The sequence below is a fragment of the Malus sylvestris genome, chromosome 5 (assembly GCF_916048215.2).
Source record: "Malus sylvestris chromosome 5, drMalSylv7.2, whole genome shotgun sequence".
Classification (NCBI taxonomy): domain Eukaryota; kingdom Viridiplantae; phylum Streptophyta; class Magnoliopsida; order Rosales; family Rosaceae; genus Malus; species Malus sylvestris.
Genome location: NC_062264.1, coordinates 2,559,707 through 2,620,654, shown reverse-complemented (window position 1 = coordinate 2,620,654; position 60,948 = coordinate 2,559,707). Strand labels below are relative to the sequence as shown.

At 37.5% G+C, this 60,948-nt stretch overlaps 4 protein-coding genes and 3 long non-coding RNA genes across 7 annotated transcripts; 4 read left to right on the top strand and 3 right to left on the bottom strand.

The window, feature by feature from the left end:
- The first annotated feature begins 292 nt into the window (after window positions 1–292).
- Window positions 293–9,846, top strand: LOC126623845 (uncharacterized). Its single transcript, XR_007623905.1, has 3 exons — window positions 293–810; window positions 1,038–1,282; window positions 9,446–9,846. It is a non-coding gene; the product is annotated as an uncharacterized LOC126623845 (long non-coding RNA).
- Window positions 9,847–10,364: 518 nt separating this feature from the next.
- Window positions 10,365–11,486, bottom strand: LOC126623844 (uncharacterized). Its single transcript, XR_007623904.1, has 2 exons — window positions 11,172–11,486; window positions 10,365–11,063 (listed from the first exon to the last, which is right to left on the bottom strand). It is a non-coding gene; the product is annotated as an uncharacterized LOC126623844 (long non-coding RNA).
- A 2,489-nt stretch (window positions 11,487–13,975) lies between these two features.
- On the top strand, window positions 13,976–18,430 carry LOC126623830 (probable glucuronosyltransferase GUT1). The gene is made up of 8 exons (XM_050292805.1): window positions 13,976–14,525; window positions 14,743–14,889; window positions 15,044–15,108; window positions 15,712–15,781; window positions 16,674–16,892; window positions 17,518–17,661; window positions 17,788–17,923; window positions 18,050–18,430. Exons 1-8 carry the CDS (start codon window positions 14,013–14,015, stop codon window positions 18,277–18,279), a joined length of 1,524 nt encoding a protein of 507 aa, XP_050148762.1. The 5' UTR covers window positions 13,976–14,012; the 3' UTR covers window positions 18,280–18,430.
- A 6,912-nt stretch (window positions 18,431–25,342) lies between these two features.
- LOC126623836 (psbP domain-containing protein 4, chloroplastic-like) lies at window positions 25,343–27,552 on the top strand. The gene is made up of 5 exons (XM_050292822.1): window positions 25,343–25,905; window positions 26,440–26,543; window positions 26,728–26,839; window positions 26,971–27,198; window positions 27,307–27,552. Exons 1-5 carry the CDS (start codon window positions 25,581–25,583, stop codon window positions 27,369–27,371), a joined length of 834 nt encoding a protein of 277 aa, XP_050148779.1. The 5' UTR covers window positions 25,343–25,580; the 3' UTR covers window positions 27,372–27,552.
- On the bottom strand, window positions 25,703–26,598 carry LOC126623843 (uncharacterized). Its single transcript, XR_007623903.1, has 2 exons — window positions 26,454–26,598; window positions 25,703–25,926 (listed from the first exon to the last, which is right to left on the bottom strand). It is a non-coding gene; the product is annotated as an uncharacterized LOC126623843 (long non-coding RNA).
- On the bottom strand, window positions 27,400–29,740 carry LOC126623829 (pentatricopeptide repeat-containing protein At3g21470). Its single transcript, XM_050292804.1, has one exon. It carries the CDS (start codon window positions 29,560–29,562, stop codon window positions 27,898–27,900), a length of 1,665 nt encoding a protein of 554 aa, XP_050148761.1. The 5' UTR covers window positions 29,563–29,740; the 3' UTR covers window positions 27,400–27,897.
- Window positions 29,741–44,530: 14,790 nt separating this feature from the next.
- Window positions 44,531–45,929, top strand: LOC126623839 (bidirectional sugar transporter SWEET1-like). The gene is made up of 4 exons (XM_050292826.1): window positions 44,531–44,687; window positions 44,784–44,820; window positions 45,072–45,176; window positions 45,702–45,929. The coding sequence occupies exons 1-4, from the start codon at window positions 44,615–44,617 to the stop codon at window positions 45,871–45,873; spliced, it is 387 nt and encodes a 128-aa protein (XP_050148783.1). The 5' UTR covers window positions 44,531–44,614; the 3' UTR covers window positions 45,874–45,929.
- Window positions 45,930–60,948: the final 15,019 nt, after the last annotated feature.

Genomic DNA, 60,948 nt, shown 5'->3' with positions numbered 1-60,948 from the left:
AAATGGCGGTGTCGTATAAAAAGAAAATCATGTCGCTTTCAACCGACATAAAGTTAGTGTCGGTTAAAAAAAAGAATCGTGACGCTTCTACCCAACATTAATAATTATTTTTAAATATTGTAAAACCCGGTGTCGGTTCTAGCCGACACTAATAATTGCATTAGGGATTGGAATGTTTTATTTGGGTTTTAAAACCCACTTTTGTCAACATCTATTAGACATTTCCCTTTTTTAATACATTATCCTTCTCCTCCCATTACTTCACGTGACTCTCTCTCTCTCTCTTACACACACATCACATCATTTTTTCTTTCCTTCTCTTAGGCTAGTTCCCTCACATGGGTTTCTTTCTCCCTCTCTCACACACATGCCTCATTTCTCTCACTTCCTTTCTTTTCTTGTTTTTTTTTTCTAATCGGTGCTTCTTCACCCCCATTATTTTCCGTCTCCCTTATGTCTCTCTCTATACCCACCCACTCAACCTTCCTTCATCCCTCTCTCTCTTTCCTATTCTTTCTCTTTTTCCTCGACTTCTCCATTTCCCATCCTTTCATCTTCTTCTCTTCTGAAAATCTACCAATCAAAACACTGCAAACATCTCCCTTTAGTCTACAAATCAAAACCAGCCAGGTTTTATCCCTTCCTTTATCTCTCAACTGCACATCTCCCTCTATCCCACTAACGCACTTCTCCGTTTCCACGCTCAGAGCTTCTAGATCTGCTAAGGACACCAAGCCAAGCTTAGTTCTGCATAATGGGTTCCACCACTGTTCATTACGTACCCCAACTAGTTCTCGAGCTCTCGACTTAGTAAGCCTCCATACTACTCCCTTTCATTTCAGTTTCCGTTTTCTAGGTTGGTTTCGACTTACATATAATCTTAGAACCCCCATCGTGGTTGAAAAAATGCATGTGGGTTTTGTTCATTTCGATGTGTTTTGGATGCAAAATCAGTGAGAAAATTAGTGTGATTTAGAGATCTTTGTGCTTAGATTGGAAAATGTAGGTAAACAGAAGTGACTTTTTGAATTTTGAAGGATTAACAATTCGTTTTCCCTCCTAAACGAATTGTTTTCATTTCCCCAAAAACTCAGAGGGAATGGAAGCCACGAAAGCCACCAAGGGCGCTGACGGAAGAAAAGGTGGAGAGAGGAAGAAGTCGGTGTCCAAGTCAGTTAAAGCCGGCCTCCAATTCCCCGTCAGCCATATCACTCGTTTCCTCGAAAGGGGACGCTACGTCCAATATACCGATACCAGCGCTCCCATTTACCTCGCCACCGAGGTGATTTCCCGATCCACATTTCTTCGATCTAAACATATTATGTTTATATATTTTTTTAACTTTTGGTAATTATTATTAATAACTGAGACATTTTTTTTTAATTATTAATAGTTTGTGGTGTCACTTATGGGTGACATTATATTAGTTATTATATTTTTCAAATTGTTAGGTGGTGTCGATTAGGACCGACACTAGTATGTTCCATCTGCTAGTCTTTGTCAGTACGTAATGTCGCTTGTAACTGACGTGAGCCTCGATGTCACTTTTAACCGACGTTACTTGGTGGCGGATTAAGGGGACTAATCGATATCAATACCCTTTTGAGACGCTAGTAAAGGTGTCAATTTTTCTATCCGACATTGCATGATTTGATATTGGATTTTTACCAAAAATCCTATAATAATTAGGATTTCTTGTCGGTTTTTACACCACCAGTGATAGCCTCTTTTATAGTAGTGTTTCCTTTGACAATGATGCATGCAAATCAATTTGCACTAAGAGCAAGTGTCACACATTACTTTCAGATTTGGCATAAAAGGTTGGGACACTTGAATGAGAGGAGTCTCAAAATGCTTGAAGAATAGGAAATGGTGCATGGACTACCCCACTTGGAAATGTCTACAAAAGTATGTGAGGGTTGCATGATGGGAAAACAACACAGGGATTCATTCCCTTTTGAGTCAACTTGGAGAGCCAAGAAACCATTGGAATTAATCCACACAGACATCTGTGGTCCAATGCAAGTTGAATCACACTCTGGAAACAAAAACTTCTTGTTATTTACAAATGACTGCACTAGCATGACATGGATGTATTTCCTGAGATATAAGTCTGATGCATTTGAGTGTTTTAAGAGGTTCAAAGCAATGACTGAATTACAATGTGGCTATAAGGTGAAGTGTCTCAGAAGTGATAGAGGGGGAGAAATCATTTCTGCAAAATTTGAAAAATATTGCAGTGAGTTAGGAATTCGAAGACAGTTGATTATGGCCTACACTTCCCAATAAAATGGAGTGTTAGAGAGAAAGAATATAACTGTGGTGGAAATGGAAAAATCAATGTTGCATGAAAAGAACCTTCCATATGAGTTTTGGGCAGAAACAGTGATTACTGCAGTTTATTTACTTAATAGGCGTCCTTCCAAAACCTTGGAGAAAACAACTCCATTTAAATGTTATAATGGCAGAAAACTAGGGATAGCTCACTTAAAGATCTTTAGTTCACTTTGTTATGTGCGCATTCCTTCAAATATCAGGCACAAGTTGGAAAAAAACAGCTATAAGTGCATCTTTATGGGTTATGGTGCCAGTGAGAAGGGCTATAGATTGTTTGATCCGATTTCAAGGAAGATCATTCTCTTAAGAGATGTTACATTTGATGAGAATACTTCCTGGGATTGGAACTACATTACAAGTAATGAGGTGAGATTTCCAGTTGTTACTGAGTATCACAATGCTAATGAGATATGTGAAAGTGGTGAAAGTTCTCATTCTGAGCAACCTATTATCTCTCAAAGTGAAAGTGGGATTGGCAGGTCTCAAGACCCAAAAAGTGGAGAAGTGTGAGTGAAATCATGGCTCAGTGCAATATGTGTATTATTGAACCTGAAAGTTATGATGATGCAGCCAAATATGATTCATGGAATAAGACAATGGAAGCTGAGTTGGAAATGATAGAGAAGAATAACATATGGCAACTTGTTGAGAGACCATTTGACAAGCCAGTCATTGGTGTTAAGTGGGTTTATAAGAACAAACTCAATCTAGATGGTACTGTGTAGAAAAATAAAGCTAGGTTGGTGACTAAAGTCTATTCACAAAACCCTGGAATTGACTACAATGAGATATTTGCCCTTGTGCCAAGGTTGGACACCATAAGAACCTTAATTGCTCTTGATGCACAAAAGCAATGGAGCTTGTATCAATTGGATGTGAAGTCTGCATTTCTCAATGGAGTATTAAAGGAAGAAGTGTATGTTGAGCAACCACAAGGGTTTGTGAAGGAGAATGAAGAAACTAAGGTGTACAAACTGAACAAGGCACTGGATGGATTGAAACAGGCACCAAGGGCTTGGTATGATGAGATTGATGCTTATTTCAACATTGTAGGTTTCAAGAAAAGCTCAAGTGAAGCAACCTTGTATGTTAAAACAATGGAGGATTCAGGCATCATTATTGTTTCCTTATATGTAGATGATATTGTATACACTGGTAGTAGTCCACAAATGCTTTAAAATTTTAAAAGTGATATGATGAAGCACTACAAGATGACAGATTTAGGGTTGTTACACCATTTCATTGGAATAAGAGTACTACAAACTGAGAAAAGTATTTTCATACACCAAAAGAAGTATGCACATAAGTTAATTGAGAAGTTTGGGTTAAAAGATTGCAAAACTGTGGCTACCCCACTTGCAGTGAATGAGAAATTAAGCAAGATTGATGGAAGTGAAGCTGGAAATTAAGGAGAATATAGGCAGCTTGTGGGAAGTCTTCTTCACTTGAAAGTAACTAGACCTGATGTGATGTTTGCAGCAATCTTATTGGCAAGATTCATGCATAATCCCACCAAGAAACACATGGGGACATCAAAGAAGGTGTTGAGATACATTCAGGGAACAATTGACTTTGGAATCGTTTTTGAAAAAGGGAAAGCAACTACCCTAATTGGTTACTGTGATAGTGACTGGGCAGGAAGTGAATATGATATGAGGAGCACTTTAGGGTATGCATTTACACTAGGTCTGGTGTGTTTTCATAGGCATCAATCAAGCAAAACACATTGACATTGTCCATTGCAGAAGCAGAATATGTCGGTGCTGTATAAGCTACTTCTCAAGAAAAATGCCCGAGATTTGTGCTTGAAGACTTTGGAGAGGAACAAGTGGAAGGAACTCAGATCATGTGTGATAATACATCAGCCATTGCTATGGCAAAGAATCCTGTCTTTCACCAAAAGACATCAGCAGAAAATTCCACTTCATCCGAGAAGCAATTCAAGCCAAGGAGATTGAACTAGTGTACTGCAAAACTAAGGAGCAAATTGCAAACATTCTCACTAAAGCCTTGCCTAAAGACCCCCCACATAACCTATATCACCCACACCGTTACACCATTCACCATCTCCGCAATTTGTGAGAAGAGCTTAGGGATGTGCTTTGCCATGGACTCCGGGTTCTATCTTTCTTTCATTTTTTATTTCTATGTGTAACTAAGTTATTTTCTAAGGTTTATGATGAAGCCATGACATGAATATTTACGAAATACTTTGTTAATTATTATCTGATTATATGCCATGTTATATTCTTCATCTTTGTGGGTATTTTATTCTAGGTTCGAATTTCTAATGATTGATCACCTTTAGGAATTTTGCATGACCAATCAATTAGGTTTATTGGAATTAAGATTAAGAATAGTAGACAAACTAGTGAGGATGACCAATATCAAGCTAGTCCTACTTGGTTGACATGATTCTTCTACGCTTAATGGGTTTTTATATGTTCAATTGTATGCCTAACCAATAGGATATTCATGTAGAGATACAAGAGTTGATGCTTGACCACAGATTAATTCATACCTTAAAAAAACATTTAACATTGGCATGGTAATTGGATAGTAGTTGGCTAAGAAAAGTAAATAGGATTGTTATTGGTGAATTAATAACCTTAGGTTTTCTTGTCGTGTGTTTATTTTAATTAGTTGTCTTTCTTTTTCTTATTAATTTTAGTCTTAATCAATTACTCGATTATTGAATTCAAACTATCATTTGTTTGTTTAATTAAGTCTAGCATGATTAATCGGTTAAATTGGTATTAAAAGCAACCCCTTTGGGATCGACCTTGTATTTGCATATATTACTACAATTGATTCGTGCGCTTGCGAGTTTAATTTGGTTTAAATTAATCTATTATTTAGGTTAGTTTAAATATACACCAAGTTTTGGCGTTGTTGCCGGGGATTGCCCCTTAATTCCAATTTGGCTTGCTAATTGCGCTTTACTTAATTTTTCTAGTTTAGTTTTCATAGTTTTTTTTTTTAAGAAAAAAAACAAAACAAAAAAGTTGCGGTACCCACTGTAGGATTCTTTGTGGTGGAATTCTTTGTCCATTAGTTATTAGGATTACTTGCACTACCTTTTTTAAGTTCTTTCCCTTAAGTTTCTTTTACGATTATTTTTTTAATTTCTGTTTATTATTTTCCTTTTCCATTGTTACTTTTAAATTTCGTTTTATTGTTTCCCGTTGGAGGGAAGAGATAGCTTGGCAGCAATTTTCAATGGAACATTGGCTTTCTAGTGCTCAATTCTCAAAGTTTATGCATGAAGCCACACCCGTATAACCCAAGAAACCTTCATGGGAAGAAGCTTTTGCATTGATAGTTCAAGCTAATATGCAATATCAGCAAACAACAACTCAACTTTTGCAAATTCTCACTTAAGGACATCAAATTCTCCAACATGGAAAGCAAGAAAATGCCCAAGCAATCACAATTTTGGAGAAGCAAGTTGGTCAAATTGCTGCGATATTGAGTAAAAGAGATTGAGAAAAATTTCCAAGTGAATCCAAATATAATCCGATTGAGCGAGATGTGTTCCATGAAGAAGATAGTGCCTACACCACATTGAAAAGTGAGGAGGACTTCGACAACAAATTGAGTGAACTAGTTGTAGTTGAAGAAAAGAAAGAGTATTCAATGTTGGAAGACCATCTTCATGATCTAACTAGTCAAATCACTACCAACGAGAAGTCACTTTCTGAAGAAATTCATATTGTTGACAGGGTATCGAATTTTAAAGTGTTTGAAGAAAATCCATCTCCACCAAAAAACTTTCGTGTCTTACATCTTTGAATCCATTGATCTTAAAGTTCCATATTCATTGATTCTACATGAATTCAAAGATCCTTTTGAAGTCCACTACTCGAATTATAGAAGAGAGTTTGTAATTGAATCAATAATTGAAGTTATGTATGATCAACGCACTTCCATTTCGATGGCCAATATATGGTGGAAGAGACAATGGAAAAAAAATGAAGAGAAAGAAGTCTCAAGCTTTGAAATTGAAGAAGCAAAAATATGTAGTGCCTCATTGCCTTGTATCGATGTAGTGCCTCATTGCCTTGTATCCACCATCCTCCACTTAATTTCAGTATAGTCTAGCCCTTGACTATAAAGAAGCATTTTTTGGGAGGCAACCCAAGTTTTCTAAATTTTTCATTTGTTTGCGTAGTTTTTAATTTTGTTTTTTTAGAGTAAGAAAAAACAAAATTTAAAACTACGCAAACAAATGAAAAATTTAGAAAACTTGGATTGCCTCCTAAGAAGCGCTTATTTATAGTCATGAGCTAAACTATGCTGAAATTAAGTGGAGGATGGTGGATCATTAAAATGAGGAACCACTCTGTGAATCTTCTTATTTTTCCCTTTCTTCCACCTTGTAGCTTTGAAATTTGGTGTTGATACAAGGCAATGAGGCATTGCATATTTTTGCTTCTTCAATTTCAAAGCTCGAGACTTCTTTCTCTTCTTCATTTTTTTCCATTGTCTCTTCCACCATATCTTGGCCATCGGAATGGAAGTGCGTTGATCATACATAACTTCAATTATTGATTCAATTACAAACTCCCTTCCATAATTCAAGCAGTAGACTTCAAAAGGATCTTTGAATTCATGTAGAATCAATGGATTCAAAGATGTAAGACGCGAAATTTGTTTGGTGGAGATGGATTTTCTTCACACTTTAAATTTCGACACCCTGTCAACAATTTGAATTTCTTCAAAAAGTGACTTCTCGTTCGAAGTGATTTGACTAGTTAGATCATGCAGATGGTCTTCCAATATTGAATAGTCTTTCTTTTCTTCAACTACAGCTAGTTCACTCAATTTGTTGTCGAAGTCCTCCTCACTTCTCAATGTGGTGCAGGCACTATCTTCTTCATGGAACACATCTCGCTCAATCGGATTAGATTTGGATTCACTTGGAAATATTTCTCGATCTCTTTCACTAAATATCGCAGCAATTTGACCAACTTGCTTCTCCAAATTTGCGATTGCTTGGGCATTTTCTTGCTCCCCATTTGGAGAATTTGATGTCCTTGAGTGAGAATTTGCAAAAGTTAAGTTGTTTGCTGATATTGCATATTAGCTTGAACCATCAGTGCAAAAGCTTCTTCCCATGAAGGTTTATTGGGTTCCACGGGTGTGGCTTCATGTATAAACTTTGAGAATTGAGCACTAGAAGGCCAATGTTCTATTGAAAATTGCTGCCAAGCTATCTCTTCCCTCATACAATAAACAATGAAACGGAATTAAAAAGTAATAATGGAAAAGGAAAATAATAAACAGAAATTACAAAATTTCGTAAAAGAAACGTAAGGGAAAAAACCTAAAAGAGTGCAGTGCCAGTAAGCCTAATAACTAATGGACAAAGAATTCCACCACAGAGAATCCTACCGTAGGTACTGCAACTTTTTCGTTTTGTTTTGTTTTTTTTCTTAAAAAAATAAAATAAATTAAAAGAAAAAAACTATGAAAACTAAACTAGAAAAATTAAGTAAAGCTCAATTAGCAAGCTGAATTGGAATTGAGGGGCAATTCCCGGCAACGGCGTAAAAAACTTGATGTATATTTAAACTAACCTAAATAATAGATTAATTTAAACCAAATTAAACTCGCAAATGCACGAATCAATTGTAGCAATATATGCAAATACGAGGTCGACCCCACAAGGAGTGCTTTTGATACCAATTTAACCGATTAAGCATGCTAGACTTAATTAAACAAACAAAGGATAGATTGAATCGAATAATTGAGTAATTGATTAAGAATAAAATTAATAAGAAAAAGAAAAGACAACTAATTAAAATAAACAAACGACAAGAAAACCTAAGGTTATAAATTCACCAATAACAATCCTATTTACTTTTCTTAGCCAACTAATATCCAATTACCATGCCAATGTTAAAGGTTGTTCTTTCTAATGTATGAATTAATCCGTGTTTCGGCATCAACTCTTGTATCTCTACATGATAACTATATCCTATTGGTTAGGTAGACAATTGAACACATAAAAACCCATTAAGCGTAAAAGAATCATGTCAACCAAGTATGACTAGCTTGATATTGGTCATCATCCTCACTAGTTTGTCTACTCTTCTCAATCTTAATTACAATAAACCTAATTGATTGGTCATCCTTAGAGATTTATCTAACTATCTAGATGCAAAATTCCTAAAGGTGATCAATCATTAGAAATTCGAACCTCGAATAAAATACCCACAAAGATTAAGAATATAACATGGCATATAATCGGATAATAATTGACAAAGTACTTCACAAATATTCATATCATAGCTTCATCATAAACCTTAGAAAATAACTTAGTTACACATAGAAATAAAAATGAAAGAAGGATAGAACCCGGAGTCCATAGCAAAGCACGTCCCTAAACTCTTATCATAAATTGCAGAGATGGTGAATGGTGTAGCGGTGTGGGTGATACGGGTTATGTGGGGGGGGGGGGGGGCGGGGGGTGTCTGTAGAGATAGCTTAGGACACCTTATTTATACTAGAAAAACCCTAAAAGGTCTGGGAGAAACTCTCCTAAATAAAACAAAATCCTAAACAATCAATGACACAAACTAGGAAAGAATCCTTCTTGGCTTAGGAAACACGTCATCTATCTTGTACACCAATTTTGGGGTCGATTTATCTTCTGGAAAATTATGTAAAAATATGGGAAACGTAGCTATATCTCTTATCTTTAAATGCATTTATCGCACGCCACTAGGAAAAATCGGGAAAGCCTTAAAATCTTCCTTCTCCCACAATTGCGCAATTCAGATGGGAAAACAACTTATGCGGGATTGATTTGTAAAACTGGAATGAGCTATCTTCCACCGCAAAGTGCTTTTGGCATTCTTCTGAAGATTCGTTTTGTATTCACAGACAGCCTTCCTCGATTACTCCACGGATCGGGGTTGGTGCAATGACTCCAATTTCTTGAAACTACACCAACTCCGGTCCATGGAAAAATCAAGAAAGGCTATTGAGGGGGCCAAAACGAATCTCCAAAAGAATGCTAAAAGCTATTTGCGGTGGAAGATAGCATACTTGCACACTCCGAAAGATCTCACACCTAGAATTTGATATTCAAAACCTTCAATAGGGGTGGATGGATAGAAAGCGAAGAGAAACAAGATCGAGATCGAGTTCAAAAAGTTCAAAAAAATTGTGGAGGTGGAGTTTAAGGACGACACTAGGAGCAACAAATGACAATGAGGGGGAGTAGGAATTCAGTTTTCCCTTTTGTGATTCAATTATGTATTCAATTCATGTTTTACTAATGTGAACAAACATTGGCATCATGTTTTCTTTATGTAAACTTTAATTCGAACTGACCATTTGACTATGGGCATTGGCTTTGAGGTGTGAGTCGCTAGACTTGCATTATGCTAATTACCTCGTCCCCCGTCAGTTTATTATTTATTTTTTTGGTTGGTGCAATTTCTGTTTGTTTATGGATTCAAGTGGCTTATTAGCATGCCCATACCATTGGCATTTGTCTCATTAGACATGATTACCTTCTATGGATGATTACTAATTACTTTAAATCTTCTACTCTATTATTAAGGAGAGATATTCATAATAGCGATTTCCCACTAAATTTGTAAAGAGCTGCCAATTTTCCCCTTGAATTTTAATTTCAATCGATTACTCCTAAACTTGTAAATTTAGCCAATTGACCCCCTGATGTTAGATTTGAGAAATTTTCATCCAATTTTCCATCCAACTCAGTTAAATGCGCGACACATGCCAATTGTCTAAGGGCAAAAAAATAATTTTATCCCTAATATGGACATTCTACATTTTCCCCATCTTTTTCTCTTATGCTAATTTGCTCCGTACACTTTTTGCTTAAATTAACCATAAAAGTCTAATTAGCAATTGCAAAATATTTGGCTTTGCGCCCAATTTACCAAAACGAAATCAACAATTTTTACGAGAATTAGTTTTGCACTTAGAGTGCTTTAATAAAGTTAACAAATTACACATAAAAATATGCACCAGTCTTGCACCTTGTGCCAAAATCAAAGAAACCTATTAAATTTATAGTTCTGCAACATAATCTTATTAAAAGAACAACTTAATCTCAACAGCAAAGCTCTTCATTAACAGCAACAAAGCCATCCAACACATCATAGCTAAACTCTCCATGGTCTTGTGTCATGCCCTAGACCCTGGGTCAGTGGAAAACTTAACCCCTTGCCCAATACACGAGTAAAATATAAAATAAAACGAAAAATCGAACTTCTCTTAGAAGGAACTCATGACTTATGAGCAATGATTAAAATATCGATAATATCGGCGAAATATCGCCGATATTATCATTTTTCAGAGAAACCGATATTTTTCCATATATCCCCCTAATTATCGTCAAAATATCGCGATATTATCAATAATATCGCAATATATTCGATATTATCGAAACAATCGTCGTGGCTCCGTCGTCGCAGTTGCCCAGATCTTTCTCTGCAATCCAAGCTCAGACCCAAGATCTGCGCCTCCGTCGTCGGAAATGAAAAATCCATTTTCTCCGGATCCCAAAACCCGCTCGGGTTTGATGGATCCTCCGCTTCGTACGGCCTAAACAAGGCCTCCCATTACCTGATGGTGCTCACCGGGAGGTGAGAAAGGGAGGAGGAATGGTCCACAGGTGGTGATGGTGCTCGCTGGAGTGTGCACCACTGTGGTGGAGGTCACGGTGAGGTGTGGGTGTGGTGTGTCTGTGCTCCGGGAAGGAGAGTTGCAGAGAGATAGTTAAATTGAAGAGGAAAAGCAAAGAACACCATATAATAAATGAAACCCAGAAGATAAAATGTTCGATTTCTTACCTAAGATTTCAAAGAAGAAGAGAGAGAGAGGGGCAAAAAAATGCCTAAAACCCTAGAGAGAGAGTGCGTGTTTAGGAAATTTCGCTGAGGAGTGAGGAGATTGCTTTGCTAGAGGTTTCTGGAAAAGAGAGAGAGAGAGAGAGGGAGAAAGATTTCTGGGATTTTGTGTTTCAAGGAACTTCTCTCAAGGCAAGATTTTTTACGTGCTGATCGGAAATAAGAGAGAGAGAGAGAGAGAGAGAGAGAGAGAGACTTATGGGATACGAAAAAGAAAATGTCAGATATAGGATTGGGAGTCTCAATTTGGGACCTTGGGTTATGTGAGGGAGGTGAGGTGGAGGGGTCACCATGTGGTTTAAAGAAAATGTTAAACACTAATTTCATTCAAAATATCTTATATTTATTATTTTATTTTTTAAATTACATTGTTTTATTTGGGAAATCCATCTTTGAGACCTTGAAAGTCTCTTTGAAGATCAGATCATGCTATATACTTGAAACTCTAACGTCACGTATACTATTTAATATATAAATGATTATGGTGTGTTTAAACTTCTTTCATTAATTACTACATATTTTCTACACTCACAATGTTTGCCAGCTTGCTATATAATCAACTTAAATCAGTTAAATCCATCATGCAATGTATTTCCTTCTAATTTTTTGTGATAAACTAATAGATAATTGACTAAATAAACATCATGCAAAGTTTCAATAAAAATTTCCAAGTTTTTCTTACAATTTCCGTGGTTTTTATTCAATTTTTATTGATATCGATAATATCCCGATATTTCCATCGATATTTCCGTGTTTTTGAACTACCAATGTTTCCGATATCATCGATATTTTATACCTTGCTTATGAGTCATGAGATGCAAGGCCAAGTGGCAACTCATGATAGGTGGGTGCCATATCATCACATGAAGTGTCATATGAGTATGTAGATACTTGACAAGTAAGATATATAGATGGCTTGCTAAGGCTAATGTGCTGCAACAAAATTAATGCTTTGATACCATTATGTCACGCCCCAGACTCGGGATCGGTGGAAAAATTAATTTCGTGCTCGTTGTGCGAGTAAAAAGTAAAATAAAACAAAAGGATGAACTTTTCTTATAATAAGAACTCCAAAAGCCTGTACAAGATGTACAAAAATAAATAAAACCCTTAAATCTTTCTTGTCTAACACAACCTCAGCTCATCTAATACATGTCCTGTGTCGACCCTACAAGGTCTAAAATGGATAGGGTGAGTGAAATCACAGCCAGTAGGGACATAGGTCTTATCTATAATAATTGTCAAGGCTAAACCAAGTGTAATGCAACACGTAATCAATTATGACATGTGATCATTTTTCTTTCTTTAAAAAATGGAACAACTAGTGGCAAGTCACGGTAATAACCGTTCAACTAATAAACCATGCATGCAGCTTAACTTTAATTACCTATCCGTTAATCTATATAATAAAACACACGGACCTGCACATCCCATACCATTCATTTTACCATTGCAGCGGTGGTCCGAATGCTCTATTCTACAAACTAACACTCGTAACTCAATCATCCCGAATGCTGTATGATTGTTAGGGATGACGCTGAAACTTTTGTGGCTGCTGCGAGCAAGAACTTCCCTGATATCTACTCCGCTTTACACGCTGAGGCATATTTAGTGGCTAGAGAATGTTTGTTTTGGGCAGTGGTAAGGGGTTTTACAAACTTACAAATTGAAGGTGATTCTCTTCAGATTGTTGGGGAGCTCTCGGACTCCTCCTCGAATTGGTAAACTCTCAGCCAAGTTGTGGAGGATACCAAAGCTTTCTTCCCTGCAGTCATTGAAGATTTAGTTGCCCACATCCGCCGCCAGGCCAACATAGTTGCAGCTTGCTCGTTATGCTCTTTCAATTAGAAGTCATTGTGAGTGGTTGGAGACCCTCCTACCTTCATTTTGGATCCCCTCATTGAGGATTGCTTGTAATCTCTCTTTGTAATCTTTGATGTGCTACATAGGTTAAACCTTGTTAGGTTTCAACCATAATGAATACACTATCGCATCTTTTAAAAAAAAAAATCACTTTTGCACCCTTGCTGGTACCTACGAGAGTTGAACTCAACCACACAAAAACTAGTTTTCATTTCCATAACCCAACCTTTGAATATTTCAATAAAATTCATCCACTCCAATCTGCAATGACACATGCATGTAATCAACATTATAAAGATATCCACATTATCGAAAATAACAATAACATGTCAAGGTTCCAATATAAATAATTATATCAGTTATAAACATACTAAGTAGAACACATATTTCACAAAGTTTAAACAAAACAAATACCCCAATAGTGACTAGTATATGCCCACACACAAAGTGTGTGTATTTTTTACTTTGGTGGTTAAAATTGAAGAAGAAAGGAAGAGAGCGAGAGAGAACATGAGAATGAGGAGAGAGGGAGATAGTTTGTTTTTTAATTTTTTTTAATTATAGATGATAAAATTACATGTAGGTGAGGTTTAAAAAAAACTACAAAATTTTGTTTGTGAAATTACATTACTGTCCTTAACTTTTTTGTTGTGATAAAATACAAAGATACATTTTCATCCTCTTTTAATAGACAAAAAGAGTTTCATTAATGTAATTTTAGATAAGTTTCTCAAGAAACTCCCTATCTCAAATTCGAAGTTAAAACAAAAATTCACGTCACAATTCACTACCGCAGTTGTAATCTTAAACGAAGATCCACGTCACAACTCACTACCACTACCGTAGTTGTAATTTAGCTTGTATCTTAAATCTTGATGCATTGCTTGACTCGGATGAAACATAAAATGTGAAACGTGAACGATGAATGTTGATTATAGGACTGGGACAGGGAGGGGACATGTAATGTTGGGACATAAGACCTTAACTCGTTCCCTTCTTCCCCAGAAGCCGAGCTGCAGAAGAACCCCACTGCCATCCAGCACTGATGATACTCTGAAAATGGGAAGCGTAAACAACAAAGCTCGACCATTCAGCACGCAGCACCACCAGCATCCTCTGTGCACCCGCACGCACCAGATCGGAGCCCTCCTCTTGGTCGCCGCCTCCTTCTTCTTGACTAGCCTCTTAGACCGCTCCTTCCGCCCCTGCGCCTCTCACTTCGCGGCCGTCGATATCTTCCCCAATTCACGGAGCTCCGTCCAAGTCACCGGCGGTCGAGATCTCTTGTGGCCGCACCGAGGGTACGGCCCCCTACTCGACCTCAAAATCTACGTCTACGATGACAGCGAGATCGATGGCCTCAAGGCATTGATGCACGGTCGCGATGGTGTCATCGACTCCAACGCTTGCTTGAAAGGCCAATGGGGCACTCAGGTAATGTCATTCTCTATTTCCCAAAGTTTTTTGCTTTGCTTGAAATTTTAATTTCTTCAATTTTTTTGGTCGTTTGATGAACTTTAATTTCTAAGAACCTAATTTTGTAGAATTATCGGTAGTTTAATTTGTTTTTAATTAACTAAAAAAACTTGCTAATTGCTGAAGGAAAAAAGGAAGTGTTTTGAAATTCTTATTGCAAGGTTATGAGATGTAGGTTAAAATACACAGGCTACTGCTAAATTCGAGGTTTCGGACAAGGAAGAAAGAGGAAGCAGACCTATTTTTTGTGCCTACGTATACTAAATGCGTTCGGATGATGGGGGGTCTTAATGATAAGGAGATTAACCAGACATATGTGAAGGTAAATTCTTTTTCATTTCCTTGAGCAACTTTAAGCCTATGTGTTTAACCTCTTCTTATCGTTGCTTGAGCTCGGTGATGTTCTCTGTATTTGATGGGGATACATTTAAGCTCCTGTTATGTTATGCTCATTTTGGTCAAATTTTTCCTTGCAGGTGTTAAGTCAAATGCCATATTTCAGGCGATCTGGTGGCCGTGACCACATATTTGTTTTTTCAAGGTACGGTTGTTTCATGATGGTCATCAATGCATTTTCTTGTTTCGGCCTGATTTATGACTTGTTCCAACCTAAACTGTTTCATATGGTGGATAAGTAGTTGTTTTTCTGTTGTATATCTCTATCAGAAAAAAATTTGGGACATAATGTTGATTGTTGAGCACACATGTTGTAAGAAGGGTAAAAAGAAATAACTAATTTGGATTTTTAGCTCTGTCTGTAAATTGAATTAACTGAGCAGTTTCTTGTCTTTACCTATTTGTGTGTGATTTTGAATGTAAAACGCTTATATCCGGCAGATCCTTCTATCTGACATAGGATAGAAGGAAGAAATCGGATTTTAAACATTATATTTTTGTTGTCATGTTTATGGAAATGATGATTTTAGACTTTCAGTTGCATCAAGATGCCATGGAAAGTGTGATAATTTATTATATTTTCTTATATTTAATGCTGAGAAAATTGTGTAAACTCCATCATATCAATGTGATGGGCTTGTCAAAAGTTACTACGTATGAAAATTTTGTTCGGCTGAAAAAAATTATATCAAACTTTGTCAAGTTGTTCAGTCAATGATGCTTACTTCTTGCTTTTTCTCAACTGCAGTGGTGCTGGAGCTCACTTATTTAGATCCTGGGCAACATATATAAATCGTTCCATTATTCTCACCCCTGAGGTATTTCCCTATTCCAGCTTAGCTTTTATGCTTAAACTATTCTACAAGTTTTGTAGTGTTAATGATTGGCTAAAATTATCATTAAGGACACAAGTATTTGGTATCAATCAATTTGGCCTAAAACAGTGGTGATATTATCACTCTCCCTGTTAGGAATCTGTACAGGTCAGAGGCACAGAGTGGTTCTGGTTCTGTATGTGATAAATCTTGCATGAAAAATCTAGGTTTAACTTTCTTGTGGTTTGGATTTAAGGTTAATATTCAAGTTAGTCTCAAACCTCTGTGGTGCACATGATTATCAAACCACTTGCCTTTTTGTATTAACAAGATTTGATTTTAAACATTATCTTGTATGAATAAATTGTTCTGTTGCACAAAATTAGAATTAAAAATCCCAAATGATAGTGGTTTAGTAGAATGATAAAAAAAATATTGAGATTGTTGATGAAATAGTTATTCTAGATCATTTCAGCTCAGGGGAATGTATATACACTACCATCTCAATTTTCTACCAATTTTTGGGATGTCAAAGATTTGCAAGTCCTACTGGTGACGACTCTTTTTCTATTAGCAGAAAAAGGTTTAGTGCTAGATGTGTATGGAATGTCAAAATCTATGTCGCTATTTCCAATTAAAGTCCAGAGGGATTTAGTAAGTTGAGAGATTTAATAGGTGGTGTTATTTCATACACACACACACACACATACTATTTTATTTATGTTAGAAGAGTGCACCTGCAATAAGTTATCATCAAGAAAAGAAAGTTCGGCTTGTCTCATTGTCACTCTTTTTTTCGTTTCCACATTTCAAGCAGTTTGGTAATGGCATTGCTACACTGGTCCTAATTTGTTCAATTGCATTAAAGATAGTTAATATATGTATGTTAGTGCAGGGCGATCGGACTGATAAGAAAGATACAAGTGCCTTTAATACGTGGAAAGATATCATAATTCCTGGGAATGTTGAGGATGGTATGACTACAAATGGGGCCACCTTGGTCCACCCTTTGCCTATACCAAAGCGGAAGTATCTAGCAAACTATTTAGGCCGTGCACAAGGAAAGGTTGGCCGTCTTAAGTTGATAGAGCTTTCAAGGAAATTTCCAGATAAGGTGTGTTTTGAATTGTGGAATTTTATGCATGTGATGTTCGTCCAACTTTGATGTGGTGTTGATTTCACATATGAAGTTTGATTATTTCTAGAATTCTATTTACCCTCCAGATTCTGTTAAATGGGAATCCACTTGTAAAGTTTGTGGAACTAAGCAAATGAAAGCACATTTGGTGCATTTACTTAAGCATTATGGATGCACATAAGTAGTTGGAACTTGTGACTAAATACAAATAGTTTCTATATAATCTTTGAAATGTTTTTATGGTGGATTGAAGAAATTGCACAGGCACAAAAAAGGTACCAACTTCATGTTTCACCAACCTTCAGTTCTGTTAGTTCTTGGATTTTAATCTTCGAACTGAACATTTGACTATGGACATTGGCTTTGAGCTGTAATTGAGTCTCGAAGACTTTAGTTACGTTGAAGACCTAGACCTTCTCCTTTAGTTTATGCATTTATTTTGTTTGTTTTGGTGGAATTTGTATTTTGTTTGTTTTGGTGGAATTTGTCATCTTGTCTCATTTACATGATATTCCTTAATTGATGTTAGTAATTACTTTAATTCTTCTGCTCATTTATTAAGGAGAGAGATTCAAAATATGCCTGTTGATATTATAAACAGTTGGAATGTCCAGAGTTGAAGTTCAGTGGTCCTGAAAAATTTGGAAGAATAGATTATTTTGAACACCTGCGCGACGCCAAGTTCTGCCTTGCTCCACGTGGGGAGTCATCCTGGACTCTTCGATTTTATGAGGCTTTCTTTGTGGTCTGTCTGTCTTTCTCTCTCTCTCTCTCTCTCTCTCTCTCCCTGCTCCCACTTCCCTTTATCTCTCTAGACCTAAACATATAAGATAATAGTCTTGTAGAAATGATGCTTCTCTTGCTGCAACAGGAGTGTGTACCTGTGATATTATCAGATCAAGTAGAACTGCCTTTCCAAAATGTTGTTGACTACACCCAGATATCAATTAAGTGGCCATCCACTCGAATAGGTCCCGAGCTTTTGCAGTACCTAGAGTCAATACCAGGTCAAATGCAGCACTCAGTTCACTTGTTGCTCTGGTTAATGTTTGTTTCAGCATACCATAGCTAAAACTTCTGTCCTTTTTTTTTTTTTTTAAATGTTTAGGTTCATTGTTGTTTCTCTTGTGCAGATGAATATATAGAAGGGATGATAAGCCGGGGCAGACAAGTACGATGTTTATGGGTCTATGCTTCAGAATCAGGTTCATGTTCGGCAATGCATGCGATTCTTTGGGAGCTTCAGAGGAAAGTAAGGCTGTTTCACGAGTCTACGGAAACATTCTGGTTGCACAATGGATCTGTTGTAAATAGAAACTTGCTAGAATTTTCGGAGTGGAGATTGCCAATGCCTTTGCCTTGATTATGGCATGGAATCATCTATAGAGCTTCTTTGTATAGTTTCTGTGTCTTTCTGAAGTTCATATGTTCATTATTTTTTCATATCTAAAGTTTTTGTTGTATATTGTGTATTGACATTTTTTTTCAGCTTAGTGAGAAAAATCTTACCACTCTGGGACCATGTGCACTCATAGAATTAATTGTAAGTTAATATGAGGGTGGATCCGAAACTTTTGGGAGAGACAGGTATAACATGGCTCACTGACCTTTTCAATAGGATTTTGAAAACGAAGAAGATGCCAAATGAGTGGCGAATGAGCACTTTGGTGCCTATCTACAAGAATAAGGGCGACGTACAAAATTGCATGAACTATAGGGGTATTAAGCTAATGAGTCATACAATGAAGCTCTGGGAGAGAGTCATTGAGCATAGATTGAGGCAAGAGACACGGGTTTCGGACAACCAATTCGGGTTCATGCCAGGGCGCTCAACCATGGAGGCAATCTATCTCTTACGAAGATTGATGGAAAGATATAGAGATGGGAAAAAGGATTTACACATGGTCTTTATAGATTTGGAAAAAGCGTATGATAGGGTCCCAAGAGACATTCTTTGGAGGATTTTAGAGAAGAAAGGAGTACGAGTAGCATATATCCAAGCTATAAAGGATATGTATGAAGGAGCAAAGACTGCCGTAAGAACTCATGAAGGACAAACCGAAAGCTTTCCCATAACTGTAGGATTACATCAAGGCTCATCCTTAAGTCCTTACCTTTTTGCGTTGGTAATGGATGAGTTAACACGACATATTCAAGATGATATTCCTTGGTGTATGCTTTTCGCAGACGATATAGTGTTGATAGATGAAACTCAGGAAGGGGTAAATGCAAAGCTTAACCTTTGGAGAGAAGTGTTGGAATCTAAAGGTCTTCGCCTAAGACGATCAAAGACAGAATATATGGAGTGCAAGTTCAGTGCAAATGGAGGCCAAAACGAGTTAGGGGTGAGGATCGGAGATCAAGAAATACCAAAGAGCGACCGTTTTCGTTACCTAGGATCTATCTTGCAAAAGAACGGAGAATTAGATGGAGATCTCAACCATAGAATACAAGCTGGATGGATGAAGTGGAAGAGTGCATCCGGCGTGTTGTGTGACCGCCATATGCCACTGAAGCTCAAGGGAAAATTTTATAGGACGGCAATAAGGCCGGTGATGCTGTATGGCACAGAATGTTGGGCGGTGAAACATCAACACGTACACAAAATGGGTGTAGCGGAGATGAGGATGCTTCGTTGGATGTGTGGGCACACGAGAAAGGATAAGATTAGGAATGAGGATATCCGGGGTAAAGTAGGAGTAGCCGAAATTGAAGGAAAGATGAGAGAAAATCGGTTACGGTGGTTTGGACATGTGCAAAGAAGGCCTACTGACGTTCCGATTAGAAGATGCGACTATGGGACAGAGGTTCAGGGCCGAAGGGGTAGAGGAAGACCTAGGAAAACTTTGGAAGAGACTCTAAGAAAAGACTTAGAGTACTTGGATCTAACGAAGGACATGACATAGGATCGAGCACAATGGCGTTCTAAGATTCATATAGCCGATCCCACTCAGTGACTTGGATTTTCCAAGTCTCCAACCGAGAAGTTTTCCTCACTCGGGAAATTAAGGGAACACTACCCCAACCTACATGCTCCACTCAGAAAGCTTCAACATACAAGCTTTAACAAAAGAAAATTCAAAGAACTTAGCGAAGAAGGCTTTGGTGTATTTAACACAATACGTTGAAATGAAGGAAAGCTTATTTATTGATATCCCCGATAAGCTACAAATATGTACATATACATGAGTCAAAATAAGCACACAAGAGGGAGCCTTCACAAAGGTTGCTTAGGAGAAGTCTCAGCAGTCGGTAGAGCCCCAGAAAGAGAAGGCACCGGAGGGGGATCATTTGGAGCCTCAGTACTGGATAGAACCCTAGAAGGAGGAGGCATCAGAGGTTGATCATTTGGAGCTTCATTACGCGGTACAGCCCCAGAAGACGAAGGCAATAAATGCCTTTGGAACAAACCCACAAATCTCTGATGATCAAGTAAAACCTGACCATCAGTTTCCTTCATCTGGTCAAGCTTCCTCTTCATGTTTGTAGCATAGTCATGTGCGAGCCGGTGCAACTGTTTATTCTCATGCTTGAGCCCTCTAATCTCCTGTTTGAGACTCATCACTTCAGCCGCCAATGATTCAACTTGGCGGGTTCGAGCAAATAGGCGTTGGGCCATATTAGACACAGAACCTGCACACTGAACACTGAGAGCCAGCGAATCCTTAACAGCTAACTCATCAGACCGTTTGGAAAGTAGTCTGTTATCTTTGAGAGTGAGAAGGTTCCTGGCCACCACCGCAGCGGTCATATCATTCTTCATCACGGAATCCCCAACGGTAAGAGGACCAGTAGGGGAGACGAAGGATGGGCGCCATATGTTGTCTGGAGAAGACGGGGCTGCCTCTTCAACAAGGTTCAAGTCAAAACGACGGTCGGAGGGGCCAGACATTTTCAAAGGTGTTGAAGAGAGAAGAGGTCGGACAAATCAAGATCTTAGAAGTGCAAGAATGAAGCTTCTACTGGTGGAGATTCAAGTGTGCTTTGGAACTTAATGCCAGCCCCTATAAAAATCTGCACTCGACGAAGCTTCAGAAATCGAAGAGGCGCCTGCTCAGAAATCGAAGAGGCGTTTGCTTTCTCAAAAGCTGGGCTGCTTAGAGATCACGAGGGTTGATCTCAGAAATCGAAGAGGCGTTTGCTTTCTCAAAAGTTGGGCTGCTCAAAGACCACGAAGGCCGATCTCAAAAATCGAAGAGGCGCTCGCTTTCTCAAAAGCTGGGCTCCCCAGAGACCACGAGGGCCGATCTCAGAAATCGAAGAGGCACCTACTTTTCCAGCCTTTTCCAGCCTTGTCAGCACCTGTCACACGCACACTCAGTTTTGCGGATATTATGGGCATTCTGTCAAAGACTTCTGGGGAAGTAGAAAACACATGAATCTTACTGTTCAATCACCCACTTCCCACACGCAACAATAGCTCATGGGTACCACAGATAACTTTGCCAAAGTTCTCTGCCAAAGTTGAGCACGTGAAGCTTGCAGCTCCCACTACATCGCTCTGACCAAGAAGGGTAAAAGAATAGCAAAGAAACAGCACTAACAAAGTTTAGACCCATAAATTTTGAAGGTCTAGCTACCATATTATTACCCACAAGGGTAAAGGAACAGTACCACTGCTGGATAATTGGAAAGTCCTTGTGTGTCAACCTCTGTGCTTCGTGGCAAGGTAGACTAGCAAACATGCCCAACCTTTACTCACATTCGAGAAAACACTCCCAATAAGATTGCTTGCTCCAAAATCGAAGAGGCACCGTCCTCTGAATCTCGAGAGCCAGACTCCCAACATGACTACTTTCTTAAAAATCGAAGAGAGGGTAAAGGAACAGTACCATTGCTGGATAATTGGAAAGTCCCTGTGTGTCAACCTCTGTGCTTCGTGGCAAGGTAGACTAGCAAACATGCCCAACCTTTACTCACATTCGAGAAAACACTCCCAACAAGATTGCTTGCTCCAAAATCGAAGAGGCACCGCCCTCCGAATCTCGAGAGCCAGACTCCCAACATGATTACTTTCTCAAAAATCGAAGAGACACTGCTCCCCGAATCTCGAGAGCCAGACCCCCAGCATGATTGCTTTCTCAAAAATCGATGAGGCATCGTTTTCCGAATCAATCGAAGAGGCGCTCGCTTTCTCAAAAGCTGGGCTGCTCAGAGACCACGAGGGCCGATCTCAGAAATCGAAGAGGCACCTACTTTTCTAGCCTTGTCAGCACCTGTCACACGCACACTCAGCTTTGCAGAAATTATGGGCATTCTGTCAAAGACTTCTGGTGAAGTAGAAAGCACATGAATCTTACTGTTCAATCACCCACTTCCCACACGCAACAATAGCTCATGGGTACCACAAATAACTTTGCCAAAGTTCTCTGCCAAAGTTGAGCACGTGAAGCTTGCAGCTCCCACTACATCGCTCTGACCAAGAAAGGTAAAAGAATAGCAAAGAAACAGCACTAATAAAAGTTTAGACACATAAATTTTGAAGGTCTAGCTACCATATTATTACCCACAACTGTAAAGGAACAGTACCACTGCTGGATAATTGGAAAGTCCCTGTGTGTCAACCTCTGTGCTTCGTGGCAAGGTAGACTAGCAAACATGCCCAACCTTTACTCACATTCGAGAAAACACTCCCAATAAGATTGCTTGCTCCAAAATCGAAGAGGCACCGTCCTCCGAATCTCGAGAGCCAGACTCCCAACATGACTACTTTCTCAAAATCGAAGAAAGGGTAAAGGAACAGTACCATTGCTGGATAATTGGAAAGTCCCTGTGTGTCAACCTTTGTGCTTCGTGGCAAGGTAGACTAGCAAACATGCCCAACCTTTACTCACATTCGAGACAACACTCCCAACAAGATTGCTTGCTCCAAAATCGAAGAGGCACCGCCCTCCGAATCTCGAGAGCCAGACTCCCAACATGATTACTTCCTCAAAAATCGAAGAGACACTGCTCTCCGAATCTCGAGAGTCATACCCCCAGCATGATTGCTTTCTCAAAAATCGAAGAGGCATCGTTCTCCGAATCTCGAGAGCCAGATACCACAGACCACTTTTTCAAAGTGCTCTGACAGAGTTAAAACATGTGAAACTGGCAGCTCCCACTACCGTGCTATGACCAAGCAGGGTAAAGGAATAGCATTACTACTTGTTGTTAGGGAGACTCCTATATATGTCGACCTCCATCCCCAACGGACAGGCAGACCTGCAAAAATGCTCAACCCTTCATCATATCTGAGAGGGCACTCCCAACGAAGCCTTTCGAAATATTCAGCTTTCTTTCCCCCCGATAATACCTCTGCAAACAAGCTATACTAGAGCAAGAATATCTCATATCATCAGGGTTAAAAGCAAGAGTATCCCATATCATGCTTTTTCCCTGTCTTTTCTTTTGGCCTTGTTTTTACCTGCAAGTCAAGGAGAAAGAGCAATCAGTCAGCACTTGGAATCAAGCTTCCAGCCAGGAACTGACTGCCTGGAACCCCTTACCTGATTACTTACCTGGCATTGCTCTCGAGTACTCATCTTCAACATCTTATGTTTCCAGGGAAGATTCCGCATCTGCTTGAGGAACAGATAGGGCAAGTGCGAAGGATACAAGGAAGCATGTGGAGACAAGTGTAACAGCACACGTGCCGATACATTCATTACTCTGTCAAAAGCAAAAGTATCCCATATCAGCAGGGTGGAACGTACTCTAGATTTGATGGACTTGTTTTGACCCTCAAATTCTTCAGTCGGCCTTATACTCTGGAGGAAACCAGAAAACCCTCCAGCTCAGTTCAAGAATAAGCCTGTGGAAAGTTACTTCTTCAAAAGCAAAAGTATCTCATATCATCTCTTCTCATTTTTCTTCTCTTTATCCTTCATGCTGCTGCAAGATGGGGAGAAGGTGAACAATCAGTCGGAGCTCTGATTGCTTACCTTGTCTGTCACCTCTTTCAGCAAACCCCCTAGCTCGGCGACTTGGGGGACTCCTACTACATGGTTTGTATCGCGCTTGACCAAGCCTGAAACTACAAGTAAGCTTCAAGTGAAATTGATACATTACCTTGTGCATCTCCACCAGTTAAAGATACCACCCCTGGATGGAGGAAGAGTACTTCCAAAGAAGATGCCACATCTACCTATGAGACAGATAAGGCAAGTCAAGACGACACCACACTCCGATACTTAGAAGTTTCGTGATTACGAGATCATTCTCCCACAATATTTCCTAATGTCATTTGTACTAAATCATTCACTTGTACTCACTAAATGAGAGCTTGAACCTATGTACTTGTGTAAACCCTTCACAATTAATGAGAACTCTTCTATTCCGTGGACGTAGCCAATCTGGGTGAACCACGTACATCTTGTGTTTGCTTTCCTATCTCTATCCATTTATATACTTATCCACACTAATGACCGAAGCAATCTAGCGAAGATCACAAAAAGCGATCGTTTTCGCTACCTAGGATCTATCTTGCAAGAGAACGGAGAATTAGATGGAGATCTCAACCATAGAATACGAGCTGGATGGAAAGAGTGCATCCGGCGTGTTGTGTGACCGTCGTAGGCCACTGAAGCTCAAGGGAAAATTTTATAGGACGGCAATAAGGCTAGCGATGTTGTATGGCACAGAATGTTGGGTGGTGAAGCATCAACACGTACACAAAATGGGTGTAGCGGAGATGAGGATGCTTCGTGGGATGTGTGGGCACACGAGAAAGGATAAGATTGGGAATGAGGATATCCGAGGTAAAGTAGGAGTAGCCGAAATTGTAGGAAATATGAGAGAAAATCGGCTCCGGTGATTTTGAACATGTGCAAAGAAGGCCGACTGACGCTCCGGTTCGAAGATGTGACTACGGGACAGAGGTTCAGGGCCGAAGGGGTAGAGGAAGACCTAGGACAACTTTGGAAGAGACTCTAAGAAAAGACTTAGAGTACTTGGATCTAACGGAGGACATGACACAAAACCGAGCGCAATGGCGTTCTAGGATTCATATAGCCGACCCCACTTAGTGGGAAAATGCTTTGTTGTTGTTGTTGTTGTTGTTGTAATATGAGGGTGGATCCATGTGCACTCATAGAATTAATTGTAAGTTAATATGAGGGTGGATCCATTGGCCATTTTGATTTTGATAATGCATTTTTGCTTGCCATACACAATTAATTACTTAATTTGTCTTGGGATTTTTTTTAATCAAACGATAGTCTATATTAAATTCATTTAAACTATGAATTGGGGATTCAAACTCTATGTTGGCAATTTGCCAATGAGTTGATTCTGCTTCGTGGGTATTTGTTTTTTGTCTGCTCGCGTCCACAGCTTCTTGGTTAAGAATGTTTTTTTGAATTCCGCTTCCCTAAAAATATAACGGACCCGTAAATAGGACACTCAGAACTAAAAGGTAAGCCAGCGCCAAAGAGATTTGATTTATTGATCACAAGTGATAAAATGCCACGTGTCAGTCCGAAAACGATTAGGGAAAAATCCAGGATTTGTGCACCACAAAATACTCAAAATCCCAGAAGGACCGAGAACCTCAACTTGTACAGCATTCGCTTGCCAAATGCACAAAGGTTGTTAATCAAAACACTTTGTATTGGTCTTTCCAGAAAACTTTTAAGGGGAGTCTGAAATTCTCACTCGTCTTGTGCTTCAAAAGTGGTGGAGGAAATGAGAACAGCCTCACTTACCGGTTGGAGCTTCTCCTGGACGCATCAGCGGCAAGCAATTCCTTCCCACAATTTGGTTGTTCAGTCTTCATTGGAGCATGGAAATTGCAGGACAAAAGTTGGCTCAAGTTCGACAGAGAGTGGCTTGGTTGATGGAGAAGCTGAGAATTTCTCCGGGATTTTGAAGAGACGATCAGTGTTGCTTTCTGCAGGAGCTTCTTTGTTTTCTTCTCAAGTGTTGGGTTTTCCGAGAGAGGTATTGGCAGTGGTGAAACAAGGTCTTCTAGCCGGCCGGATTCCCGGTCTGTCCGAACCGGATGAACAAGGTTGGTATCCTTCATCTTACACTGCTCGTAGCAAGTTAGCAGCAAACAATAGTTAAGAGAAATAAGGAAAAACTATATATAATGTAGAAAACTGATTTCAGCACGCTCCTGTTTATTTCTAGCCTTCGGATTGAATGAACTAAAAGAGAATCAAGGACAAAAATAAATAGGGTGTGCAGAAGGAGAAAAAGAGTGCGGAAATCATTTACCTATTGTAAATATTCTCTTTCAAAATCTACACATTTTAGTTGTACTATGAGATATTGTGTTATCCTCTGCTGCTTTTGATTAAAAAAAAAAAAATTATATCGTGTTATCCAGACAGTATTTGGACCATATATCACGTTTCACAAATACTATGAATATTTGCATACATTTGAGCATAATCCATTATCCATATGCATAGACTGTCCCTTTTGAAAATTAAAAGTTCACAAGGCCAAAGGAATTGGTATTTCAAGACAAAAATTGCTTTTATCTGCCTTTGATTATATGTAAATGGTCTCATTCACTGGTAAGTATATGCTTAGACAGGTTGGAGGACATACCAAAGACCAGATGAGAAGTCCGGAGGGCATGGCGTTGGTTGGAGCCCTATCATCCCTTATCGCTTTTCAGTTCCTCAAGATTGGGAAGAGGTAATAATCAAATCTGTTAAAGCCAAGAGCTTGTGTTGTACATGATATTGGTGTTGCTAAAGAACATGAAAGATTTAAAATTGAGTTATCCTTTCTTGCATCTTCTCCTTCAAGAAATCATGTTTTACCTTCTGTCTGAGAACTGCCTCAATTTTCCATATTTGTCTTCTTTTCCATGCAACAGGTTCCAGTATCAATAGCGGATCTAGGCGGTACAGAGATCGATTTGAGATTTGGTAGCCCAAAGGAGGGACGCATTTCTGTCATTGTCGCTCCTGTTCTGAGATTTGCAGATAGTGAGTCTTGATATAAATCAAGATTTTTCCTTTTATTTCTGCAACATGACAGAAAAACTCAGATGCCAGTGCAGTTATATTAGCTGGGTCAATCTTTAACATGAAATTTAAACTCGTGTTGTGACTCACAGATTTAGATGGAGATGCCACAATTGAGAAAATTGGACGTCCAGAGACGGTAATCAATGCGTTTGGACCCGAAGTTATTGGCGAAAATGTTGAAGGAAAGGTTATGAGCATAACTGTTGTACAAGACTCTGGAAGAACATATTACCAGTATGAGTTGGAGCCACCTCATGCTCTGATAACAGCAACTGCAGCTGGGAACCGCCTGTACTTGTTTAGCGTAACTGGAAGTGGTACGGATACTTTTTCTACTTTGACATGCTTCTTATTATGAAAAAAAAAATGATTCAATAGCCATACCTGAAGACATAATAAATGCATACTTGCTTTGGATTTTGTAGGTCTTCAATGGAAGAGGCATTACAAGGACTTGAAGAAAATAGCCGACTCCTTCCGTGTCGTCTAAGTGATTTTTTGTAATCTGAGGTAGCATAAAGATAAAATCCTTCATTTTGATTTTCATAAGGGGAAAAAGAAGGAAAGTCTGTGCAGTATAGATGAGTTCTTTGTCACGACAATTGGCAAAATTGTGTTGAATGTGCAGAATACATTGTTGCTAAAATCTCTTTGAAGATCCATTGCTCTGATTTCATGTTCAGAAGTAGATACAAGCTGCCACTCCAGTTTTATTCAATGCCTAAACCGACCATTTCCGTTATCCATCGCTGTGATTTCATGTTCAGACGTAAATACTCCTCTGATTTTACGGATAAGCCTGACATTCTGCTCCCAATCAATTCTTTGCTCAGTATAAGGTTGTTTGAAAAAAGGTGTTTGAATTCGTTGAAAGAAATCATCTGCGGGATCGCCAGAACTAAGCTTCCTTTCAAACACTATGTTGGCATGCAGTAACTAAGGCGGAAGCTACCACCATGTCTTAAGCTGCTGCTCTTCCACAGAGCAATGGTTTACCTAGAAGTACCATATACACGTTATGTGCCACTGGGCACAAATGAACTGCGAGCCGGTGTCTTTTCAAAGCCTTCACTTATCATGTCAATCCTCGTCCGTTCAGCTTTCTCCCATCTATCACAGGCAGCATATATATTTGACAGAAGCACATAATGTGAATTATCACCTGACCCAACGTTTGAATTGAGGGTGCTAATATCCTTCACTACCTTTTCCGTCATCTCCATATCCATATAAATCCGGCATGCTCCAAGCATAGCCCCCCAAACCATGTCGTTTGGTTTGATTGGCATTCTCTTGATTAAAGCATAAGCCTCTCTTAATCTTCCTGCCCGTCCATAAAGGTCAACCACGCATCCAAAATGCTTAATCCCCGCTACCAAACCATAGTCCTCCATCTTGGAGAAAATTTGTATGCCTTCATCCACAAAACCCCCGTGTGCACAAGCCGACAGAACAGAAATAAAGGTTATATCATCAGGCCTTTCATTTGAATCTTCCATTCTTCCAAATAATTCAAGAGCCTCTTTGCACTGTCCGTGAATGGCCAGTCCCAAAATCATAGCATTCCAACAAACAGTGTTCCTCTCAGTCATCCCCTCAAAGATCAACCTAGCATTCATCAAATCGCCACATTTTGCGTACATGTCTACAAGTGCATTCAGAACAATCTGACTAAGCTTTATCCTTCTATGGCCTAACATACTATGTATATCCTTGCCAATGTCCAACAGCCCAGACTGAGCACAGGCAGATAAAACACTCACAAAAGTAAATTCATCTGGCTCAAAGCCTTCGGCTTGCATTTTGTGAAATGAGTTCAAAGCTTCTTCGCAAAATCCATTTTGCGCATAGCCAGATATCATCGAATTCCAGTTCACCAAGTTCCGGACTGGGATTCTGTCAAAGATGAACTTGGCTTCCTTAACATCACCTTTCTTGCAATACCCAGAAATCATCGATGACCACACAAAGAAATTACGCTGCAGCATTGCCCCAAAAACTTCCCTTGCCGCCTCCATCTGCCCATTGCTAGAATACCCATCAACCATTACAGTCCACACAACAACATTCTTCAACTCCTGCGGAACCTGATCAAAGAACCGCCTAGCACTAACAGTGTCTCCACTCCTCGCAAACCCGTCGATCATCTCAACCCAAGTCACAGATGTCCGCATAGACATCTTCTCAAACAAAAACAATGCAGATATTTTATCCCCACTTCTCAAGTACCCACCTATCATCGCATTCCATGTGACCACATTTCTCTCAGGCATATAATCAAACACTTTCCGGGACTCAAAAACTTGCCCGCATTTCGCATACATGTCAACCAATGACGTGCCAACCAAGACATCAGAATTCATACCAGACTTGATAGACTCGGCGTGCAATGCCTTCCCACGATTTACGCACGAAAGAGAAGCACAGGCCTTGAGAATCAAAGGAAGAACGCCTAAAATGTAGATTCCTTGACGCCGAATTCGGGTGTACACAAGAAGCGCTTTTGCGGGTGATCCTTGAGAGAGGTGATTCCTTATAATGTAAGACCAATTTGCAGGATTTGGTTTTTCCGTTGTTGTGCAGAAATCATGGATTTGTTTGAGGAACTTTGGATTTGAGGGGATTTGGTTTTGGTTGTTTTGAAGAGGGCAGTGGGGATTTCCATGTGGGATTTGTGACATAGTTTGTGATTCGAAGTGTTTTGTTTGTAGTTTCCACTTTCCCACTGGAATTTAAACGATGCGCAATTTGGACGGAGATTGGTTCTCTTTTCTCCGCCGTCATCCGCCGAAGAGGGATTTTTTAGGTAATCTCTCACTTGTTATTTAAACTTCACAAATAATTTAATTGTTCACTACGAATTTTTTATATTAAAAGAAAACCCCTTAAAACTTAAAAATCTCTCACTCAAATTCAATCGTAACTTAATGCAAATATGAATTGCATTTCCAATCCTCTCTATCAATTTTTTTTTCTTCTTAAAATTAAAAAACTTATAGTCACTTAGTACTACGGTTTAGTGGTATTGTTCTTCACTTATAAATGAGAAGTCTTAGGTTTAATTCTCGCCAAACACAAAATTGAACCACAATATTATGGCAAACTCGTTATAAAGCTTAGTGAACTCCTCTAGTAAATACTATCATTTGTTATAATAAAAAATAAAAAAATAAAAAAAACCAAAAAACTTGCTGGGGCTTCAAGAAGGAGGCAGGACTTTGTGGGCTGGAATATGTTATTGAGCCCTTGGGCCACAAGGCTTGTGGTGGGTTTATGTTGGACCAACCATTATTCTCTTTAGAGAGAGGGAGAGATTAACATACACTAGACCAATAGTAAATGACGTGGTATACATTGTTGTTTCGGTGGTGATCATCATGTTTAACCAAATTCAGTTACGTAATCTGTTCGCCTTCTAAACTTCCAAAATAGTGAATTGTCGTGGTCAAACCACTAGTTGATTCCTTTTTACAAAAAAAGTTATGTAATCTGTTGTTAGTGATGTGAAAGGAAAATTATGCTTAAATGTCAGCTGTCATCCGTCAAATTCCGTCGTGTATCTTATATGTGTCTATATTCATACAAATTAAAAAACAAGGTTTGTGAATTGTGTCTGCACTGCACCTCCTATATCTGTCTCAATCTTTATTCCCTTCCATTTTGTTTTTCCTACTTAAAATTTCTCAAAATTGTTCATTGTCAATTTACAGAACATTCGTGTTTATAATCAGAATGTTTATATTATAAATCACCCTATAAAGATCACATCTGCAAAAAATCAATTAAAACTAAGGTTGTTTAGTCATCAAATTGTTTAAAAACAAATTAACGGTATTGGTAAAAGCATTACGAACCGTCTATTTGCTACAATATATTGACTAGACAACCTTAGTTTTAATTTATTTTTTGCAGATATAATCTTTAAAATGTGATTTATAATATGAACGGTTTTAATCATAAACACAAAATTCTGTGATTAAAACACTAAAAATTTTGAGTAGGAGCTCCTACTCATCTTTGAATTCGCCTTCATTACAACAGGGCCATTAATGTTACTCAAAAACTTGCACAATTTTTAATACATACATGTAGGTCTAACATATAACAGTAGAACTCATATCTATAAGAAAATGCTTCACTAAAGTGTCAGCTTTACTTACTACATACATACATAGTGGGGATTTGGTGAATTATGATAAACATGTTATGCATGCTCTCTGCACGATATATAGCAACTAAACGATACCAATCAAAAGCATATATGTGATGAAGGAAATTGAAATAACCTTTGTAATACACACACACACACACATACACATGTTGAAAGGTTCCTCTACACACATGTTGAAAGGTTCCGAGTTCTGAGTATTTCTCAACCCGGTTATACATAAGGGGGGATGTACAAGAGCATGAGGTTCACATTATTTTATCCTTTATTACCTGCCATTTGAACAGAAAGCAAACCTACGTAACCATGACAAACTAACAGCGCCATTTGGTGGTGCTAGTTGAAGAAACAGCATATTGTATGACATAAGTTTGCCAAAAAATAGAAAAAATGTATTTGACGTCCATGTTTGAAACTTTCATGCAGTACTTACCTATCTCGTAGGGCACTGCGTACAGAACGGCTATATATTCAAATGAATGATCAACCAAAGATTCACCTTATTAATAACAACTAGTTGCGTCCATAACTTCGATTGCCGACGCAATGTTTATACAAATAAAAAATTGGAATTGTATTGGCCATGAAGCTTGTTTCATTCATTAATCCTCTATCCTATATATACAGGTTGGATGTCGACGATACACTGTGCTACACCTTAAAATCAGTGATGCAAGAGTCCTTCCCCTTTAGGGCAATGTAGCCTTCAACATATTTAATATCATAGACGCAACTATACTCCATGATTTGAACCTTGTCTGAGTCTCATCAATACTGAAATATATATGGTCCTACATGATAATTAAGGGGTTCCCTTTTTTTTCTTTCAAGAGAATTAGCATTCTTTGCATCTTTATATCAATATTTTCTTCCTAAATTATTGTTCTGAACTGTATGTAATCATTTGTAGCAAATAACAGGCAAAAGTTCTTGACCAGTGTATTGTTGAGGGGATTCCACTAGTGTTCAAAATCCAACATTTAATGAAAATTTTCGTGAAAGTTCACTTTTGCTCCAATTTGAACTTTAAAAAATATAAATATAAAAAGTGATGTAAAAAAATATAAAATGTCTTTGAAACATAACAACTAAACATAATATTCAACTTTCAACTTGATGGAGTAATTAGCTTTTTTGTTGGGTGTTAACAGAACCCTAGCTCAAATCTTTGAATTATATATGTACATATATCCACCTGGAACCAATTGACAGTAACCTTACAATAATGATATTTCCAAACTGAATATAATCATATCACTTGGATTGGATTTTCAACTGAAAACGAAAGGATATATATCAGCTCAGGTTATATGTTGTTTAATTCAAAGATTACAACTTTAATTAAGGGGCAACCCCTCTATATACACATGTATTTATGAGATTTGAAATTCTTTTTTTGTCAAACATAAAATTCATTGATAGAAAGAAGATGTTACATGAGATAAACATAAAAACAAGTTGCAATTAGGCCAAAAGGGCAAAGAAGCCCAAACAAAGTACATGATGACTCAATGAGACTTAGTCCTTTAACACAAGTCGTCACCGCCACGTCCACCGTGTACCCCGTCATTCCATCACTCGGGTCAGTGGATTCACCGTTAGCCCCAATGAGAACTTGAAACCTCTTGTAATAAAGTAAAAATGAATATTAGTAAGTGAAATAATATTGGGCCCCCAATATTTGATTGCTCAAGGTCCCTATGTTGGCGTATAATTTGTGTTAAATTGGGTGGTTGTGAGAATTTCTGATATGTTTCTTCTCCCTAGAGCGTACAAATATGTACTGCACAATGCCTTGTTGGGCAAGAACAGTAATAACTCCTAAACCTAATTAGAAATATATACAGCATAAAGCCTTGTAGAGTAAGAAAAGTAATAACTCCTAAACCTAGTTACAGTACGAGTCGGAAAACTATCGATATGGACGCTGTGTCATCTCGGTCATCCGGATTGAGGTCATCTTATGGGTTTGGGTCATCTTTTGGGGTAGTCATCATCTGGGTCGAGGTCTTATATTTTTCAAACCATAATTTCTGGGATGATGGTATTTTTCAGAGTTAGCTAGGGTTTCAAGCATAGCGAAAATCTTAGGATCTCTGTTCCAATACCATGTTAAAATAAGTGTTTGTAGAAATTCTCTGATATGTTCCTTCTACTTGAAAGAGGAAAATATGACTTACAAAGCCTTGTACAGTACGAAAGACAATAACTCATAAAATCCTTCGTAGTAGAGTACTAGAGTCTGCAGAGACTAGAGAGACACCATTCAATGTCGCAAGTCCAGGTACAAATATTCTATAATCCACTGGCAAAAGAAATATAACTTATCTTTAGATGGAGTACTGATGAGCCGACCCTAGTTGGAGGTTTACATTGTTGGAAATTTTGAATAGAAATTTCATTGTCCTACATTGGCCATTACCAAAAGGTTTCCTCACTTTATAAGGCTTTGTTCCTTATAGATAGTGATTGGAGTGATGGATCATGGAGAATGAAATTGGGCTCAACCTTGGAGTTGGGTTTTGAGGTATACTAATTAATTGATAATTAATTATCAAAAGATGGACCTTGGGGTTGGATTTCTGACACTACAGAATCCAAGTCAACAAGTGGCTATGTTTTTACCTTAGGAGGTGCAGCAATATCTTGAAAATCCTCTAAACATAAATGTATAGCTCCTTCCATCATGAAGTTAGAGTTTATAGCCTTAGACTTGGTTGGAGAAGAAGCCGAGTGGCTAAAACATTTTCTGGAGGATATTTGAGTGTGGCCAAAGCCTGTAACTGATATATATATATATATACATTGTGACAATATGACTGCGCAATCAAGGGCCAAAAGTCATGTTTACAATGGAAAGTCACAACACATCAGGCGTCGACATAATACTCTTAAGAAGTTGCTCTCCAATGGAATAATATACAATGATTATGTAAAATCAAAGGAAAATATAGTTGATCCTTTGACAAAAGGCCTACCAAGAGAGCAAATATTATTGGGAACTTTCATGAAAAGGGCTTGGGCTAAGTTTATTTTAATAAAAAACCATACTATAACTTTATTTAATTAAAAAGACTTAAATTTTAATGAAAAACCCTTAAATTTTAATAAAAAGGACAAAAGAACTTAAATTTTTATGAAAAAGATATCATTTTAATAAAAATGACAAAAAAATCTGATGCGCAGACTTACGGTACACTGTTTATAAAACTTACTACACTATTTATGAAACCTAGGACATTGTTTATGAAACTTACTACACTGTTTATGAAAACTTACAACATTGTTTATGAAACTTACAACACTGTTTATGAAAACTTATTACAAGGAGTGCCTTAAAAACCATGCATAAGCCATAGGAGAGACTGCTATAGATGGCTATGGCGAATTCATGCCCAATGGAGAAGAGGGCACCATCGAAGCCCTCAATGGCCTCACCTTTTTTATGGTGGATGTTCTTTTGTGTTGCACATCCTTAGTGGTGTTTGTTAGTGAAAATACTTGCATTCTGCTGATGAATGATTTCAGGTTTTACATAGAGCGGAAAGAGAGAGACGGCTGCTCTACTTCTTTCACCTATAAGACCAGCATTCAAGAATCCAGCTGATGCTGATTTAACGCAAAATGGAAGTCAGTTTACCTTTTTCTTGACTGCTCATGTGGCGACATTCGGCCAATTAGTTGGCTTCTCCTCTTCTGATACCGAAGCAGTAAGTTTTGAATCACTCGAAGAGTTGTGCGACCTCTATGAGCTTCGGAAACATCTTTCTCATCTTCCTGTGGTTGCTTGCCTCTTCGTCTTCTTCTACCTCCAATTCCCTTTGCTTTTTTGCTTCTCTACTGAAGCAGTAATTTAGTTCCAAGGACTGTTGTACGTCCTGGCTATACATTTTATTTAGTTGTTCCAATTAATTTATTCTGCTTTCAGGAGGTTTATAGGAATGCTGAAAGCCTACTCTCTGCTGCCTTCGCTGAGTGGGAAGTTATTCTTTGTACAACGACAAGCCTGGATCAAACTTTTATTATGTATTTTTTTTAATTTTTTTTTCTCTTGTCCTTATTATTAAATAAAGTTAGTAGGTAGATTTTGGTTAAAACTCAAAGTTTTGAAACCCTTTTCATTAGTTTTCCTAATATTATTTACATCGAAGGGTTCAATAGGCAAACTGGTTGAGTTTGATTCAAAGGTTGAACACATAACTTACCCATTCTTATGATAAAATGTGTGTTGTCTGTTGAGTTCGAGAAGTTATGTATTATACATTTAATAACATTAATATCTTGTTATCAAGAGGAATATGGTAGACTATTCTTAATTAATGTCACATATATAGGAGTAAATAGGACCGCATTTATGAGAATTGAAATGGCTAAATTCTCTAAAGCTCCTACGAAATCCGAGATTTGTTCAGGGCCAAAATGAACACAAACGTGTGGCAGACATGATATGTGTGTAGCATATTGTCTTGGTTTACTACTGTGGTGAACAGTTCAAGATCTTCCACATCCAATGCGTCACCAAGTAAACCTGATATGCTTTCACTAGGGTAAGTTTAAGTCCAAAAGACACTTCACCCTATGCATATCATGTATATTCTTTCTCAGTTTTAGGCAGCCTAGTCATACATTTCCATTTCCATTTGAATTCAAATGTGGGGTATTGTTGGAGTTTGAATGAAATTTCAACTCAAATGTAGGGTATTGTTGGAAATTTTGAGTAGAAATTTCATTGTCCCACATTGGCCATTACCAAAAGGTTTCCTCACTTTGTAAGGCTTTGTCCCTTATAGATAGTGATTGGAGTGATGGACCATGAAGAATGAAATTAGGCTCAACCTAGAGGTTGGGCTTTGGGGTGTACTAATTAATTTTCAAAAGATGGGCCTTGGGGTTGGATTTCTAACACTACAGAATCCAAGTCGATAAGTGACTATGTTTTTACCTTAGGAGGTGCAACAATATCTTGGAAATCCTCTAAAGAATGGAGTTAGAGTTTATAGCTTTAGACTTGGCTAGAGAAGAAGCCGAGTGGCTAAAATATTTTCTGAAGGAAATTCGAGTGTGGCCAAAGCCTGTAACTGCTATATGTATACATTGTGTCAGTATGGCCGCACAATCAAGAGCCAAAAGTCATGTATACAATGGAAAGTCACGACACATCATGCGTCGGCATAATACTCTTAAGAAGTTCCTCTCCAATGGAATAATATATGTGGATGCAAATTTCTTCTTCCTTGTTCTTGGACAAAATTGCACTTACAAAACAAACAACACCTTAGGTCAAGGCCAAGAGTCTCACGCGCCCACGATGAATGGGGGGGGCTTTTGCTGAAGAACCTCTTATGCCAAAGTTTGAATTTTGAGGGAAAAGTGTGTGGAGAATTTAGAGAATTTAGCAAGAGTGTAGAACATAGGTATTGGAGAAAATGAGGGTGTTTATATAGGGGCGTGGCTGGCCCCTTTAGGAGGATGGGGACCGGCCACTTGGATGGTTTTTTGGGTATGATTCATAATTTGTTAGCTAATTAATAAATTAATTGAGTAATAAATCAATTAATTAGCTAATTAATATAATTTGAAAGGAATGATTTGGGGATTACCTTGTGGAGAAGATTTGATGAGGATGGATGAAATAAGTTTTGAATAATTACCTATTTTGAGCACTTTTGACCTTGATTAAGTCATGATTGTCCACTGTTCGCGTGTAGGAGTTCCGGTATTCCTCGAGGGTAATTTTGTCTTTTTCACCCAAAAATCCACATGTCACCTCCATATTTTTCTTGATTAGTTTTTGCTCCACAATATCCATTGATTATGTAAAGTCAAAGGAAAATATAGCTGATCCTTTAACAAAAAGCCTACCAAGAGAACAAATATTATTTACATCAAGGGAAACCTAACCTAACTGATTAGAGATCCCATGGTCTAGGTTCAATAGGCAAACTGGTTGAGTTTGATTCAAATGTTGAACACACAACTTACCCATTCTTATGATAAAATGTGTGTTGTCTGTTGAGTTCGAGGGGTTATGTATTATACATTTAATGACATTAATATCTTGTTATCAAGAGAAATATGGAAAACTATTCTTAATTAATGTCACCTATATAGGAGTAAATGGGGCCGCATTTATGATAATTGAAATGGCTAAATTCTCTAAAGCTCCTACGTAATACGGGATCTGTTCAAGGCCAAAATGAACATAACTGTATGAATTGACGTGTGGCATACATGATATGTGTGTAACATATTCTCGGTTTACTACTTCGGTGAATAGTTCAAGATCTTCCACATCCACTGCATCACCAAGTAAACCAGATATTCTTTCACTAGAGTAAGTTCAAGTCCAAAAGACACTTCACCCGATGCATACCATGTCTATTCTCTGTCAGTTTTAGGCAGCCTAGTCATACATTTGCATTTCCATTTGCAATCAAATGTGGGGTATTGTTGGAGTTTGAATGAAATTTCAACTCAAATGTGGGGTATTGTTGGAAATTTTGAATAGAAATTTCATTGTCCCACATTAGCCAATACCAAAAAGTTTCCTCACTTTATAAGGCCTTATCCCTTATAGATAGTGATTGGAGTGATGAACCATGGAGAATGAAATTAGGCTCAACCTTGGGGTTGGGCTTTGGGGTGTACTAATTAATTGATAATTAATATATAATTAATAGGGCAAAAGACTGTTTACTACCCTCAAGTTTCATGATTTTCAACATTTAGTACATCAATTTTTTTTCATCCCAGAGTCATACCTAAAGTGTTAATTTTGGGACAGTCTCATACATCCGTTAGTCAAACTATTAGTTCTCCCGATAAGTGATGATGTGGCGCCCATGTGGACAATGACTGGGCGCCACGTGTCATTAAAAAATTTAAAATAATAATAAAAAAAAAACCCTTTTCCCCCTCTCCCCCCGCGCCCCAACCCTAGAAGAAGAAGGAGAAAAAAAAAACAATCTGCAACCCAAAAGAAGAAGGTGGGTCGCGTTCGCGGGGTGGGGGGAAAGCAGGTGGGTCACGAGGGGGACGAATTCCACAGATCCCGTTTGTCTTCCCCACCCTGACCCCCCTCCCTTCTCCCTCTGCACATCTGCACATCCGCACATTCATCCTTCCCTGGGCCTCCAATGGTGTTCTGCAACTCCTTAAACATCAGCGAATAGATCGACGACTGCCTCGCTAACGGCGGCTTATTCCCAAATCCCTTGAAGTTCATGTTGGTCCCCATTTCTCTGTGAAATCTGATCCAACAAACAGAGACCCCAAAAAAAATTCAAATTTTTACTTGTCTTTTCCTATGACTCAGAGCTTCCCTTCAGCTCACGGAACTCAACATTGTCAACTTTCACCCTAAAAAACTAAATCCTATCACAACAGCACCACATCAACCTTCTGGTATTTTTAAATAAAAATTGAAATTTTGAAATAAAATTAAAAGAAAACTGAAAAAAAAGAGAAGATGAAAGAAAAGGGTTGTTTGGCCGCGATTGGGACCGATATGCTCCCGGCCGGCCCACAAATGGTGCAGAACCAGGTTCAGATCATGGATCTGAGCTCTCCAGTAGGTGGTAATACCGATGTGTACGCCGAATCGTAGTTCTAGGTGTCGCCGGAGTCGATCTCCCTCTTGTTGCGTCGTTTTAGAGGAAGCAAGTGTAGATGGTATTTTTAACTCTTCAATATGCTGCCAAAGCTAGAGGATTTCAAAATCTTTATTTTGAATTTTAGATTGGAATTTCTTAACCATAACCACATATGTTTTCAAAAGAATTTTTTGTTCTTGAATCTCTGCAGCTAGGTGAGATTTATGTGGAAGAGAGGGTCGTCGTGCTTCCATCCGAGGACGAGGGACTTGTCGGGTTCCTGGAGCTCGACGGAGTGGACGGCGTTGAGTTCTTGGATGGTGAGGGGGTCGAGAGGGTGGTGGGGGGTGTCGAATCTGTGGTCTTTGAGGCGGCGCGTTAGTATAGGGGGTTTGGATTGGATGCGGTTTTTGGAAGAGCACCAGGCGAAGTTTGGATGTGTAGATGTGCAGAGGGAGAAGGGATAGGGGTTGGGGTGGGGAAGACAAAGGGGATCTGGGTTGCAGATTCTGGTTCTTTTTTTTTTTTTTTTTCTTCTTCTTCTTCTTCTGCTTCTCCTTCTTCCTTCTTCATTCTTCTTCTTCTTCTTCTTCTTCTTTTTCTTCTTCTTCTGGGTTGGTAGACGATTTTTCTTTTTCTTTTTTTTTTCCTCCTTCTTCTTCCTCTGGGTTGGGGGCGCGGGGGGGAGAGGGGGAAAATGGATGGTTTTTTTTTTAATTATTTAATTAATTTTTTTAATTTTTTTTATGACACGTGGCGCCCAGTCATTGTCCACATGAGCGCCACGTCATCACTTAACGGGAGACTTAACAGTTTGACTAACGGATGTATGAGACTGTCCCAAAATTTACACTTTAGGTATGACTCTGGGACGAAAAAAAATTGATGTACTAAATTTTGAAAACCGGGAAACATGAGGGTAGTAAACAGCCTTTTACCCTAATTAATATATAAACCTATTATATATACATTCATCTGCATGACATTTAGAATACAGAAAATATCGAATTCTTCTTCTACAATCCTAAACCTTCTTACTAAGAGAACCACATAGAAATTTGCCAGAAGTCAGTTTTCCGATGCTGGAATTCTAACTTAGATCGTTGAATCCTGGTGAAACAAACGTCCGTAGAACTACAAGCACTGAGTAGGGGCGAAATATCTATTTCAAGGATATTGTAGTACGTAAGCCTCGATCATCAGTTTATCTGTTTAATATTATTTCGTTGTTCATACTCTATTAGGTTAGTTGTTCGCATTTATTATTTATTAACATCTATAAATTTATCATTGATTGTTGATATTTATCCAACAATACTATATTGCACTGGTCAACAAAAGTGAGATGCAATATGGTTAATTTAAACATTGGCACTAAAGAATTTTCTTAGGAGTAGAGACATGTATGGCTATGCGCTGGCTGGAATGTTCTCTTTTATTTGTGACAAATAATGTTGACTGTTATTTATCACCCAATGCATTTTGATTATTAAGCTAATCTTTAACAATCGATTTAGCTTTTTTTAAGAGATTATTTGGGTGAGTGACTTTCAAATTTCAAAGGATTTAGACGAATTGAGGAAAAATTACATTCGAAAACATTACACATGAGAGATTAGTGATACAATATATGGTTATTTCAAAGGTATGTAAGACAAATTTGCAATGACTTCTTTCAAGTAGTAAATTGGTTAAATAGTTAAATGTTGGGGGAGGGAAGAAACTCGAAAGGAATCGAAGATGCATCAAGGTGCATAGGCATTATTATTTTCTGCCACTACGGTAAAACATCATCTACATCATCATTTGGATTAATGTATATAATTTTTGGCAATTATTAGCAGGAATTATCAGTTTTTTATATTTGATTGCAGAAATGATTTAGTCATTATATCAGTGTTGCGTGATTGTTATGTCATTGTAGAGTTCAATATGTCATTGTTATAAAAAAAATTGATCATCTCTACAACTAAATCTCAAAAACTGATCAATAATTATTGTTAACTGCCCTATTGTTTTTGGTAAATGGCCCACAAATTAGGCTTATAACTAACTCTAACTTGTTAAATTAGTTCTCTATATACAAAACCTAAAGCACAAAGCCGATTGAATATTATTTTCCCCACTGCATGCCAATACAAGGCAGACCATGCCAAAAAGGCAACTATTAAGGATTTTTCACATGTTCTTGGTAAATGATAACATTATAGTTTAGAAGAAAAAAAACTTCGAACGAAAAATTTTAGGAGAGAAAAAAAAATTGACTTTGCATTGAGAGAATGTCACCAAAAGAATTTTATAACTAAGAATCAGTCAGAGTATAACAACATTGATAAGTGGAGAAATGTAATTTTTTTTTACCCTCCAATTGAACTTTTTGCTTATCGTATTTTTATATAAAAATTATAGTTATTGGATATGTTTTGTTTTTTAATGGAATATATCTTAGTCATGTAGTATTATGATATGATGATAACTTCAAGTTTTTTATTAAAAATCTCGTAGATGACGAGTTTAATATTAATTTATTCTCTCACCACTTAGTGTAAATTATATCATTGCATAAAAAAAAATACTATTAAGAGGTAAGTATGTTTCACACCATCGAAATCTGGCATCAATTTCAAATGGGTCACAAATTTTTAATTTTATCATGTTGCACCCAAGAGCTTTAACATTTGACCAATTTACTCCTTTTGTTATGTCATCAATTAACGGTCAATTAGATAGACAACCTAACACAAAGTAAATTGGTGAACTGTCAAAACATTTGAGGTTTGCGAAAAAATTAGAACCACAAAACCTTTTTATTAAATAAAACAAAATTTACACCTAACCTCGACTGTGGTTTGTAAAGAAAGTTAAGGTTCTACAATAAAATCAATCGGCAATTTGGGTAGTAACCCAACGTACCTATAAGCCTACGCAAGGTACTTTATCCCATCAATATGAAAATCATTCTCAACTCGCCCCCTCACTTGTACCGAAATTTCAAGCCTAACACATAAACAATACAAACAGGGTAGCGTGGAGCACGTGTGATTGTTGGGCTTCACATGTCACACATGACAATCTTCTCTGATACCATGAATAAAGTTGTGGTTCCACTCTAAAACAGATTAATTAGCAATATGAGTAACCCAACTTACTTATAAATCTATGCAAGGTCACTTCTCCCATCAACGTGAAATTCATTCTCAACAATTTGCTCTAATAAAGGATAATACTTGGGAACTCATTCGTGAGTATGCACCTTTTGATTTTGTCCAATGATATTTTGACACATGTTTTATTGTTTTATAAGATAATGGACATCTTATTAATTTTTAGGGAGTTTTAATGAAATATTTCAGGTACTGTTCATTTTAAACGAAAAATCACATTTTTACATTTCCCTGTTACTATTCACTACACCTTTATTTGTCATTTTTCATTAAAATTAAAGTTTTTGTGGACTTTTCGTTAGTTTTCCTTAATTTTTATTGGTTTTAAAAACAATGAACACATGACATTATTTTGTTAGGCCAAATAAAAAAATGGGTACATAGAATACTCACTTGTAAGTATGTGAGTATGAACAATACTTGACTACTCAATGATGAGTAGGAACACCTAGTAAAAAAATTTCATGTTCAAATCATAGAGTTTCGTGCTTATAATGAGAACCGTTCATATTATGAATTAGTCTATAAAGATCATCTTTGCAAAAAAAATGAAATAAAACTAAAGTCGTTTAGTCAATCTATTATAGCATATACATAGATAGTTTGTAATGCTTTTACCAATTTCGTTCAAATGTTTTTATACAGTTTGATGACTAAATTACCTTAGTTTTAATTAAGTTTTTGTAGAAGCGATATTTATAGATTGATTTATAATATGAACGAGTCTAAACATAAATACGAAAGTCTATAAATCTGACAAAAAACAGTTTTAAGTAAAAACTCATACTCATCTTTGAATAACAAATATTATTCCCTAATAAAGCATATAATGATACAATTTTCACAACTAGCAAATCACATCCCTAGAGTAATTTAATGGGCGCCGTTCGCATGCAACCTCTCTTGTTTTGAAATATTTGGGTGCTTCTAGCATAGGCTAGGTACATAGTAGGGACCCCCACACACCATGCATGAATAGATGATTTGCTTCCTTAATTTGCACTTTTCTCTTCTCCCAAACTGTAATTCCCTTTAAATATCAATGACTTGAAACGCCCCTAGAATTGGAGGGTTATCGAAAAGAGTGTGTCAATCGCTTATTTCAACTTTCATTCGAATCTCTTGGCACAAATACCCCACACAACTTTTTTTTTTTTAATGACTACCTAATTTAATCCTCAATTTTGTTACTAAATAATTTTTTATTACTACACAATATGGTATTTCGTTGTCATGTTGTTAATTTTTTGACATACAAAGAGCTAAAGTATTGAGTAGAATGGCAATCTAAACTATTCCCTTCAATTTCTTAAGGGAACTATTCCTAAAGTTGGATTCTAGATTTAAAACTGTACAATCTCAATTTGTGAGTCACTAGCTCTGTAGGCGCGACTTTCATTATGTCATGTTAGTAGTTATGAAATGTTCAATTTGTGCTTGGCAAATAGCATGCATGCAAAGTTTGTGAATTCTAGGCAGATGAGAGAGATAATGAACTAGAGAGGGAGTAGGCCGCGGGAACGAGAGATTTTTCAATGTGATCAGAACACGGGATAGTACATCACGTGCCACTATCTAAATGGTGGGATATGTGTGTTAAAATGTTAATAACTAAAAAAATAAATTTTCTCACCACTTACCTAAAAACACATGGTATATCACCCATGTTCCCGTAACAATGAAAAATTTCTCCGTGGGAAGAAAGTCCAGTAATCATTGTATGAGAATAACATTACTAGAATTTCTTGCGCTGCCTTCTATTAATTTGTACTTAAAAATAAAAAAATAAAAAAACTGTATACATACCACAACAATACATTATTGACAGGTATATAAAACTGGAAATGAAGCTTAGATGTATGGTTTGCCAAATTTCATCTTTGGTATATATTTCCTTTTTCATGATCCATTAGCAATATAATTGCAATCCATTATTTACACATTTCAAAGCCATATTTATATATGTCCATCTAAACTGTAATATTAATCAAGACTATATAAAATGCCTACATGGCTGTGAAAAATTTCATCTTACTAACTTGACTTATAGACACTGAGTTTACAAGGTTTATTTATGGAGACTTAGTTCCAAAACGAACAGGAACGCAATCATGTTTTTAATCATACACCTCCCAAAAGGGTAACGCTAGGCAGATCAATTTTTTAGACCAAATTTGCAAATCAAGTGATGTATCACCAATAAAAAATAAGCACGTTAATCAACACTTAAGTAATAATTCAATCATCAACAACCATATATATCATATAGTGTACAGACTAAATATAGTTTAAATAAATAGTTTTCCTAACATTATCTATACCAAAATGACATTACAATTAAAATAAACCAATTACCAACATTCCCAACAGTAAGTAGTTGTAACTTGTAACTTTCATGTCTTGATCATGTCAAAGAATTATATAATTTTATTTGGAAGACAGTTGTAGCTAGTTCACCTTTTTCGCATTACCTAGTCACAATTTTGGCAAATCTCTCGATATTCAGAGTTCATTTACGTGGGAGAGTTATGCAAGTCCTGAGCTGCAAGCAACTGGTTTTGCATGGAAATCCTATGTCCTGGAAAGCTGGCTCGTTAGTTGTGCTTTTCTTCCATTCGTTATTTTAATTTTGATTTTAATTTTATTTATTCATTCCCTGATCAATTTTTGCGTATAAATGGCTCTATAGTTAGCTAGTTTTTTTCAGAATCACCTTCGAATGAAATAAGTTTGATTTGTTTCTATCTTTAATACTAATTATCTGAGAGATTTTCCTCATCTGTGCTGAGTGTGCTCTCTTCTCTTCTGCATGAAAGCCTTTAGAATATTTGGCGTTGAAGAGGTTATGAATATTCCCAAGTTCTTATTCAGAGTAATCTTTGGTTAGTTTCAACTTAATTTTCTTTTCTCTCTGTGTTTCCCTTTTCTTTTTTTTTTCTTTTTTTCTGATTACGGATTTCCTCCTTACTTTGATGTAGGAAATGCAATTGCTTTGTTCCAGTTCTTGGCACCAACGTATGCATACTATACTTAGATATTCTAAAAGAGAATTGTTACTGGCACTCTAAAATTCTCTTTGAGCACTCTAAACTTTCTATATTTAGAAAAAAAATACACTTGTGAGGAATGCAAAATAAGATTTTTTTTTTAGTGTTAATAACAGTTCCCTTCTAAAATGTGAAACTATATTTCCTTCTTTTGTTTTTCTGCGAAGGAACTGTGAAATAATTATTTGAACTAATAGTTGCGATGTAATATTACAATAGGGATGCATTTAAAAGGATCATGATGAAGAATAAGTTCACAGAGCAGTTCTTCTTGGGCATCCCATACCTGATGACTCTGCTCAACTGCCTCATTACAACCGCTTGGTATAAATTCACTTCTTTAGTTCAATATATATATATAAACCTCTCATTTATTTAATTGTGTGCATATATATGAGGAGAAAGATAGCTTGTGTTGCTATACTCGGCTTGTTAGGATTTCTACTCGAAAGACTAAAAGTGATTTTTAAAAGACTAAAGCATTTCCGATTATGTTTGAAAAGTATCTGAATGAGCTTCTAACTCGTAGAAGCACTTTATGAAGCAGCACCTGCAAGATGCTTCTTCGTAAAGCATTTCTAAATGCTTTTTTAATAAGCACTTTGACTTTTAAGGAAAATTCACAAGTTTTTATATTAAAAGAATTTTCGCAACATCGCTAATGAGCATAATTGCTTTTTAGAAAAGCAATTCTAATCGACTCTACCTAAGAATTTGCAGCATTGATCTAATTAATGTTGCATAAATATATATATATATATATATATGCTAATTATTAGTGACATAATTGATTAGTTTGTATTTAATTTTTATCTATTGTGAATTAAATAGTTTGTAAAAATCCAACAGGTATTGCCTGCCATTTGTGTCTCCACGCAGCATATTGGTATCGACAGTCAATACTATCGGGGCAGCTCTTGAATCCATATACCTGTTGATCTTCGTCACATTGGCCCCCAAAAGAGAAAAAGAAAAAATTATTGAGCTCCTCACTTTTGTGCTCTCTTTTAAGCAACAGTAGAACACTAATTAATAAGCTAAAAGAAATCCGAAGCATATGAGGAATAACTTTGACAATTAGAATACTATCCACACATCTTTTTTTATCTTCTACATTTATATTTTAATTTTTGGTTGTCAGATCAAATCTTTTAAAATCAAATGATATAAATTAACAAAATGTATGTGAAAAATGAAAAAGAATGTGTGGATAACACGACCTCCTTATATGAAATCTTCACGCGCTTGAGTGAAATATTTTGTAACTTCTTTTGGGGCACAAAGGATGATTTGCAACATGCATATTATTTGTAACATGTATGTTGTAACTATATTTATTAGGTTTTTAAGTTAATAAATATTTCATTAATCAAATAAAATGACTATCAAACAAAATGACTAACATCATTTATTAGGAATATAATTTTGGGATTACACACACAACAAAAAGACAATATAAAACCTACCTTACATAACCACATCTAACTAAACGAAAAGGTAACACTCAAGAGGACAAAACCTTGCATCACTTTTTGATGAACTTGTAAAAGATGACGCTCCTTCAACAAAGAAGCCCTGCTATATGAGATCACAAAAATGTCTTCATAGTCCTTGCTAGGCAAATGAACTTCAAAACCACAACCGAAACAAAACAAAAAAATGATCCAAGACAAAATAAACTCTTCAACGGTACAATTCTCGATCTCAAGAGACTCACACCTAACCAACAAGAAAGATAAGTTCACAAAGCCTAAGCCTTACAGGCTGAACCTAACACTGTGAAGGAACACAAAGGTAAACATCATAACATCACCTGAAGACTTTACAACGACATCAAAACATGATTGTAAATCCCTCGAACAACTACAACAATCCACGAAGGAATGACCACACCACCCTTTGATGATCTCACAATCGTCGGCAAAAAACATACTTTTAGTCTTCTCTAATAAATGTTGAGATTCCTCTACATAATCATTGCCAACCACACAAACCAAAAAATCACCACCTCATACTTGAACAACTGTCGCTTTAAGATTCGAGGTTGAGCAGTAAATCATAGCTGCTACAAAAGCTCTCATCCTCACAAAAAGAGAATAACCATAACCACAATCACAAAGGTCTTTCTTGAAAAAGTGATAGAGAGACCACTACCAAAAACAAAAAATAAAAGAAAAGGAAAAGACCAAGAAGATTGACACCGACCCCAAAGCCAAAGGCTAGAGTTGGGAATGGAAGCTTTTTCTTTGATTTTTTTTTTCCTCTCGAGGATAGAATTTGTTAGGATGAAACATCGTCTATTATTTGATTAGGTCTATATAATATATACTAGCCGATGAGCACACACCATGTGTGTGTGAACAATTTCATTTTGTTTTTTGTTTTTTTATTAAGGAGTGTGATTAGTTTTTAAAATTTTAAAAAGAGTATGAAAAAAATGATGGTGTGACAAATTCTCTTAATAAGTGCATATTTTATCTTAATATTACATAATTACTTTTTTTTAGTCCTCCTTATGTAAATATTTTGTATCAAAAGTGAGGGTAAAATAGAAAAAATAGGGATATGATTGCCATTTTGTCATAGAGAGGGTAAAATAGGGAAAATAGGGATATGATTGTTATTTTGTCAAATGGTACAAAATTACTATTTTGCCCTCCTCATGTCAATATTATGTATTCAAAAGTGAGGGCAAAATTGGAAAAAGTGAGAAAAAAGTTGACAAGGGCTCTTCTCTTAAGAGCAAGTCCACCTATGGTGGTTGCTCGGGGGACAGGCTCCAGGAAAGGGCCCGAGGGCTGGTTGGTAGGCCTCCAGCCTTGGAGAGCCCGAGGGTCAGAAGGGTGGGGAATCGACAGGCTTATGGCCCGAGCCCGTGACGTCAGGCCTGGGTCCGGCTTTTTTTTTTTTTTTTTTTTTTTTGTCAGGCACATGCCCCTCACTCACGAGTGGGGGCGCGTCGCCCGACAGGAATTCAGGGCACGGGCCCATGCGCCCAGAAAACCCAGTTACCGGTAGGAAGCCACATGGCTTCCCACGGTCCGTTCGAACGCAACGGCTTTTTAATACGAGCCGTCCGATTTGCAACGGTAATTAAAAAAAAACCTAATTTTATGTCAACCGTTCAATCTGAGATCAACGGTTGATATTAATCTGCTTTATAAATTTAAAAAAAAAAAGAAAAAATAGTTTTAAAATTAAGAAAAGTTACCGTTGTGACACGTGGCACAATCTAGAGTGTTGGAATTCAAATTTTTTAAAATCCAATGGCAGAGATTAATTATTTGAATAAAAATTTAAAAAAAAATTGTAAAAAATTTGTAAAAAATTGTTTTTACTTTTCTATGAATACCACTTCTTCTCCATCTACCTTACACCAAAATTTCATATTTTCTCCACTACTTTCAATCAAATTCCTATCTTTCTCTCAAAGTTTCAATCCAATTTTTTTCCACAAAATGACTACTGATGCAAGTACGAATTGGTCGCTTCTTGAAGATGTTGCGTTGTGCACTAACTGGGTTGAAGTTACTCATAATTCCCTTACAGGTAATGAGATGCAGTTGCGAGAAATGTGGAGTTTAATTCATACCAAATTTCTTGAGCAAATGAGTGGGAAAAGAACCAAAGAATCGATGTCCAGTCGTTGGAAAATACTTAAGTCATTCCTTTAGTACGTGGAGAGATGCCTTAACACAAGCTAGTAGTATGTTCGAAGTGGGGCGGATGAGGTAAGAATATAATATAATTATTTGTTTGTATTATTATTTTGTTACCTAATTTGATTATAATTATTTGTTTGTATTATTTATTTGTGACCTAATTTCATTATTATTATTTGTTTGCATTATTTATTTGTGACCTAATTTCATTATTATTATTTGTTTGTATTATTTATTTGTTACCTAATAATTTCATTATTATTATTTGTTTGTATTATTTATTTGTGACCTAATTTCATTATTATTATTTGTTTGTATTATTTATTTGTTACCTAATAATTTCATTATTATTATTTGTTTGTAGTATTTATTTGTTACCTAATAATTTCATTATTATTCATTTGTAGCAACTTCAAGCACAAGCATGGTATGCTGCCAAAATCAAATCAAGAAACAAATCATTCCACTGGTGGGAATGTTGGAATATTGTTAAAGATTGTCCTAAATTCAAAGTTGTGCCTGTTGGCCCAGAAGTATGCATGAACAGCACCCCTCTACACAACACCTTTGTACACAGCACCCCTCCACACTCTACACCCGATCATGGCTCCCATGTTGATGAAGAAGATGGAGAAGAAGTGCCTAAAACGCCCATTCCTGAACAAGCGTCGGGATCGACCCGTTATCCAATTAGGCCTCAAGGTAAGAAGGCTTCAAAGAGGAAAGGGAATGCTTCCAAGAATGATTATGAAAAGTACAAGCAAGAACTTGCTCATCAAGGTGAATTGACGTTGGCGCGGGAATTAGCGAAATATGAGGCTGAAAAGGCTAGAGATGAGGCAAAAGCTGCAGCTATTCAACAAGCATTTCAAGCTAAACAGAGGGAAATATAGCTACTTAGGCAAGAAAGGGAGTTGCTTAGAGAAGAAAGAATTGCACAACGAGATCGTGACATTATGAACACGCATTTAGAAGGGATGTCTCCAAATTCTAAATATTTTTGGCAGTCGGAGAAAGCGGATATGGTGCAAAGGAGACGTGCAAGAGAAGCGAGATCAAGACAAGATGGTCCTATCACAACAAGACAAGATGATCCTAGCACCACAGATTGGTTAAGTGATGATGAATAGGGTACTTTTTGTAATCGGAGCCCATAGTTTTCCAATCACTTTGGGTTGTAATTTATTATTTATGTTGTTTCCAATTTATTGAAGTTAGTACTTTATTTAAAGTGAGAGTACATTTATTTAATTTCATAATATATTTATCCTAATAATAGAATCTTTATTCATCAAATTGTTCACGTATAATGAAATTATAAAACACACCAAATAAATCTAAAAAACTCACCAATTGGAATTACATAAACACACCAAATAAAATTACATAAACATACCAAATAATACAAAACTCACTACAAAAAACACACCAAATAAAATTACATAAACACACCAAATACAAACAAACATACTAAATAAACTTAAGTATCTTCAGCTTGTTTCAATGCCCACTGGTGCTCTATCAAGTCAATTTGCCGATCATTGTGCATAGATGACCTTTGAAGTTTAGTATATCGTTGAATGACCCTTTCATTGTAACGTCCATCCCTTTCTAATGGCTCGTGTTGCACGGGTTCTTCGGTGGCATCATGCGCACAATATATCCATGTTCTTGAATTGTTCATCGTGTCTGGCTATGGCTCATATTCATCAACCGCATCATAATCGAACTCATCTTCCACAATCATGTTATGAAGAATGACGCACGTCATCATGATGGATTGAAGTGACTCTACATCGAACATTCTAGCAGTACCCCTGACGATTGCCCAACGATCTTAAATGATACCAAAACAATGCTCCACATCCTTCCTGCACCCCTCTTGACAGCTTGCAAAGTGTTTTTCCTTTGCACTTCACGGACGTGGCACTGTTTTGACAAATGTTTCCCACCGTGGGTAAATGCCATCAGCTAGGTAGTATGGCCCGTCGTACCTACGTCCATTGACGACGTATGTGACTTTTGGTGCCTTTCCTTGCAGGATGTCGTTGAACACTGGGGATTGGGCAAGGACGTTGAGATCATTTTGAGCCCCCGGAACCCCGAAAAAGGCGTGCCATATCCATGTATCAAAAGATGCCACTGCCTCCAAAATGATAGATTTTGCTCCTTTTCTGTCCCCATATGCGCCTTGCCATGCACTTGGATAATTTTTCCACGTCCAGTGCATACAATCGATGCTTCCTATCATCCCAGGAAAACCTCGCATCTTGCCCTTCTTCAGAAGCCTTTGCAAGTCCATATGAGTAGGTTTTCGAAGGTACTCTACAGTGTACAAAGATTCTACTGCTCCGCAAAACCTCATCAGGGCCTCAAGAATGGTTGATTTCCCCATCCTCATTATCTTATCCACTTGGTCTGCAGATGCTCCATACGCAAGCATCCGCAACGCAGCAGTGATTTTTTGATAAGGCAGGAGACCCATAACACCACAAGCATCCTTGTTTTATACAAAGTAAGAATCATGGTTGCAAACATCAGTCATGTTTCTGTTGAACAAATGTCGTTCCATTCTAAAACGACGTCTGAAATACGTATAAGGAAATGCACTGTTATGGACAAAGTAATCGTCCAACAGCTCTTCACCACGTCGTTGCCTGCTTCTATCAAGGTTTCTTGAACTGCTGGGCCTGTATATCTGAGCAACAGTTTGGATGACTCGACAGGAATGTGAGGCTCTAGCCATTCTTGTTTCGTCATCTCTCATTCTACGCTCCTCATCCTCTTACATCTCATTTTCGGCTATCTGAAGGTTGAACATTCCTTCATATTGGTTAAACAATTCTTCCTCTTGCTGATCGATTTCCCACATCATCCTTGATGAAGAAGAAGACATTGTAAGGATGGATGGTGAAGAAGAAGCAAAAACTATGAATAATGAGATAGAGATGTTGAGAAAATTAGTGTGAGATTTGTGAGGATGGATGGTGGATTATATGGACGATTCAGAAAGGATTGGATTGTAAATAAGGCCACGTGGCATGTCATCATTCGTTAAAAATCTGATCGAAATCTGTCCTCAAAGAATCTGAAAAGATAATGACACGTGGCACGATCGTATTAGATAAAAATCTTATCGAAATCGATCTCCAAGAATTATCTTTTCGGATAATGACACGTGGCGCAATTTTGAACGAGTTAAAATCTGATGGAAATCTTTAGACAAGATTCTCAAAAGATAACGACACATGGCACGATAACATTGGATAAAAATCTTATTGAAATCCATCACTAAATAATTTTTTTTTATATAAAATGACACGTGGCGCAACGAGAACGATTTAAAAAATCTTATCCGAAATTACAAATAATTTTATTTTGTATTATTTAAACAAACAAAAAAAAACTAATATTTTATTGCCTATTGCCCGGGGGGAGGGCTTCAAGGGTGGAGATGCAAATGGTAATTACTGTTCATTAAGGGTAGTTACTATTCATTAAAGGCAGTTACTGTTCAATAGGGTGGATTCAATAGTTGATTGTCAGGGGGAGGGCTCCATGGGTGGAGTTGCTCTAATAGAATATATATATATATATATATATATATAAGGTGACAAGAATCGAACTCATGTTGTGGTGCAAGGGCAACTCCTCTCCACCACTATGGTGGAGGGCCACTTACAAGTACAGTTCGTTTAATAAGTTAATCAAACTCTTATTTTAAACTTAATTATGCCACATTCTACTTCTTCATTATGCGTTAACTTTCATCCCATGCATTGCAATTGTGATATATAATTCCTTTTCATTTTTATGAATTGATATATACTTTCAGTGTTGTAAAATACAAGTAACCTTAAGAACGGTCCTACAATTTGATTAGACGATGTTACGGTTTCAATATGTATTTGCATAGAAATTAGGAGTTCCAGTTTCATCTCAAAGATCTCTAATGTTTTACATGCATGAGAGCATGCATCTCCTTTTTCTTTTTCTTTTTTTCTTATTATAAAACCTCGACGATATGAAGAAAATTTTATTGATATTGAAAAAATGTACACTAGTCAGGAGAAAATATAAACTTAGCCCCTTATAATACAAGAAAAAAGGGATAAAAATACATGACAAGAAGGGGAACATAAACCCTACTCTTCTAGAAACAAAAACAACAAAGATACAAAGAAAAAATGAGGGGACATGAAACAGTAACACCTCTATTGTATGTCAAAGAATTGCACACAAAATTTAGTTTTTTTCCATTCACATATAATTTCAAGTCACAATTCCGAAAAACTAAACCAAAATGATAATTAAGCTTAATCTGTCATTCGGTAGCTTTGCAGGTTACTTTCGTAATCTACTTTCTATCGTTTTGGGAATATTCTCTTGAGGAGAATGTACTTACCAGCTATTAGAAGCAAAGACGTCTGCATGCACATAAACTAATTTCTACGTTAACCAACTGGAGAAGACAAAAAGGGCTTGTAAAAGACAGCATGTTCATATCTTACAAGTATACGTACTCTCTTAAAATTTACTAGCTTATTGGAGAAAAGGGTCGAGAAGAAGGCCAATTTATCATTGGCTTTTAATTAGTACAGCATTTTGTATTATGTGGACTATGATCTTGATTAAGATCATGGTCTATCACTATCAGTTTATCAGAAAGTATATGAAATACTAGTTGCCAGTTAGTCAGTCGGTGAAGTTTTCTTAGAAAGCCATTTTTCATGAGTCGACAAAAAACTGTTTTATCTGAAAGAAAAATGCCATGATGACGTTTCACTGGAATATTATAAATCTGTAGAAAGATAATATGAGTTAGCAAGATGTATGGGAAATGGAGAATCAAGCAAGATATATATCTTGTGATTCAATTATTCCAAAATATATAAAATTTTCTTTTGAGATGAAGTATATAAAAACTTAGATAATCGATGTGTTACCAAGATATATTTCCAAGTATATACATATACAGAAGTTAGATAATCGATGTTACCAAGATAATATTTCCAAGTATAGGATCAGTTTAGTCATGTAGGTAAATGAAGTTAAGCCAAGGACAGAAGAAACTCGTGTTCCTTAAGATAAAAGAAAAGTTACTTTTGGGTTGATTTAATACACAGTGATAGTGTAAAAAATCAATTGAATGACAAAAAAAAGGTTGTTTAATACACACCCCCACAATGTTATGAATCCACCTCACATCCGAAAAATTCCTCAAAAATTCCAGCTTTGTCCCTCGTATTTCTGAAGCCACCCCACCCCAAAAATAAAAAGAAACAACAAATCTACATTCGACGAGCACCCATCCCTAAAACCCATTAGCACAGTATCTCCGACCTCTCTCCTTCTCTCCCTAACACCCTGAGTCCCAACACTGAAACTCACCAAGTCCATTTCAAAAGAAAATATAAAAGAATGTAATAGTCCTTCACTTCAATTAAGCAATGAAAATCCCCAAATTATAGAGGTGTATACTTGCAGAGAATTGTAGAAACATGCAATTACAAAATGAAAATTAGAAGTGCAAAAGCACAAATCAAATCAACAAGCACTAACTGTCTTGGCAATTGAAACAAGATAACAATTTCAAAGAATTCATCCGAACAAGAAGATGAACTTTAGAAAAGGTGGTGCCATGGTGAGTGGTTGTGTGTGAGGTGGGTTGCCGGCAAATAATTGAATGGTTTTCTTTTTCTCACCTTAATTCAAATAGGGGTAAAAGAAAAAATTCATGTGACAAATTTTAAGTTTAAGGTGTCTTCATAAGATTATGGAGTGTTAATAAAGTTACCCAAAAAAATCAAGCAGAGTTGGTTTGATCCTAATAAAATATCTAAACTGTCAGCAACGGAATCACGTTTCACGTGCAGCAAAACAAAATTGCGTTTATTTATTTATTTGAAAACAAAATTGCGTTTATAAGTAGGCAGAATTCCAATAAAAAGATGTTTTGAACATTAATTGAATGAAAAAGATTAAGCACGTGTGTTTTAATTCCGATAAAAGAGACATCTATTTGTGTTACAAGCTTGTAAATGAATATCACATAATTTATTAAAGAAAAACAAACGAAAAATCTAAAAAAAAAATTAGTTTTAATGAAAAATGACAAATAAAAGTATAGTGAATAGTACAAGAGAAAAATAAATTTTGGTTTTTTGTTAAAAGTAAATAGTACCAAGAGTGTTTCATTAAAACTCTCATTTATTAATGCCATGTTTTCTGACCATTTTATTGTTGAGGAATAAGAAAAGTACATGGAAGAAGTGATGAATGAATAAGGATGTTGGGAGAAAGAGCAAAAAAAAAAAAAAAAAAAGAATAAAGGATGAAACTATTGCAGTCATATTTAGAATAGGAATGTGATTGTGTAAATCCTATGAGATCTGGGAAAGTATCTTATATTCCTATTAGGATTAGATTACCTATTAAATGTTATAATCCTAAAGGGAAAGGTTTTTATTTATCCTACTACTATAAATAAAGGCACAATAGGGTGAATCAAACACACCTCACAATTAAATCAATCTTTCTTCTCTTTAATAGTGGCCGCCCCCCCCCCCCCCTCTCTCTCTGTCTAAACCTTAGTCGTTCAATCAAATAGGCCTACAACACGTTATCAGCACACTCTTGACAGAAGCTGAGGAATTGACGCATCGTAGGAGGAGGTTATCATCCACCAAATTCAAAGGCTTATTCGTTTTCTGCTAATCAGGTACGCTTAAAATAAAAGAAGATATTTGAAACGTCCACGAAGCAAGAAAACATTCCCCATGATGCATGAACCCCTCTCTGTTTATATTTTCCTTTCGATATATATATAGTGTATATGTTTATATATTTGTCAATATATATTTGTTTCATGAATCACACAATTAAATTGTTATGTGGAATTGGTGAATCAAATTAAATTAGAAGCAAATTTGGGTTTCCTAAACCCTAAGGGATTTGAAAAAATAAATAAATAAATAAAAAAACTGGGAATTGGACATGGTGCGGCACACCACCGCACCATCACTGTACACGCCACCATCAGGCTTCGGCCTGAGGTCAATGTAATGGGCCTGAAGCTCTAAGCTTGTCTGCAGTTTGATCCATGGCCTGTTGCTCCATCTCGGACTGCACCAAGCTTCGGCTTGGGCTCCACGCATCCAAGGCTCGCAGCCTTTATCCACCAGCCAAGTCGGTTGGGCCCTTCCCCTTCACACGCATGCAGCCAGCGTAAGCTGGGCTTGTCCCCGTGCCACCATGGGCTGCTTTCCTGCAGCCAACTCGAGGCCCTTTTTGGGCCATGCTTTCTTCTCAAGGCACCCAACTCATGCCCCCCTTACCCACGGCACCAAGCCCAAATTATTTTGGGGCTATATTTTCGATCCAATAATATTATTTTAATATTATTTAGCTTCTACAATCGACCCTGTATGGCCCGATTTATTGAATTAATTAAAAGTGACTTGTAGTCCATTAATCTGATAATAAATCCAAAATTATTGACCTGAATATCACTTTTGGACATTAACGATCCAATAATTTATTTTTATACTTTGAACCGTCATATACTTTCATAGTAACGAAGCTCTCACACTTGAGTTCCCAAAAAACCTTAAATCCACTATATTCAAATTAGTATATTGCATTCTGTGCTTCTTGCAGGAACCTCTCATTATGAAATAATTGTTCATAAAACTAAATTGAACCTGTAGTTTCAAATTTAGTGCCTTTGAAACCCGAAGTTTTCATTCAAAACATACCACATGAAACTTGTAGTTTTCATGTATAAATTAAACCAATACATGTCTATAGAACCTGTATGTTCTACGATATATGTCTATGGTTTACCATATGACTACTCACGTTTTTCCTTTTGTTTTAGGGACATGTCGAACTTGAACAAGCTCGATTTCTCCCCTCTAGAAGTCTTTGGAAGAAACTATCTGAAGTGGTTTCAAGACGTGAATCTCCATCTAACTGCAAAGGGTATTAGAGCCACCATCGAGGCACCTATCGCCGACAAACCTGTTGACGAAGCTCAGAAGGCTACTGCAATGATCTTCATTCGAAGACACATTCATGACGCACTGCAGACTGAGTATCTCACTGAGGAGGACCCACGCACCCTCTGGCTTGCTCTGGCCGACCGTTTCGATCACCAAAAAGACATATACTTGCCTGAAGCAAGACATGACTGGCAACATCTTCGCTTCCAAGACTTTAAGTCCGTAAATGAATACAACTCTGAAGTTTGTAGAATCTATTCTTTATTGAAATTCTACAAAGTGGAACTAACTGAATCAGATCTCTTGGAGAATACCTATTCGACCTTCCATGCCACCAATATTGTCCTGCAGCAACAATATAGGGCACAAAAATTCAACAAGTTTTCAGATTTGATCTCTGTTTTACTTCTCATTGAAAAACAGAACTAGCTTTTGATGAAGAATCATCAAGCTCGACCAACTGGCTCGAACGCCGTGCCTGAAGCACATGCAACCTATTTTAGCAGCTATAAACAACGAAAGAATCGTCGTGACCGTGGACATGGGGAGCAAGCCCAACCACGGGCCTAAGGTCAACAAAGTGTCACACCTAAGGGAAGAACTGTGACCCAGCATCGTCCACCACTCGCCCCTAAGGCCCCAAACTTCAAGAATAAGGGCAAAGCTCCCGTTCAGCCCACTTCTACTGAACTATACATGTGATATCGTTGTGGATTAAATGATCATTGGTCATGCGTATGTCGAGCTTCCCCTGAGGCTATTGCCAAGTATCATTCCCGTCGTGAGTCTAACTTTGCACATGTGGATCATTCGGAATATGCAACTACATCAATGGAGATATCGGATTTCCAGGAGGAGTCAACACCTATGGATGAATATATTATACATGTTTTTAGGGTGTTTACCCCTAGTGGCCGAACCCACTAGGAGTGGTCGGCCATACCCCCCCTATTTTGCTAGGTTTATGATTTAATTTTGAACAATTTTTCTAAGTATTTGGAATAATTTGTTTGGTTTTGGTTTGTTTTGAATTATGGATTGTTATTGGAATGGATATTATTTTCTCGAATTGCTTAATTGAATGAATGTACTTATATTTATACATGTGACCAATTCAATCAATTTATTTCTAGGTATGAATAGTGGGGAAGTTAGTTGTCTGGCAGATAGTGCAACCACGCACACCATCTTGCGTGAACGACACTATTTTACTAAATTAATACCCAAGAAAGATCTTTTGACAACTCTCTCATGCTCATCCAACCTGATTGAAGGATACGGAAAGGCACGTATCATGTTATCTAATGCTACAATCCTGACTATTAAGGAAGCACTCTATTCTCCACGTTTTGGAAGAACGTTGGTGAGTTTTAGAGATATTCGAGATAATCAATATCATCTTGAAACCACTGAAGATCATGGTTCTAAATTTCTTTGTATCACTTCGTATAAATATGGTCAGAAGCATATTCACGAGAAGTTGGAACGATTGCCGAGTGGGTTGTACATCACAACCATTCGCGGCATAGAAGCCCACAATGTGGCCGGCCTTATGCCTGAGTTCCAGGACACTTTGTTGCTTTGGCATGACCGTTTGGGACATCCTGGATGTGACATGATGCGTCATATCCTCAAATCTTCACACAGGCATAAGTTATATCCCTATGTTGGAGTTCCACCACGCAAAGCGTGTTCTTTAGGGAAGTTGAATACTCAACCCTCCCATACAAAGATTATTCACGACCCCCCTAAATTTCTTCAGAGGATTCAAGGGGACATTTGTGGACTTATCCAACCAACTTGCAGACCATTTAGATACTTTATGGTGTTGGTTGATGCATCGACACGATGGACACATGTTTGCTTGTTGTCCACATGTAACGCCACGTTTACTAAACTCCTAGCTCAAATCATTAAGATAAGGGTTCACCACCTTGATTATCCGATCAAGTCGATTCGACTGGATAATGCTGAAGAGTTTACGTCACAGACTTTTGACGATTATTGCATGTTAGTAGGGATTGATGTGGAACATCATGTGCCCCATGTTCACACCCAAAACGGCCTGGCAGAAGCTTTCATAAAGCTCATTCAATTGATAGCTCAGCCTTTGGTTATGAGAACCAAACTGCTAGTATCTGCCTGGGGCTATGCAATATTGCACGCAGCTATGTTGGTCTACCTGAGGCCTACCGCTACCCAACCACATTCACCGTTATAGTTAGTCACTGGATACGAGCCTGACGTCTCGCATTTACGGATGTTTGGGTGCGTCATTTATGTGCCAATAGCGCCACCACTACATACCAAAATGAGTCCTCAGAGAAAAATGAGAATCTATGTCGATTATGATTCGCCATCAATTGTTTGATACTTAGAACCCTTGACAAGAGATCTTTTTACCTCATGTTTTGCGGATTGTCACTTTGATGAGACAGTCTTCCCGTCATTGAAGGGAGATAAGCATGCTAACGTTCCCGTAGAACGCCGCGAATTGTCGTGGTATGCTTCCACTATGTCTTATTTAGATCCCCTTACTGCCCAGTCTGAAACTAAGGTGCATCAAATTATAGATCTTCAGAGCATTGTTCAAAGCATGCCGAATGTTTTTAATGATCTAGCAAAGGTGACAATATCACATATACCTGCTGCAAGCACATCTGCAAAGATACCCCGTGTACGTCAACAACCCACCTGAGAATGCTGGATCATCCCCGAAGATAGAGAGGTCCCACCCTCCACGCGGCAAGGTACATTGGCGGCTAGCCAATCATCTGCTCCGACCCTGAAGTGTGGTAGACCCCTTGGTTCAAAGGATTCACAACATCGGAAGAGGAAATGACACCAACTAGTGACCCTAGTTTGAATCCGACCATCACTTACTCATCCGTTCCAACGCATGAGGTTATTCTAGATTACGGTGATGTTTCAGACGAAACATGCCAGCATCCCGAGAATCGCGAGATTTCGGTCCATTACACAGTATTGGATAAGGTTTGGAATATAAATGAAATGATCGTCGACAATGCATTCTCGTACTCAATAACTACTAACATCATGCTTAGCAATGACATTGAACCACGTTCCGTTAATGAATGCTGATGTAGAACCGATTGGTCAAACTGGAAACAAGCAATCCAGGTCGAACTCGATTCGCTCGTGAAACGTAAGGTATTTGGACCTATTGTTCCTACACCACCACGCGTGAAGCCCATTGGCTATAAGTGGGTTTTCGTGAAGAAGCGTAATGAGAAAAATAAAATAGTATGATATAAAGCACGCCTCGTAGCGCAAGGCTTCTCTTAGCGCCCTAGGATTGTAATAGACGTTATAACGTTCCGCTACCTAATCATTTTGGTAGTTTCTGAAAAACTGAATATGCAGCTTATGGACGTGGTAACCGTGTATCTCTATGGGGATCTAGATACGGAAATATACATGAAAGTTCCATAAGGACTTCCATTGACTGGCTCAAATAGTTCTAGACCATGGAACACTCTCTCAATTAGGTTGAAGAGGTCACTCTACGGATTGAACAACGAACTATGCCCATGCGTGTTCATAAAGAAGTCACATTCCGGATTTGCAATTATTGCAGTTTATGTCGATGACATGAATCTCATTGAGACTCCCACAGAGCTTGAAGAAATTGCTGCACACTTGAAATCGAAATTTGAGATGAAGGATCTTGAGAAAACTAGATATTGCCTCGGCCTGAAAATCGAGCATTGTTTGGATGGAATCCTAGTACATCAATTGAACTACACCCAAAAGGTGTTGCGTCGTTTTTATGAGGATAAAGTGAAGCCTTCGAGTACACCCATGGTCGTTCGGACTCTAGATGCTAAACGAGATCCCTTCTGTCCAAAAGAGGATGAAGAAGAGATTTTGGAACCCAAAGTTCCTTACCTAAGTGCAATTGGGGCTTTATTGTACTTGGCTCAGTGCACTAGACCTGACATCTCCTTCGCTGTGAATCTATTGGCTAGATACAACAATGCGCCCATACGTATGCACTGGAATGGTGTTAAAGACATTTTACGCTACCTCAAGGGTACTACGGATTTGGGCTTGTTCTATACCCGCGAATTTCCAAGTGTTGCCGCCCCATATGGTACTCGGATTGATTCTCGCCTTGTTGGTTACACAGATACTGGATATATGTCTGACCCACATAGAGCACATTCTCAAACAAGTTATGTCTTTATCGTTGAAGACACCGTTACCAAGCAAACACTAATTACGACTTCGTCTAACCATGCTGAGATTTTTGCCCTGCATGAAGCATTACGTGAGTGCTTTTGGCTGAGAGAAGTTATAGGACACATTTGAAAAACTAGTGGTCTTACATCAGTCATTGACCTTCCTACGACAATCTTTGAAGATAATGCAGCATGTATCGAGCAGTTGAAGAAGGGATACATCAAGGGA

Bases quoted from the DNA above. Each gene is read 5' to 3' on its own strand.
- LOC126623830 (XM_050292805.1), top strand. From the start codon at position 14,013: ATGAATGTTGATTATAGGACTGGGACAGGGAGGGGACATGTAATGTTG. The intron at 14,526-14,742 runs GTAATGTCATTC...TATGAGATGTAG, and splicing joins AAGGCCAATGGGGCACTCAG to GTTAAAATACACAGGCTACT. The intron at 17,924-18,049 runs GTCAAATGCAGC...TCTCTTGTGCAG, and splicing joins GTACCTAGAGTCAATACCAG to ATGAATATATAGAAGGGATG.
- LOC126623836 (XM_050292822.1), top strand. From the start codon at position 25,581: ATGAGAACAGCCTCACTTACCGGTTGGAGCTTCTCCTGGACGCATCAG. The intron at 26,544-26,727 runs GTAATAATCAAA...TCCATGCAACAG, and splicing joins TTCCTCAAGATTGGGAAGAG to GTTCCAGTATCAATAGCGGA. The intron at 27,199-27,306 runs GTACGGATACTT...TGGATTTTGTAG, and splicing joins GTTTAGCGTAACTGGAAGTG to GTCTTCAATGGAAGAGGCAT.
- LOC126623829 (XM_050292804.1), bottom strand. From the start codon at position 29,562: ATGTCACAAATCCCACATGGAAATCCCCACTGCCCTCTTCAAAACAAC.
- LOC126623839 (XM_050292826.1), top strand. From the start codon at position 44,615: ATGAAAGCCTTTAGAATATTTGGCGTTGAAGAGGTTATGAATATTCCC. The intron at 44,821-45,071 runs GTATGCATACTA...ATATTACAATAG, and splicing joins TTCCAGTTCTTGGCACCAAC to GGATGCATTTAAAAGGATCA. The intron at 45,177-45,701 runs GTATAAATTCAC...AAAATCCAACAG, and splicing joins TGCCTCATTACAACCGCTTG to GTATTGCCTGCCATTTGTGT.